This window comes from Microcaecilia unicolor, chromosome 3, assembly GCF_901765095.1.
Source record: "Microcaecilia unicolor chromosome 3, aMicUni1.1, whole genome shotgun sequence".
Lineage (NCBI taxonomy): Eukaryota > Metazoa > Chordata > Amphibia > Gymnophiona > Siphonopidae > Microcaecilia > Microcaecilia unicolor.
The window spans coordinates 115614946-115687034 of record NC_044033.1 but is presented as its reverse complement, the minus strand read 5'-3'; the positions used below and the strand labels follow the sequence as shown (position 1 = coordinate 115687034).

Genomic DNA, 72089 nt, shown 5'->3' with positions numbered 1-72089 from the left:
ATCATAGACAGTCGATATATAAAATATGTGTTTCACTCATTAAGTAAGTGATTTTTGAATAAAAATGTATTGTTAGTTTGCCCAATAACTATAAAAGGGATGATTAAAAACATAAATGGGTTCATCATCTGGTGATGTGATGATCAATGAAAATTTTGAAAAAGTGTGAATTTATAAACTAACCTCTTATGCACTTAATTGGTCCATTCCTCTCCCACGTGAATGCCCTCTTTGCAGTTATAACATAACATAACATAGTAAATGAGAGCAGATAAAGACCTGTACGGTCCATCCAGTCTGCCCAACAAGATAAACTCATTTTACATTTTATGTGATACTTTATATGTATGCATTAGAACACTCAGATTTTAAATTACAGAATAGTGCCTAAATGCACTTAGGTGCCTAACTGCTATTCCCCACCCCCCTTTGGCACTTAGCTTCTGTTTGAGTGCCAAAAGTTAGGTGCCTAAGTTTTGGAGCACTGTATAGAATTAGAGGGTTTGTCTTTAGTATGTTTTCTTATGAATACTTTTCCTTGTTACAGTTTCTTGGTAATGGTCCTTTACAACTTGAATCCCTCTGCACTCCTCCTCCTCCTCCCAGGGCCGCCGAGAGGGGAAGGCAGGGTAGGGTTACCATATGGCTCCAGAAAAAGGAGGACGGATTGAGCCAGCCGGGTTTTACTTCCATTGCTTTCCATTGAAAGCAATGGAAGTAAAACCCGGCTGGCTCAATTACTTCAATTGAAAGCACTGGAAGTAAAACCCAGCTGGCCACACCCGGCTGGCTCAATTACTTCCATTGAAAGCACTGGAAGTAAAACCCGGCTGGCTCAATCCATCCTCCTTTTTCTGGACCCATATGGTAACCCTAGGGCAGGGGGGACAAAATTCCCTGGGCCGCAGTCCCAACCGCCTGCCCTCGGCTCCGTCGTTGACCGTCTACCACCGGGCCGGGCCCCTTCCATTGAAATCACAGCGCCTCACCGCCGTGTGAAAGTGCAGCAGGCAGCATTAGATCACCTCCCTTCGGGCCTCCTTCCCTCCCTGTGTCCCGCCCTCGTCTGACATAACTTCCGTGAGGGCGGGACACAGGGAGGGAAGGAGGCCCGAAGGGAGGTGATCTAATGCTGCCTGCTGCGCTTTCACACGGAGGTGAGGTGCTGTGATTTCAATGCAGGGGGTCCGGCCCGGTGGCGGCGCAGCGGCCTCGGGGGGGAGTGGAGGCGGCAACCTCGGGGGGGGGGGGGCAGTGGCGGCAGGGGTGGCCTTGCCCCGGGCCCGGCCCAGTTTCTCGGCAGCCCTGCCTCCTCCAGAGAAGAGTTGCTCTATAAATCTATATCCAGCATTCTAACATTGAAATTTGCTCTAAGTCCTAGAGACCAATATCTCACTAGACAGAATGTCAAGCTTCTAAATGGGTTGCAGATAAAGCAGTAATTAAGTAGAACATGAACTTAAATGGTAGAAGAAATAAGCTTGCACAACACAGTTCTTTGAAAAATACAGCAAAAATCATAAGATAAGTAATCAAAGATATCTTTCTTAATGTCATTAAATAAAATTTTGCATATTCTCTCCGCTTGTAGCCATCATATTTTAGATCTAAACTAAAATGTGAGCATTTACCTCATGGACGTTTTGACCTATTACATACATTGGGGCCCTTTTACTAAGCCACGTAGGTGCCTATCCACGCACCCAACATGCTTCAAATTAGAATTACCTCCCGGTTACTACATGGCCCTTGTGGTAATTTCAATTGTGGCGCACATCCGCTACGCACACCTGAAAAATATTTTTTCTTTTCTGATGCGTGTCAAGTGGAATTTGAGGCACGTAGACCATTATTGCCCTGTTACCGCATGAGACCTTACTGCTAGGTCAATGGTTTGTGGTAAGGTGCTCCTAAGACTTTGAAGAAGAGCACTGTTTAAATTTCATCTGCAAAAAGGTCAGCCATACCTTTGAGGCAGGCTTTTCTCAAGTCAAAACATGGTCCCATATCAGGGCCTTTTCGCCTTATAATAAACTACATCCATAAACCACTACTAAATGGACTTGGGAAAAATCCACAATTCCAGGAATAACATGTATAGAATGTTTGAACATTTGGGAAGCTTGCCTGGATTGGCTGCTATCGTGGACAGGATGCTGGGCTCGATGGACCCTTGGTCTTTTCCCAGTGTGGCATTACTTATGTACTTATGAGAACTCACCAATTGTACATGTGATTAAGTGTTGGAAGATTCATTTGTTTTGTCTTACTGATTGACTGTTCTACGGACTCTGGAAGGTTTCCTCTGTTCCTTCACTTTGGTGGTTTTTCCCCTTTCTATCCAGACTCTGCCTATGTGTATGTCCACTTGCAAAACTACATGATATTGATGATATACATATATTTATAGAATGATGTGTAGTTGGATTATTGCATGTATGTGTGTACACATGTTCTGGTCATTTATGAGTACAAATTGGTACTCTATTCTATAATGGGTACTCAAAGATAAGTACCCATTATAGAATAGCATTGGGTGCCTGTTTAGGGCCCAAGACTTACAACTGCTGAAACCAGGTGTGATTTCCGGTGCCTAGTTTGGGTGCACATCCCTGGTATTCTATAACACTGCTTACATCTTTTAGGAATGCCCCTTACCCGTCCAGGCACCTTCTATAGCCTCGCCCCCTTTTCAGTTGTGTGCTATGAGATTTGGACGCACATTGTTGTAGAATAGCGCAAAGCAAGGTGTGTGCACAAATTCTAACTGGTGCCAATTGGTGCAAGTTAGCATCCAGTTAGCATTAATTGGCTTGTTAGCTGATTTAGTTGGGCACACATTTTGGATTGTTGCCCAACATTGGGTGCCATATTTAGAAGGTGGGGTTAGTGCCTAACTATTGTCACCCACTTTGTAGAACTTTCCCCATAGTGCAAGACATTCCCATGTACCCAGTGCTAGTAAAAAGATCCATAGCTCCAATTCTGAATTGAATATAGGAGTTCTCTGTTCTCAAAAGTGTAGGACAAACTCTAAAAAGGATGCCAGGCAGCAGAAAATGCTGGAATATATAGATTCTAAATTAATTCTTATGGGGAGATAGGGATGGATAATCTCAGGGTGCAAGAAAGGGTGTATGGGGTGAGAAAATCTGTACGTTATGTAAGAAAACAATGTGTTAACATTAAAATCTTACATTTTCCACCTGAAGAGAATAGGCAGACAGTGCTGCTCCATTAGGAGATGGGTAGCGTTATTGAACTTCTTATTGAACCCCATTGCCCAGTTCTTCTGCAAGACTGCAGTTTCCCCTCTTATTGTCACAGTGACACCATAAGATATTGCAAACTTGCTTCAGAATAATGGTGACTTGGTAACAAAATAGAACATAGTGTGATAGTAATCCCCACTAAAGTTGCTAACTGCAGAATTTTGGGAAGAATTATTACAACATATATACAATAACACGCTTTTATTGCAGAAGATGATATATAAATGATGTTTAAACTATTACAATTTTAAAAAATGTGTACTAAATGAAGCTACCTTTAAAAATGGTTCTCACAGCTGTGTTTCTGTGCAAACATTAACTACAATGCATTTAATTTTAGAGGATATTTGAAATATATTTGCATTCCTTTATAGATCTTTCTCATTTGAAGGAAGTAATAAAAAGCATGTACCTAAGCTCAACTTTCTTCACTTTGAACTGACTACCATACTAACTTCAATGTGCTTATATGACTGTCTGTACCTCAATCTCTATCACCCCAATTATTTGGTGCTCAAAATTGCATGCACAAATATGGGTGCACATCCAATTTGTGCACACAATTTAATTAATAAATGTGCCAATTAGTGTCAATAATTGGGTGCTATTAATTATCAGTGCTAATTAGTATTAAAATTTGAGCGCACATCTTTAGGCACTGGGATCTGTGCATAAATTTTACATGTGGGTCCGAAAAGGGAGCAAAGTCATGGGCAGATCAGGGGAGTTCCTGGAATTTGTGTGCAGCTTTACTGAACAAGGGAGATCCATGCTTAATTTAAGCGTGAGACTATACACCAGGTTTTAGTTGGTGTAAATCTTCATGCCTAAAATTAGGTGTGGATCCCGGCACCAAATGCTATTATATAAACAGCGTCAACTCTGAGCACCATTTATAGAATAGCGCTAATTTTTATCAGTGCCCAAATTTGGGTGTCATTTATAGAACTGAGTCCTGAGTGTCTTTCTAACATAGGGCCAGATGCACTAAACTTAACGAGCCAGCAACATAGTTTTTAAACTGGTTCTAGCCAGTTTAGCATGCAAGTAGTAAACTGGAACATGCACAAATGGGTTCCCCGAGACATTTTCCTGTCACGATAGCAGCTAACGAAAACAGAATGCAAATGATCTACAGGTTATTATAATGAGCTAATTAGCAGATGCACAGCTGTTTTCTGACTCCATGCACCGTGGAAAACGGGAGGTTTGCACCTCTTGTTGGGGCTACTGAGCGGGTCTCATGCAGAAGAGGACGCCCATCACAAAAGCTGAAAAAAAACATCCAAGTGCTCGTCAGGGAAAAAAAAAAGACGTCCCTGACGAGCATCTGGATGTTTTCCTTCAGCCTTTGTGATGGGCGTCCTTCTCAGACGTGTTTTTCTTACGTGCCTGAAATGACCACAGCCATGGAGGTTCTCTCAACATTCTCCTTGTCCCCTCCAAGGTTGTTTTCAGCTTGCGCCCCCCCCCCCCCCCCCCCAGGATCGGGACATGCGAGGACGTCCAAATCAAAACTATTTGGACTTCCCTCCCTCAAGGTCTCTCTCAGCCAATCACAGCACGTTTAACTGATACCGGTGACAGCTAAACGTGCTGTGATTGGCTGAGAGAGACCTGGAGGAAGGGACGTCCAAATAGTTTTGATTTGGACGTCTTCGCAAGTGTTTTCCCAAACTGTGTGCTGCAGTGCTCTGGTGCACAGCAACAAACTCACAGGAGTGCTGCGTAGGGGACTGTACAGCAAGCGGTTCACTTACTGCATGTCCATTTCCTTTAAAAAAAAAAGCCAAATACCTTTTACCCTCTGTGGTAAAAGGGGGCCTCGGCAAGCAGCGAACCGGTGCACCAATGTCACCACAAGGGGTCCTTTTACTGCATCTTGATTAAAGGACTGAGTTCTGAATCTGCATGTGCAGGGAAAGAACTTCCCTAGCATTCCTCATTCCTGCACTCTTTTCCCAAACATGTAGTCCTTTCTTCTAAAGCAAAACATTTTTATTTCCTTTCAAATGTCCTGAGCACACTCATACCTACATATGCAGTCTTATCCAATTTTCAGCACTGCTTAGACACCCACAGCAGCATGTGACATTATACTATAGGCTGTGTGTGTTCATTACAGCAATTCTCTCTCACACAAAACCCAGCTCAAATTGTGTTAGTGCTGCAAGCAGGTTCCCTTTAACACATATACATCTCTATACATCACGATAGGTAAGTCTCCAGAGGATAACAAAAGTTAAACAGCAACAGTGTGAGTGCTAGGATAGAGCTCTGGGCACACTGCAGGGTGTTGGGAATGTAGCTGGTAAGTTTGAATATGAGTCCAAAAAAAAAAGGTTCCAAATTCAGAAAATAGAATAACCAGTTTAAAACCACACCTGTAAGGCCAATATTCCTTAGCCCAGTTTTCTTCAATGCAAGGCTCCAGGGCCAATGGGGGTCCCTGGAGATTTCTGGGGTGGCTCTCATCATCATTCTGACTTTTTTTCTGTTACTCTCTGTCTCTTTACCAAGCTCATGGCAGAAAGGGGGAAGTGGATGGAAGAAAGAGCCACATGCTTCAAAGACAAGGCATTTCTCAATAGATGAAGTGAATGTACTGTATATAGAAATGCCCACCTCCTTGAGGATGCACACAATAAAAAGTTTGAAGTGGGTTGATGGTGCAGGTGTCATTGACACACACTTGTCAGCAGTTTTGAGGATCCAAAGTAGACCCAACTTAAAAATGAGTGAACACAATTGCCTTAGCCTACATATAGTGTAATCTCCCCTTATAATGGGAATTGCTAAAGAACACAAGAGAACTCTCCAGAGTTTCGGGGGGGGGGGGGGGTCTGAGGTTGTAGGTGGTAAAGAATCCAGCCCAAGGGGTGGGTTCCTGGGTAAGTTGCAGAAGAAAATGTTCCTGGTTGTTGAATGACAGTAGAGGAGGAGTTAGGAGTTAATAAATGTTAGTGTTGGAGTTTGTATGAGGTCTTTGGTTGCCTGTACCCCCGCTGAGACCCTTGGAGGAGAGAGGAAGTCCTGGATGGGTTCAAGAAACTAAGACTGACCAAAGAGGAAGGTTTCTGCCAGTAAAGCATTAACCGTGAGAAACAGTGCTCCAGGTGGGAAATAGGGGATCCGAGCCTGGGAGAAGGAACAGTGAAGATCTGTACAGAGCCAAAGGTGGTAGCCCAGATAGATACTCCTCTTGAGGAAAGTGTGGACAGACAGGGAGGTCGGATCTACAGGACGATCTGCTTACTGCACAAGTGCTGCAGGCATAGCCTTAAGTTGTTACACCCAGAAGGGATAGGTATAGACAGGAGGAGCTGGGAATATGTACATACTGTAAGATTGCAAATTGCATTGGAGAAGATACACCACATCCCTAAGTTTGCTCTGGATTTATAGTTTGCGTCTGCTATCGAGTTGAATTACAAATTGTATTAAAGAAGGTTTGAACTGCCTGTTGCAGAATATTCAGTAAAGTGTGGTTATTTTGCATAACTCTCTGGACTAGAGTCTTTTCTTTGAATGAGAGTATACCTTATTTGCTACCAGACTGGTAAAGGAAAGAGAACAGAGAGTAAAAGAGAAATAAAGCCCCAGCTGAAAACCCTACAGCCTTCTGGATATTTATCTGGCCCAGGCTATGCCCAGGTCAGTCAGTGTGACCAAGAGACTTTCTTGGATTGTTGGATATCTTTGTGGCCCTCAGTTTGGGTGCCCCTGTTGCTAGCTGGTGCCCAGACTTGTGTGTGGTTGAATGATGCACTCATGTCAAGGAGGATTATGAAGCTATCTTTTCCTCTATCACGATACTAACAAATTAGTGCATTTCAATAGTGAGGTTACAATAAAAGCTAAAGTAGCCTAGGAGGTGTATTTTCAAAGCACTTAGACTTACAAAGTTACGTGGAGGGGCATTTTCGATATGATGTCTAAGTTGGACTTTGGACGTTTTGCAATAAACATCCCAAATCTGAATAGGAAACATGATCATTTTCGAAACTACAAAATATCTTTTTTAATTTTTTTTTTAAATACCATTCGTAGCAAGCTTTTGTGCTCTGTGCTTTAGGCCATTAAAAAAATGTACAAATGAAAACATAGATTTATTTATTTGTGACATTTATATCCCACATTATCCCAAACAAGTTTGAGTTCAATGTGGCTTACAATAAACAGTATAGGATACTTATTAACAAAGAATAATGCACAAGAAAGTAATCTGTTATAAGATTCCAATTTTACAATACAGTATCATAAACATACTGGGATAGCTATGGATATTTAACATTTAGAAAATCTATTATGAATGAGAAATTGTACCTGAAGCAAAGAAAAAGTTAATGGTAAATAGAGTAATAACCAATTCAGGTAATAATTGAGATATGGTTGTTCTTTGTGAGGGTTTGTTTGAATAGGAACGATTTAGGATTTTGCGGAATCTACTATATTCCTGTATATTTCTTATTTTGGGTAGTAAGGAGTTCTACCATTTGGTTCCTAGGCAAGTGGAGTCTGCAGAGTGGACAGTTTTGTAGATCACTTTTTTTGCAATTTGGGAGGTGTAGTCAGATAGTTTCTTGTCTCATATTTAGTGTTTCTTTGAGGTAAGTTTATTAATGGTACCATGTAGTCTGGAGCTGTGCCATTTAGTATTTGAAAGATAAGGGTACATAATTTGAAGATGATGCTCGCTTTGACAGGAAGCCAGTGTAATTTGATTAATAAAGGGGAGGCACTTTCAAAACGAGAGATTTTGTATATGAACTTGACTGCAGTGTTTTGAGCTGTTTTTGAAGTTTTTTTTCAACAGGTACTCCTTACAGCCAGCATATATGACATTACAATAATCGAATTGGGTTAATGTTAATGATTGTACCAATAGTCTGAATGTTTCTGATGAGAAATAGGGTCTGATCCTTTTTAGTTTCCAAAGAGACCTGAAAGATTTTGTGATTACTGAGGAAACTTGATTATCAAATGTTAAATGTTTGTCTATAATAATGCCTAGAATTTTCAGATTATTGTCAATGGGGAATGGGTCTACAGAAATGAAAAATACTTGTTCCTTTTAGCACTTAAATCTCATTCATAATATATTAATCAACTCTGAGAAATACTCTTAAGCTAAGGGCAGCTGAGTGTTAGGGGTTTTCCATTTCACAGTTCTCTCATATTCGGAAATGCATGTGAATACCATACATCATCAAAAACGTATCCCTCACAGAGCTTTTATATAATATCAATTACAGGAAAGTGTTGTCAATTGTGAAACTGTTGTAGTCGGTTTGGTCAAATAGGTTGGTAATGACCATGAATGTAGTTTTTTCTTTATTTGGCTTTAGTTTGGATTCTGAGGCCCAGGTTTCCATCAAATTTAAGCCAAGTTTTGCTTTTTGTAAGATTGTCTTGAATGTTCTTTTTGAAGGATATGTTTATGGAACATTGTCAGCATATATGAATGATAATCAAGCCACTGGGATTTAGGAGGGGCCAAGTTAGAGTGGGATATGGGCCTGAGTCCTCTTTTCCTCAGTGCACTGCACTGATCACTACACTACTCCAGTGACCTGCATGCTGCTCTAATAGACCTGGCTATAACATCTGAGGCTGTCAAAGAGACTGGTAAGTAATATTTTTATTCACATTTTTGGAGGGTAGGAGGGGGTCAGTGATCACTGGGGGAGTAAGAGTGGGTCATCCATGATTCCCTCCAGTGGTCATCTGGTCATTTAGGGCACCTTTTTCTGCTTTATTCATTGTAAAAACAGGTCTAGACCAAACCGTTTAGATTTTCACCCTGGACATTTTTGTGTTGTTCCATTATGGCTGTAAAACATTCACGTGTTTGACATGCCCTAAATTCACCCTAATCCTGACTTCAAAATACTCAGAGGTTTGGCTTGCTTGCAAAAATTGCTGCTGAAAAGCTAAGTGATTTGCTACTTATAAGTAATGAAATGTTATAATTGTATAAGTCGTAAGATGAAGAACTAAAAATAAGAAGATAAAGATAAAGATTAGAAAGCAATAAAGAAAAAATATGAAGTGGGTAGATCCATGAAGAGTTACATGGCGCCCTAAAATATGGGACGCTGTGCCCGGAAGGGACTGCTAATGAAGATTCTGATGATCCCCATATATATATATCTCTACAAAAAGTTTCTTTAATGTGGGTTTTTTGAAAAAATGTGTACATATAAATAAATCGAAAAAGAGTGGATGTTTGGGAGGCTACTGTGAGATGTTCAAAATACCCCTGACATGCCCCTTGTGATTTGGTTCTTCCCCTTTCCCCAACCAGGTTGGCATCAATTAGTTTTCTCAATATCTCCTACATACACAACAAAAATCTAAAATTTATTGTAATAGACCTTTGAAGGATTTCACCATATAAAGTGATTTTGATTTTTAAAATCTATACTCCATTGTTTTAGACTGATTTCTTTGTGAGAAGTACTGACACGTGAGTTTACTAGTCAGCCTTTCAGGCATTTGGGAAACTTGTCTCTCCCTGCCCACAAGGACCCTATCTTTCCCCCTAAAGCAGGAGTTCTCAACCCACTCCTAGGGACACATGAGTTAGATTTGCATACACTTCCTCCACAGAATGTAACCTGACTGGCTGGATGGGTTCCAAGGTCTGGGTTGAGAACCAGTGCTCTTAAGTAACCCTAGAGATGGGATCAGAAGTTATTTAGTGCAGTGGGCTCAGAACCTAGAGACTTGGGTTCAGTTCCCACTGCAGCGCCTTGTGACTCTGGACAAGTTACTTAATCCTCCATTAACCCAGGTACAAAAACTTGGAACAGAAAAAAGTACCTGCATATAATAAACATAAACCACTTTGGTTATACCACAGAAAGGCAATATATCAATTCCATGACCCTTTACATATGCATCTTGAAACTGATCCATTGATTAGATGAGTCAATGGAAGGTAATTGAATAATAAGAAAAATAGTGCTAAACCCAGCACTGCGATCTGATGAGAGTTAGGGTGTGGGACTGCAGAAATGGAAAATACTTGTTCCTTTTAGCACTTAAATCTCATTCATTATATATTAATCAACTCTGAGAGGCAGTTGAGTGTTAGGGGTTTTCCAGTTCACAGTTCTCTCATATTCGGAAATGCATGTATAAACCATACATCATCAAAAACATATCCCTCACAGAGCTTTTATATAATATCAATTACAGGAAAGCATTTCCCTGCAAATCTTCTGCCACAGAATCTGAAATAAAGTAGGTTAACTCAATTAAAATCCCAACAGAGTCCATTTTTCTTTTGCATATTTAGAATTTCCTCATTTATGGTACCTACACTACTAATTTAGTATTTCCAACTTAACTCCTCTTCGGTTCCATCCATCCCTTTAAATCTGAGCTGATTTTGCTATTATATTTATACAAGCTCTGGGACATTTTTGTATGATTTCACATTATAAAACTATAAAGGGTTCTTCAAAAAGATACCTAAAGTTCTATTGATCTCGATTATTTTATTCTTTGTCTTATATTATTAGATTTGTTTCTTTCAGTAGCAAAGCTATCTGATAGAAATATACAATGCAATAAGGCTGAAGAGGTCACACAGATTTGATTTAGCAAACAATATTTCTTTTGCCTAGTTCTCAGCCAGGTCCTTGGGTCCCATTCTGTAGCATATTGAGCTCTGGTTTGTGCTTTTATGTGAATTCCACACTGGTACCTCTTCCCCATCCACTTTCCCATTGCCAGTGAGAAGAGAAGTGGTCTGAGAACAAATTATGTGCCTCTCTACATCACACTGGCCCCCTTCATTGGTGTGGAAGGGCATTTTTGAAAGGATGTCCAAGTCAGAATGTCCCAAATGTATGTCCATCTCACATGTATTTTCAAACAGGATACAGCCTGTTCGAAAATACATGAGATAGAAACATAGAAAAATGGAGGCAAATAAAGACCATATGGTCTACCCAATTTGCATCATAGTCTGAGTAGTCAGGTTGTGTCGTACCCTGAGTCTCTTCCATATGGTATTCTATTTCAGATGTATTGTAGCCTCACTCTCGCAACAGTCTGTTATGTATACTATCCTGAGTCTCTCTCTGCCGTATAATGTCCTGAGATAATCGGCTATATTTCATGAGGGAAGTATCAGCTTCATTACATTCTGTTAGTAGTATCTCAGTTACAGGCTCACATTTCAGTTGTTTTTCACCTAGAAGTCTCATCTGCACCGCATACTGAGGAAGTCAGCTTTGATTCAGCTGGAGGTATTACCCGTGTTGCATCCTGAGTTTTTCAGTGGATTTTCAAAATATTGGCTATGCTGTTGCATGGAGCTATTACCTCTATTCTACCCTTTATTTATGTTGACTTCCTTCAGCTAGGGAACTCCATTCTGCACTTATACTGTGTTAGACTGCTCTTTTTGGCTCCATCATCTCCAGCTATGGTTTCCCCCCAGCATTTAAATTATCTTCTTGCTGCAAGTCTTGAGAGTGGTCATTATCAAAGTCAACTCTGCTCTAGAACTGCACCTATTGCTCCTATTTGGTCCTGCTAACATTTTTTAAGTAGCAAGCACTTTCTTTTGAGTGTAGAATGCACTTGTTTGGTTTCATATCAGTAGGCATAAGTTATAAGTAGCACAGTCTGTGTAGTTCCCCCACCTATGAAACTTCAGAGAAGCATCAGTTGGTGTACTCTGCTATCTGATCCCTATTGCAGTCTCGTTGTTAACAGCACTTGCTTCTCATCTTCACTCAGACCAGCGACATGGAGAACTGAGAGGCTGCCACAGGATGTCTATTCTGCTGTGGTACATGCTTCTCCATGTTTGGTAATGGATTCTATCAGGCATTGCTGGGAAGTTGATTCTTTGGGTAGTAATCAGGAAAGCAAATAGTTGTCCACTGCTTTGTTAAGGACATTTCAATTTTAATTCCTTGCAGCTAAGTTTGGATTTTGATGAGTAGATAGGTGCATTTCTAACACTTCACTCTTGGACCTATGGGGCCTACCCTGGGAGTTCTGGTGCTGATTGCCTAAGGTTATGACCTTGGTTCGGCCCTTTCTTTTCCTTCGTACTACTTTTCATGTTTCCATTTGCTTAAAAATTACTTTTCAGCATCCATTCTATTGACTAGAATGCTCACATTCCAGATTGTGTGGCACAAGGCTTCATCGGCCCTTTGTTTTCTGGTTAGTAATATTTCTGGCATTATTGCAGAAAGGCTTTTACTTCAACTCTTTCACCAGAATCGTCACTTTAGTGTACTATAGCCTTCTTTCTCTTCAAATGGGGAACATTTTCTTCTTCTGTCTGTGGCACTTCAATGCTACACTACAAAGGCTTCACCAGAATTCTGGGTTTTCTACTTCGTATTTCAGATCTTGTACACGGTTTATCCATTTACTCTTGATTTTTCTTCCAATCTATTTCTTTTTCTGAGGTATCTGCTAGGATGCTCTCCATATTTCATCACTGATCTAAGTGCTGGATTCTAATTAGCCTTCAAAACTTATTTTTGTTCTCTGTAATTCTTCTAGCTACATACATTCAAAGGTTTTATTTGGCCACAGGATTCAAGTACATCCATATTTGGGGAACTGCTTTGCTACATCTTGCAGGTTCTGGACTACACTGGCATGAATGTTAAGGGAGAAAAATTATGTGTCACGTTCTCAAAGCAGGAACTAGGTTTGTGAGCCCTTGGGCCACTGCCGAGGAGCGGCAGCGGCAGGCAAATCACCCAAGCAGAAAGCAGTGCTGAACACAACAGGCAGGAACCACAGAATATAACTAGAAGAGGCTTTAATAGTAGACAGTAAACATTATCCAGTAGCACAGCAAGGTCAAAGGGGCAGTCAGCAAACACAGGTAATCCATAAACTAACCAGAGTCTTTAGGCAGGCAGAAAGCAAAATCAAAATCCAGGTCCAGGCCAAGGGTCAAAGGCACAGGAAGCAAGTAAAGTCCAGGTCCAGGAACAGGCAGGGTCCAACACAAAGGAAACTTTCAGAGCAGGAACTCCAACAAACCACCAGGAACTCATGGATGACCTTTGATACCAAGGCCAGGCAAGCAAGGCTCACAGAAGCTAATAAGCCCCTCAGCAGCTGACACTCAGCTGCAGCAATCACCAGCCAAGTAAGGATGCTGTTCAAGGACAAACCAGCAGAGCAAGTCTGGCAACCTGGAAAATCCGGACCGGACGCACTGAAGTCTGGAACATGGAAGACAACAGAAAACAGTCCATAGCAGCCACCAGCGGGCGAGGAGAGCCCCCACATGGAAAGCAGTCACAAACGTGACATTGTGCCTTACCTAATTGTTTTCTTTCCTCTCATAGCAGACTGTCCAGAAATCCTCCCTAGCTGAATATTGCTGATATTCTGTTCTTGTTCCAGTTTTTCCATTTCACAGTTTAATTTACTTCTATATTTCAGTTCCTTTACTTTATCTTTTTGATTTTTCATGTTGCTCCTAATACAGTGGAACAACTATGTATCAGCAGAGTACAATATTTCTTAAAGCAGTTGAAAATCTATAAAACAACAGAGTACAATACCTCCTGATGCAGTTGGAGGACTCTGAATCAGGAGAGTACATTACTGCTTTGTTGGTGTGCCTAATTAATAAAGGTAACATTTATCCTGAAGGCTGAACATATGAGCTCCACTGTATGGAGCAATTTGACAAATTGAAGAGTAGCAAATCATCTGGACAGGATGGTGTGTGTGTGTGTGTGTATATATATATATATATATATATATATATATATATATATATATATATATATATATATATATATATATATATATATATCCCTGAGTACTGATAGAATGGAAAAATGAATTTGCAGAGCTATTGTTAGTAATATATAATTTATCTTTAACATTAATCATGGTACCAGAAGATTGGAGCGTGGCCAAGATAATGCCAATATTTAAAAAGGGCTCCAGAGGTGGTCAGGGAAATTATAGATTACTGAGGCTGACATTGGTGCCGGGCAAAATGGTAGAGACTATTATAAAGAACAAAATTCAGAGCATGTACATAAACATGGAATAATGAGACAAAGCCAACATGGATTTAGTCAAATCTTGCCTCAATAATCTACTACATTTCTTTGAAGGGGTGAATAAACATGTGGGTAAAGGTGAGTCAGTTGATATTGTATATCTGGATTTTCAAAAGGCATTTGACAAACTACCTCGTGAATGACAACTGAGGAAACTAGAAAGCCATGGGATAGGAGGTAATGTACTATTGTGGATTAAAAGCTGGTTAAAAGATAAGAAACAGAGAGTAGGTTTAAATGGTTAGTATTCTCAGTGGAGAAGAGTAGATAGTGGGGTTCCCCGGGGGGTCTATGTGGAACCACTGCTTTTTAACATACTTATAAATGATCCAGAGATGGGAATAACTAGTAAGGTAATTAAATTTACTGATGACACTAAGTTATTCAAAGTTGTTAAATGGCAAGAGGATTGTGAAAAATTGTAGAGGACCTTACAAGACTGGGAGACTGGGCATCCAAATGGCAGATGACATTTAATGTAAGCAAGTGCAATGTGATGCATGTGGGAAAGAGGAACCCGAACTATAGTTACATGATACAAGGTTCTACATTAGAAATCACTGCCCAGGAAAAGGATCTAGGTGTTATTGTTGATGATACAATGAAACCCTCTGTTCAATGTGCAGCAGCATCTAAGAAAGCAAATAGAATGTTCGGAATTATTAGGAAAGGAATGGAAAACAAAAATGAGAATATTAAAATGCCCTTGTATCGCTCAAAAAAGATATAGCGGAATAAAGGTACAGAGATAAAGGGGATGGGACATCGACCCTATGAAGAAAGGCTATAGCAGCTAGGGCTCTTTAGCTTGGAGAAGAGATGGCTGAGGGGAAATGTGATAGAGGTCTATAAAATACTGAGTGAAGTGAAATGAGTAGGCATGAATCGTTTGTTTACTCTTTCCAAAAATACGAGGACTAGGAGGCACACAATTAAGCTACTAAGTATTAAATGTAAAACAAACCAGAGAAAATATTTCTTCACTCAACATATAATTGAAGTCTAGAATTCATTGCCTGAGAATGTGGTAAAAGCAGTTATCTTAGCAGGGTTTATAAAGGTTTGAATAATTTTCTAAAAGAAAAGTCCATAAGTCATTATTAAGATGGACTTTGGAAAATCCACTACTTATTTTTAAGATAAGCAGCATAAAATTTGTTTTACTGTTCTGGGGATCTTGCCAGGTACTTGTGACCTGCATTAGCCACAGGATACTGGGCTTGATGGGCTTTCGGTCTATCCCAGTATGGCAACGCTTATGTTCTTATGTACACTCCCTATCACTCCCTTAGAGATCCTATGTACTTGTCCCAAGCCCTCTTGAATTCAGATACTATTTTCGTCTCTGAATTCAAGAGATGGCATGGAATCATCCAGCATGAACATTCATTTTACAAACTGAAATGTCCAAATTTTGTACAGGGGAAAAAACAAGGGACATGGACATCGGAATAGCAGCATTCTTAGAAAATGGCCATACAGGCATCTATGCAGAGCAGAGGGCCAGTCTAGTGGTTAGTGCAGTGGACTGTAAACCAAGGGACTCAGGTTCAAATTCCACTTCAACTCTTTGTTTTTGTAATTGTGAGCCCTCTGGGAACAGAAAAAATACCTACTGTATCTGAATGTACACCACTTCCATAGCCTTCAGGCTTGCAAGAGTCTCATATATTTAGGTATAGTAGGTATTTTTCTATTTCTGGAGCGTTCACAATTAAAAAAAGAAAAAGAGTTAAAGCAGGATGTGAACCTGCTGCCCTTGCTTTACAGTCAAGTGCACTAACCACTAGCCTATTCCTTAGTCCTGTTTTCTGCTCTGTTAAGAATGCCCTTAATACCTAAGCTGTCATAGAGCCTGATATCCCCTTCTGGTTCATTTTCAGTGGAAGGGGAGGGGAACAGCAACCACTGGGGGATTAAGAAGGTGTCATGCTTTAATCCCTCCAGTGGACAGCAGCTCAATCAGAGCACCTTTCTGTAACCTGGATTAAGCCAAGGGACGTCTTGCATCACCAACCTGCTATATATTTTTTGAAGGCATGAATAAACATATGGATAAAGGTAAGTCAGTTGATATGGAGGGGCATTTTTGATATGACATCTAAACCCAACTTTGGGATTTAAATTCAAAACCAGGACTGGCCAAAAAGTCTCTATCCTGGAACTGGGTAATGTGGCATCTCCGTTATACTTTTATCCTGCCTCCTTTTACCCAAGAAATAAATTTAGCTGGCTTGTTGGCTCAGGTAGCAACTGCTGTCCATTGACATACAGAGGTTCTCTGATTGGTTCCCCAGATTGGGCCTTTACTAGATCCAGATTCACCTGACAGAGTTGATCCAGTCCTGAGCTTACCCCATTGCAGGCTACATGTCCCTGCATGCATTGGAGTAAGTCTAGGACTGGACAGGGCCGGCCCTAGGGTTTCTAGTGCCCTCCTGCAGTCTATTAGTAGGCGCCCCTACCCATTCAGAGGCGGGATCACTATGGCTCTGCCCCCACAGTAGACACACCCCTTTGACCAGCCATGGCATCATTGAAAATATTACACCAGTATAGAAGAAAAAAAACTTAGCACACAGACCAGGAATTAGGAGAACAGACAGTCTAGCCAACTCTGAAAAACAATGTGTTATCAAAATTTCAGAATCTAACAAACAGATCCCTATTCAGACACTTGGCCTTGCAGTCACACATGTAGAACAGAGATAGCCCCTCTTCAAATTCTTCAAAAATTAACCTGAAATCCTAAGAAGTTAGACTCTGCATGCAGCACAATAGCCTTCCCATAGAACACAGCTTAGGATCTAGCTAGGACAGACTTAATCAGCATAAACTAACATATTCTACAATCTGAGTTGGACAGACTAACAGGAGTTACTGAAGTGGGGATAAGAGATAGGTGATGGTTAGGAATTGAAAGCAGGCATCTAGCCCTCCTGTCCTATGAGTTGCTGTGTTGGGGGTGAGGGGGTGGGAGTGGAAAAGGGTGGGTCAGGTGCAGCACTAAACAGCAGTCTCTGACAAAACAAGGGTCCAGGCTCTGCTGTGCTGTCTCTGTCTGAGCCCTCTCTGGGCAGAGGTTAGCTGAGCTCCCACAAGTTATTTCAGAGCCAGATTCAGTTGGAGCAGTGATGTCCTCTGACAAACACAAGGAGGATATTTCTCTGCTTGAGAGGGGGAGGGGACGGGATAGAGAGCTGACAGCTTTGGAGTCAGACTGAGATGAGCAGCAGAGATTACTCAGCAGAGCTTGATTGCTTGCAAAGTGACGCCCTTGAAGGCAGGCGCCCTCCTGCAGTGCTTACCCTGCTTACCGGGTTTGACCGGCCCTGGGACTGGATCAATCCTGTCGGGTGAATCTGGATCTAGTTGGCAACCCTAGTGGAGTATGTGTGTGTGCTGCAGAGGCAGTGTTAACAGCTTGTGTGTGTGTGTGTGTGTGGGGGGGGGGGGGTGTTGGTGGTTGAGGAGAGTCATGGTAGTTGCTTAAAGGTGCACATAGTGGTTGGATCCAGACCCATGATTACTGAGTTTCAGAGGCACACCTGGTTGAAGACTCGGTGCAATGGCCAGACATGGTGTATTGGGTGTTTGTGAGGTGTAGATATAAAATAAAGAAAAAGCCTCAGGTGGCTGTAAATGAAGCCTCATATTACTCAATTCCAGTCCTTGGTTTCACTGTGCTTGAAATAGCAAGTAACAGGAGGAAATTGCAGGCTGTTTACAGTCTTTACTCTTCTGACCCTGTTGGAAAATATTCAGTAAAATGAGTGTTAAATTGTGAATAAATATGGTATGTCTGAAAACTGAATCCCAAGAAGATACTGGCAATGAATGTTATTCTTCTAAACTTGTTCATAAGCAGCTTCAGTCCCCAGACTATAATATAATGATGGCGAAGTTCTAATAAATCCATTTGTGATACCACTTCAGCATTTTTGTTAGTGGGGGAATAATGCCATTTGAACATTTTGCAAACAAAGAATGATGACAAAGTCCAACAGAAAATGAAGAGAACTGGGGAGATTGTCAAGTAAAACAAACGGGGGGGGGGGGGGGGGAGAGGGAATGTGAACTTTGGAAAAATCTTGCATTAATTATTTACAGGGAGATGAAGCAGAGAGAGAGAGAGACAGAGAGTGAAAACTAAACCACAAGGGTGCTTGCTGAGCCTCAACAATGTCCGCAAAGCCAATTTGTACTAATGATTTTGAAAAACATGCCAAAGAGGTTCTTCAAAGGTCAATCTATGATTATTATAGATCTGGAGCAGGAGATCAGCAGACCTTAGCTGACAATGAAGCAGCATTTAGAAGGTAAGATGGTCTGTGGGGACAGATTTATATAGTGCTAACAATAAATGCAGAAATCTGTCAGCTCAGCCCGAGATCATTATATCTAAACAAATGCCTTAGAGGAAGCCTTTCACAGTCACTTTTTAAAATGCCTGTGAAGCTGGCTGAAGCTCTTCTGGTAACTCAGGGAAGTCTCCTTGATCTACTGCTGTGTAGCAGAATATTAAGTGTTTACCCTCAGGGATGGCTGGATTCATACCCTGAATGACAATATGTTTTTCTTCCATGACTGTAGTGCACCTTGACTAGTGGCATGTGTTCTGAGGAGGCAATTGCCTCCAGTGTTATTTGTATCCCATTTTCAATCACCCATCTCTTTGCTAGTCCAGCACTCCATCATTACAATACCAGAGCTCACACAGAATCTCCCAGCAACTAATCGAGCTGAACAAGGAGTGGATTTCTACAGGTCAAATTTTAAATTCCATTGTTCATAAAGCTGGCCTGTCAGTGTTCACTCAGGACATTTTAAAGATTGAATTTTACTTTAGTGATACAGTGTATGTGTGTGATTGACTGAGGGGGGTCTTTTAATAAGGTGGGCTACGTCACACTACAAATCAGCTGGCATGGGCCTCTCAGTGTTTATCACCAGCTGATTTGCAGCATGAGCTAAAAATGCTAGCACATCTTAGTAAAAGACCCCCTGAATGTTCTAAAACAAAGACTTCACGGCTGGAGATAATCACCGAGATAACTCATTCTATTGGGTTTTATTTAAAGCCGAGATTTAAAATTCCACAAGTCTGATATGAACTTTTCCATTCACCTTCCTCTACTGCTGCAGTCTAAACAGTTGTAGAAGTGTACCATACAATCTGTGCTTTGTATCGGGTGCTCTATTTTTAATAATATGAGCTCCCTGTACAGCATAGCATATATACTATAATGATTTTGTAAAGATAATTGAAGAGCTACGTTTTACCCATATGATAGAATTTCAAATAAGAATTCTGAACTTGTGCAAATTGTTCAGCAAAACTATTCTAAAGGAAAATCGCCCAAATTTGAAGTTAATGGGAAACAAATGCACTTTCATGCTTTGAATGGCCTGAAGCAGATTTCTCGGGTCTGAAAGTATTGATTTGCTTTTTTTTTTAAAATCTAAAAGAAAGTGTTTCATGTTAACTTCAGATTTCTAAAAATGTTCTTCACACATGACCCAGTTCCCTGGGGCAAAATTTGCCTTGGAAGATGTTAAGAATTTTTTTTTTTTTAAGTGAAAGGCCCTTGCTCTCTGTTAAAAATAATCCATGCTGTAAATCAGAAATGGTATTGCTTAGTTTCACGCATTTTTAGGATGTGCCTGCCAGGAGTCTGGCGGTAGAACCCAACTATTGGACTCAAATTCTAGGATATGAGACCTTTAGGAATGCCTCCTATTTTGCATGTAAACATTTCAATTATCCAATAGTACTTTTCTGAGATCAATGTACTGACTTCATGACTGTTGCATGGATACCCAGGTTATTTTCCTTGTGACTTGGCATTTAGGATCTGAAAGAGGTGCCAAATATTTGAGCTGGTAGAAACCTCTGTAGTGAGTCTGTATAGCCCTTTGAGACTGATATGAGGAAGAGAGTTGTCTGGATTACCCTCTAGGGGCCAAGGTTGGGAACAGAGCTAAGAACTGATTTGTATCTATCTATCTATCTATCTATCTATCTATCTATCTATCTATCTATCTATCTATCTATCTATCTATCTATCTATCTATCTATCTTTTCCAATTTGGATGATGTTACATGGACTGTAGCCTTGTTTGATGCCTGTGATCTCCTAGAGTTGAAAGAAAAGAAACATCTTGGAAGCAACACGCTTAATTCACTGACTTTTTTTTTAGGGTGAGGAGGGAGGAAGCAGAATATTTCACTATAATAACTGTGCCAGTAGGGCCATGAATGCTGACCTCATACCACCTGAGAGCAACAGGGCGGCATAAGACAATAGAATTTTAAAAATATTTCTCATTACTCCAGGAAGCAATTTCTTTTAAATTTACTGGCAGAAGAATAGTGTATATGATGAAAGTTCTACTGCCACTAGAAGATGATTTTCTGCTGATTATGCAGGACCATACTAATGGCTCTTTTATCAAGCTGTGGTAAGCAGTAATGTGTGCTTACCACAGGTTAAATGGCATACTGTGGGATGCGCCGAAGCATTCCACAGTACTTTTGACATGTGCACATGCTAACAGTGTGCTAAAAAGTGTAAATTGATTTTTTCATTGAGTGGGTGTGTCTGCACTAAACAGCTCATCTACATTACTGTGTACTAACTGATTAGTGCAGAATTAACACGTGAGCCCTTACTACCTACAAAATAGATGGCAGTAAGGGCTCATGTGCTAATTTTAGTGCTTTGAAAATGAGCTTCTATATATCATAATTAGCACACAGAATGCCCCCCCAATAGAATTGTATGTTGCAACAGCATAGACGCGCTAAAAAGAAAAAGAAAGCTTCAGCATAGTCATTAATGCACCAAGTATGTGAGTTATCAAACCATCGCCCCAGTCCATAAATTGAGTTCATTGAGCGACTGTACTCCACAACAAATTTCTTCAGAGTAGGAGCTTGGAAGTTATGGGTATGATTGGCATATGTGACTCTCAAACGAACTGGATAAAACATTCCATATTGGACTCCCATCTGTTTAAGTTGAGGACAAAATGCTAATAGCTGTTTTCTTCTTTGCACCATCAGAGGTGATAGATCTGGCAAAATGATGATCTTAGAATCCTGATATCTCAGGTGTTCAATGCTTTACCTTTGGTTAAAATGGCCAGAACTTGTGAATACCGAAGGATCTTCATTATGGAGGGACAAGGCCCCAGCATGAAGTCAGGTCTTCAAAGAGGGATTCTGTGGGCTCGCTCCACCTCAAAAGGTTTCAGGAAGTACAGGCAAGCCATTTAGGGAAAAATTGCTTTGAAAAGACAACCAGGTCTACACCTTCAGTTCCTTCTCACGTTATTGTGTCGGTTGCGAATATTTGCATCTTCCATCTCTCGCTGCATTGCCTCTAGCGTAATTTGGTATTTCCATGCATTTTGCGCTTCCTCTTCGAGCACCATTACTCTTCCTTTCAGATGTTCGTGCTGTTCTTCAAAGGTTTGATTATGTGCAAACAGATTCACCATGTCAGAATTAATTTGTTGTGCATTTTTCTGGATCATAAGTTTAACTTGGGAGAGCTCCACTCTCACAGGATCCAGAAGCTCTGAGACTTCCCGCAGTGTTGCTATTTTTATTGGCATAGGCGAGTCTTATTTAGGGTGTTTGTTGCTGACAATAGGTGGAAAAATGGAGTCGATCTTTTCTTTTGTCCCAGACATTTGTGCAAAAGGATTACTCGCAAAACAGCACTGAAGGAATCTATATTCTTGCTTAGGAAGGTTGATTCTCAGAAACTGTGCAGCATCACAGCTCTAGGTAGCTATACTGGTGTGACGCTGGACCGGAAGTTGGTCCTTGGCACCTTCAATAGTACTTCCACACATACCCAAAAGACTCCCTCTCCCCAGCTCTTCAGGAGCAATCCCCGGACTTTCTTGCCCTTTTGGTATCTGGGCACAAAATGGCACTGCTGACCCCAAGTTGTAGTCTTATGGTACCTCCACTAGATGTCAAGCTGCCAAATACTGTAAGCCAGAGCTTCTCAAACCTTTCCTAAAGAATCACTATCCAGTTGCGTTTTCAGGATATGCACGAGACAGATATGCATTCCTGTCACCTCCATTATATGCAAATCTCTCTCATGTGTATTCATTAGGGATATTCTGAAAACTCAACTGACTAGTGATCCCCCAGGACAGGTTTCAGAACCACTGCTGTTAGCCAAATTGGTAGAATGACTATGTATTTTGTTACTCATGCTGTCTTTTATAGTTTGGGGAATGAGTCATTCTTCACAATTGAAATGTGGTTTTCTCAAAGCTCTGTAAAGATGGAAGTGAGATGGCACAATAAAACCTTATAATAGAAATAGATGAAAAAATAGTTTTTTTTCTAGCCCTACCAATGTGCTCACACAAACAACAAAAGCTGGAAAACCCAAAGCCTAATAGCTCAAATAATACTTTTTAATGATTTATAAATGTATAATATTATAGTTCTCTTAGGGGGTCTTTTGCTAAGCTGTGGTAGTGTTTTTTACCTTGCAATAGAAATCAGCTGGCAGTAAACGCCCAGACGCACATAGGAATATAATGGGCGTCTCAGCATTTACCACCTGCTGGTTTCTACTGGGAGCTAAAAATGCTACTGTGGCCTAGTAAAAGACTCCATTACTGTTTCATACCATCTGTGAACTCATTCAATCAATCACTGCCTATATGGACTCAATGCATAATCATCAGTCAAAAACCTCCCTTTGTTTGTGTCCATACACCAAACTGTTTTTTTAACACACAAACATCTTCATCGGCAAAGTTCAATATTCAATATCAAAGTCATAGAAAATAGTACAAAAAAAGCACTTATATTCATTTTATCTTCCCAGTGGGGCTGTCCATTTCACATTCAGCTTCTCCAGGGGATCAAATAAGTACTTCCCCCACAAATGATCATAAATCTGTATTGCTAAAATAATAAATAGTAATTTGGTGATGAATCACAAATTTAAGATATAAGCTGAAGGCATCAATCTATTTATACTTGTGGCAGCATTGTGACCAGCTTGTCACAGGTGCTGCCACGGTCTGCACTACCTGGCTTGAAAAAGTTTACAAAAACCTTGACCTTTAGTTATCCCTCTTGGAAACAGTCAAATAATTTTCTTTTTTTCTGAATCTGATTTAAAACATAATTCCTTCAGGTTTAATTTATAACTTGATTTAAATACTACATTTTCAGAACGTTTACATCACTTTTTGACTATATAGGAACATTTTTTCTTCCTCCTATTTTCATTTTTAAAAATTTTTATTTGTTTTTGTGCCAGATTGAGACTGTATCCTCGGATGCTCAGGGATGTGTCTGTGATTGATCTATCAACTTCTGTCTTGGGTCAGAGCATCAGCATGCCAATATGTGTTGGAGCGACTGCCATGCAATGCATGGCTCATGCTGAAGGAGAAGTTGCTACAGTGAGAGGTAAAAAGTTAAATATATAGAACAACTTTATTCAGCTACTTCCACTTGGCATTCTAGTGATAATTCTTTCCTGCAGCTGAGCTAGTTAGTGATTTTCCTTCAAAATTCATGCAGTGATGATAAACCTAAATACAAGATGACTCATTATGTCAGTGACCAAAATACTAAAAATTATTCTTTTTTTTTTTTTTACTCTCTACACCATACCATGTAATAAAAACATCTGGCACTAAAACATGATACAGTTAGAAAATAAGGGGTCCTTTTACAAAGGCGCACTAGCGGTTTTAGTGCATGCTAATGATTAGCGTGTTCTAAATGCTAGATACGCCATTAGAAATATATGGGCATCTCTAATATTTAGCATGTATTTATTTTTAGTGCATGCTAAAATTACTAGTGCGTCTTTGTAAAAGGATCCTAAGTACAGAAATTAAGCTAAGTCAATCATAAGTCAAATTTCTGTGACAAGAACAAAAGGGATCTCAGACACTCTCATATTCAGCAAGATCCCTTTTAAGCTTTTATATTAAGCTTTTGATACCAACAACTTGTATGTGTCAATCCTTTTTATTATTACACAATCTTGGACAGAACAATAAAACATCCTCACTGCTTCATACCAAAAACTACCCTCCCTCACCACCCACCAATCATCTGAATAGGGGCAACTCATAAGTCTCCCAGCAATCATCCAACACAGTTCTACAAATTTAACAGCCGGCTCCAGGCCGCAGGTGTCAATGTGTTCCAAAACGGGCTCCAACGCTGTTGAAATCGCTCTCCGGCGACTGAGGTAAAGTCTTGAATACCCATCCGTTCCATACGCATGAGCAAAATCATGCGTGACTGCCAGTGCTGAACTGAAGGATACTTATCAGTTAACCACTCAGCCTGAATAACCTGTTTAGAAATTACAGTGGCTTTAGACACAAATGCCGTGAGACCCCATGGAGCTGGGGGCCTAGCTTAGGATGGCCAAACAGAAGTGCAGAGTCATAATGCCATCCAACGTGCCATATTTTAGAAACTGGTAGTAGTATGTCTTTCCAAAAACGTACAATAGCATGACATGACCAAAACATGTGGCCCAACGTTACTCCTTCTGTTCCACACTTCGGACAAGATCCCCAGGGAAAGCGTCCCATACGGAAAGCTTGACGAGGCGCTATATATAAATGCAAAGCAAATTTATATTGAATATCCCAATGTACTGCAAACGGAAATGAACAGCAAATAGCAAAGATGTGTGCCTTAAATTGTGAGGTGGTAAGTGAAACTTGCAAGTCATTATGCCACAAAGCAAACCAACAACTTTTAAAGTAGGCATGGTATGTTGCACTCAAAGGACTGCAAGCACACTTTCAAAGAGAACCTTCCCTCAGAGCTGTCCCCTAGAAAAAGGAGGCTAATAATGGAGGTCAGGGCTTGCATCTATTGTGAAGCGAATTCAAATACATATTTAGGAAGCTGCAAGGAAAATTGAGATGCAATCACAGTGATTATTTTTCATCCCCTGCCTAACCCCACACTATTTTACCTGCAGTGAGAGAGGCAGTTTTCAATGGCATTTTCACATGCATTAATTAGCTGCACCAAAAGCTTTGAAAGTTGTCCTCTTTGCAACAGAGGTCCAACTGGGCTTCCAACTTTTAAAAAAGAATATAGTATAGGTGCCAGAGAATGTGGTAAAGGTGGTTAGCTTAGTGGAGTTTAAAAAGGTTTGGACAGCTTCCTAAAGAAAAAGTCCACAGACCATTATTAAATGGACTTGGGGAAAATCCACTATTTCTGGGATAAGCAGTATGAAATGTTTTGTAGTTTTTTGGGATCTTGCCAAGTATTTGTGACCTGGATTGGCCACTGTTGGAAACAGGATGCTAGGCTTGATGGACCTTTGGTCTTTCTGAGTATGACAATACTTATGTACTTATGTATGTACAGCATGAATTAAGTGGGAAATGAATCCCAAGATACAAATATATATATATATATATATATATATATATATATATATATATATATATATATTTGTATCTTGGGATTCATTTCCCACTTAATTCATGCATGTATATATACACTTAACATTTAGGCATGAGCACTTATATCAGCCACACAGCTGGTATAAGTGTGTGCACTCAAGTCTGGCAGATGCAGTATACTGTAAGTTATGTTGGTAAGTTACATGTGTTAGTGGGAGCCCTGTCTATATCCCGCTCATGTTCCAATGATGTGTACCCCCCTTCCTCCCATTGAAACTAGGCAACATGTAGGTTAAGCAAGACCTGGCATCACTGCGATTATGTAAATGTGGCAGGAATGTGTATAACTTACAGTACTGTGTCTGGGGAAGGGATAAAGTTATATAGAGAGTGGTGAATATATATCCCAAGATATATATATATATATATATATATATATATATATATATATATATATATATATATATATATTCACCACTCTCTATATAACTTTATCCCTTTCCCCAGACACAGTACTGTAAGTTATACACATTCCTGCCACATTTACATAATCGCAGTGATGCCAGGTCTTGCTTAACCTATATGGTGCCTAGTTTCAATGGGAGGAAGGGGGGTACACATCATTGGAACATGAGCGGGATATAGACAGGGCTCCCACTAACACATGTAACTTACCAACATAACTTACAGTATACTGCATCTGCCAGACTTGAGTGCACACACTTATACCAGCTGTGTGGCTGATATAAGTGCTCATGCCTAAATGTTAAGTGTATATATACCCGGTTACACTAATATTTTATAACAGTGGCTCTCAACCTTTCTTCAGTCAGGACACACCACATACATGATCCTCATGGACATTTGGTCTGACAACTGAGTGATATAACAATTCTTTTGAGCTAAATGAAAACACGCTTTGCATTCACATAACCTGTATCCCCCCCTATCTCTTGTCATCTGATTAATAGCAATATAAATCTCTCCACATTGTTAAATACCAAATGTGAAAAAAAAATCCTAACTCAACATATATGTAGCGAACCTACCATAAAATAGTAGCACTCATTCCTGTGATTCAAACAACTCGAATCCTACCTTTGAATAGGCAGCATTACAAATATTACATGGGCTGTAAAACACCCATACACCTTTTACTGGTAAAACAGAACATGCAAACCAGAATACCACACCTCAGTTACAGGCAAAACACAGACAAACCCTCACCAAATACAGAACAAAGGATCACATATGTGAAATTAGAAAAATGGAGACATAAATTGAACTGGGAACCTCAGTAAGTCAAACTAGGTTTATACCATAACATGGGAGAAATAAAAACAGAAATATGTATTTTGTTCAGTGAAAAGGAAATGCATATTCCTACCATCTCTATGCTGATGACTCCCAAATCTACCTTTCTACCCCTGATATCTCACCTTGCATCCAAACCAAAGTTTCAGCGTGCTTGTCTGACATTGCTGTCTGGATGTCTCAACGCCACCTGAAATTAAATATGACCAAAACCGAGCTTCTCATTTCCCCCCCCAAACCCACCTCCCCGCTCCCCCCGTTTTCTATTTCTGTTGATGGCTCTCTCATTCTCCCTGTCTCCTCAGCTCGAAACCTTGGGGTCATCTTTGACTCTTCTCTCTCCTTCTCTGCTCATATCCAGCAGATTGCCAAGACCTGTCGTTTCTTTCTTTACAACATCCGTAAAATCCGCCCCTTTCTTTCTGAGCACTCTACCAAAACCCTCATCCACACCCTTGTCACCTCTCGTTTAGACTACTGCAATCTGCTTCTTGCTGGCCTCCCACTTAGTCAACTCTCCCCCCTCCAGTCGGTTCAAAACTCTGCTGCTCGTCTCGTCTTCCGCCAGGGTCGCTTTACTCATACTACCCCTCTCCTCAAGACTCTTCACTGGCTCCCTATCCGTTTTCGCATCCTGTTCAAACTTCTTCTACTAACCTATAAATGTACTCACTCTGCTGCTCCCCAGTATCTCTCCACACTCGTCCTTCCCTACACCCCTTCCCGTGCACTCCGCTCCATGGATAAATCCTTCTTATCTCTTCCCTTCTCCACTACTGCCAATTCCAGACTTCGCGCCTTCTGTCTCGCTGCATCCTATGCCTGGAATAAACTTCCTGAGCCCCTACGTCTTGCCCCATCCTTGGCCACCTTTAAATCTAGACTGAAAGCCCACCTCTTTAACATTGCTTTTGACTCGTAACCACTTGTAACCACTCGCCTCCACCTACCCTCCTCTCTTCCTTCCCGTTCACATTAATTTGATTTGATTTGCTTACTTTATTTATTTTTTTGTCTATTAGATTGTAAGCTCTTTGAGCAGGGACTGTCTTTCTTCTATGTTTGTGCAGCGCTGCGTACGCCTTGTAGCGCTATAGAAATGCTAAATAGTAGTAGTAGTAGTAGTAGCATCTGTGATACACATTTCCCAAAGCTAACATTCAATGGAGCATTGATAGTTATGTGGGAGATGGGAGACAAAGACCTTGGAACCACGTACTATCGGTGCATATATAAGTGAATCTGCCTCCGGGGTTGTCATACAAAAGTCACCAAAGAAGCACTTCAACAACTCTGGAGACAGGCAGGAAGCCGCTGATAAAAAATAAACAAAAACCTAGGCATCAAGGACTACAGTACTGCATATAAATATGTCGTCATCGGGAGGCATGTTGCCATTGGTCATAATCCAGACCTGTGCAATAACAATGTTTCACTGTATTCCACTTAAATTTAAGATAAAGCATTTTTTTTCTACCTTTGCTGTCTGGTCTTTTTATTTTTCCAAGCATGATGGTCCTAATTTTTCTCTTCTGCATTCCTGTCTTCTCTCTTCCAATGTGTGCCGTCCAATTCTCCTTTCTACAATTTCTGCCTGTCTTCTTCCATTCTCTCACTTCCCCTCCACCCTTATGGTCCAGTATTTTTCTGTCCCTTCTTTCTTCCCCTTTATCCCTATTATCGAGCATCACCCTGTCTCTCTTATACCCCTCTGGTCCAGCAGCTTTGTGCTCCCTCTCTCTCCCCCTCTCTATAGTCCAACACCTCTGTGTCATCTCTCCTACCCACTATCACCCCTACAGTCCAGCAGCTGCCCGTCCCCTATACCTTATGGTGCAGCAGCTTTGCCCCTTCCCACGGACACTACAGACCCCTGCAAGTGGGGCCTACCTTAAAGGTCCCTAGTGGTCTAGTGGCTTCTTCAGGGGCAGCTGGGCAGGAAAGAATCCCACTCTTCCCCACATTCACTATGCATTAGTAAAAGACTCCCTTTGTGGAGTAACACTAAATCCTGTGAAGAAGCTTCTCAGTGCCTATGCTGAAAACTTTAACACCACCAATTCTGAACATACAAATACCAATAGCAATATCTTTAAAAAGGAAGCAGTGAATATACCCAACAGCAATACAAAAGCCAGATAATTCAGACTGATAAAGATCTCCACACTAACCACATGCCAACTTGGTAACATGTAGAACCCAGACAAACCCTAACCAATTGCAAGCATAAAGGACCAAAATTTTGAAATTGCCTGTACTCAACATCAGCCCTTCCCATCCCTACCCCTCCATCCCTCCCTGTAGCCCCGCATCAGCACTGCCTTTCCCTTCCTACAACCCCCCCCCCCCCCCCCATCTCTCCCTGTAGCCTGGCATCAGTCTTTCCATTCTCTACCCCTCACTGCTCCCTTGTAGCCCAGCATCAGCCCTGCTCCATCCCCTTCCGTCTCCTCCATAGTCTAGCATCAGCCCTGCCCTTTCCAATCCCCCACCTCCACCCAGAAGCACACCAGCATTAAACATAAATCTTTTTTTTTTTTTAAATCTGGGCACTAGATGGGTGGTCTTTAAGACTGTATAATTTAATTAATCAAATGAAATATAGATTGGAAACCAAATGTGCACAAAATTGCAAGCAAAAAAAAAAAACCAAGATAGTGGGGGGGGGGGGGGGGGGGGGAGGCACTCCTGAGCTTTGAAGTGAATGGACGTGTGTTAGCAGGGCTCAAGCTAGACTACTTTGTGCTGATATTCACTGTGATCTGAAATTGTTTTAATAACCTAGCTCCCTTCCACATTTACTGCCAGGAACAAAGCCCCAAAGTCAGAGGTGAATTATTCTACTACTTCAGGCATCATAAGATTGAAAACAGACTCACTCATTTCAGAAAAAAAGAGCTACCTTACAGTGAGGCCAAGTCTCATATATATGTTAATAGCGTTTTATCAGACCCTTTCATGTTAATGAGGAATATGAGACAGAATGGATTCCTTTTGTCAGTTTTTTAAAATTTAACTTGGCTTTAGAACCCCTTCTCATAGACATACATAAGAAAGAATAAACAGATTAAAGAAGGAGGAGTGTTGAATTATGTTAAATTAGCTACTTATGCAAATGATGTTCTTTTATTTTTCTCAGACCTTGCAGCCTCTTTTCCTGCTCTTATGGTCAATTGTGGCTAGATATTCAGCAATATTTGTCTACAAGATTAACTTGAAGAAAATGGAAGCCATGCACCCAAATGTACATTGCAGTAGTACATATGTATTTCAGCGTGAAATCTACTGGCCAGGAGCAGGACTGAAGAATTTAAAGATAGTCATCCACAGAAATCTTGAACAGAGTCAAATATACATAAAACACAATTATAGTAGGATAGATGGGCATTTTCAAAAGGATGTCAAAGTCAGAATTGGGATGTCCTGCTCATAATGTCCATAAAAACGTCCACCTCACAGCCATTTTTGAACAGGAAATAATGTTGGAGTTTTCTATTCGAAAATGGGTGGGAAGATCCAAAATGAACAACCATTTTATAAATTGAAAGGTCCAAAGTATGAACACCAAAAATCCAGGGATAAAGATATTTTTGTGGCAGCATTTTAACAGTAAAAAAAAAAGACCCTGTGGTAGTGGTAGTGCAGTGGCCGTTTTTGCTGCTCACCAGTGCCTTTTTTACCACAGTGGGTAAAAAGCAAAAAAAAAAACCCCATATGGCCATGCAGTAAGCTTACATTTACTGCTTGGCCATGCAGAGGCGGGGGGAGCACTTACTACCACCCATTGAGGTAGCAGTAAGGGCTGCTGCGGTACCCCGGCACTAACCCCCGGGGTTATATATTTTTTAAATCAAGCAGCGTCAGAAATGATGTGCACCTGAGGTGGCTGCGTTGGGTCAGTGGTTTCTGGATTGCTGCACAGCAACCCTTTAGTAAAATGGCCCCTTAAAGCATCATATTGGTTTAAGATTTCTCACACAAATTGACATATGCTATCCTTTGAGATTCTATTCTGATTGCTACTGTTTTTAGCACCACACGATGGAGCTCCAGTATTTTATAATCAGTAAAAGTGCAGAGCTACATTGTTTTGACCATGGATAAAATACAGGGATATGCAGCCTGTTGTTTTCTTCACATGGGAGTTCCATTTCATTTGTAGATCTACATTGTTGGAAAAAACTGTGGCCCATTAGATAATAGAGGTAAGAGATTGAGCTATACTCACGGTGCAGAGGTTACATATGACGACACCAAAACCCTATATATTAACTCAAACGAAGTAAGAGAGACAGGGCAGAGATCTGAATTCACTAGAAGGATGTGCACAGGGAAAAAAATCCACATTTCCCAAGTTTTATTTGTTTCACATGTTTGAATAAAAAATGTTTTAACACGCGTTATAGTGCTGCAGAATATCTACAGATAGTGCCAGCTAAGGTAATTATCTTAATAATGGCTGCCATTATCAGGATAATTCCTTTTGAATATCCAGCCCTCAGCTTTTTCTTTTCAATACTCTGTTAACTATCCCTACTTATATTTTGTGTACTAAACCTCAGTAAAGTTTTATTTTGTTTTAAACTACACTGCTCTCCCGGAACTGTAGCTTGCTTACATACATACATATAACTGGAATATTTATCCCATCCAAGCCTAATTCCCAGGGCAGATGCATATTGACAACCAGAAATATAACATAAAGACAAATAGCACAGTTTCAAAATACCCTTCCAAAACAGACTCTAAGGGATCTTTTTACTAAGCTGCAGTAGGGCTAATGAGTAGGTAGAGCATGCCAAATTGACACTACCATCAGGGTAGTGTGGGTGCCCATTTTAATTCCGAAGTTGGAGTACGCTGTTTCCCATGGTAGAAAATAATTTTCTATTTTCTACTGTGGGGAGTATTCCCAGTGGTAATCGGCAGTGTGGCCACATTGCTGTGCACTGCCTGATTATCGCATGAGCAGCGCGTGAACCCTTACTGCCAAGTAAATAGGCGAATAAGGGATGGTGAATAAGACCAAAAATAATTATAATGCCTTTGTATTGCTCCATGGTGCGTCCGCACCTTGAGTATTGCATTCATTTCTGATTGCCATATATCGAAAAAGATATGGCAGAATTAGAGAAGGTTCAAAAAAGAGTGACCAAAATGGTAAAGGAGATAGAACTCCTCTCATATGAGGAAAGACTAAAGAGGTTAGGGCTCTTCAGTTTGAAAAGAGATGGATAAGGGAGATAGGACTGAGATCTACAAAATCCTGAGTGGTGTAAAACGAGTAGAAGTAAATCGATTTTTTTACTCGTTCCGAAAGTACAAAGACTAGGGGACACTTGAGGAAGTTACATGGAAATACTTTTAAAACTAATAGGAAGAAACATTTTTTCACTCAATGTAGAGTTAAGCTCTGGAACTCTTTGCTGGAGGATGTGGTAACAGCAGTTAGCGTATTTGGGTTTAAAAAAGGTTTGGATAAACTCCTGGAGGAAAAGTCCATAGTCTGCTATTGAGACAGGCATGTTAAGCAACTGCTTGCCCTGGGATTTGTAGTATGGAGTGTTGCCACAATTTGGGTTTCTGCCAGGTACTTGTGACCTGGCTTGGCCACTGTTTGAAAAACAGGATACTGGGCTAGATGGATCATTGGTCTGACCCAGTATGACTGCTCTTATGTTCTTATGTCCTTAAGGGCTGAGGCAGTAAATAGCTGCACACTACTTTTAATATTAGCGCATAGCCATTTACTTCCTCATTTAAAAAAGGTCTTTTTATCCGCTGCGGTAAACAAAATGACCCAGTGTATGCCAATTTCATGCACCCAAAGTAGCATAGGCCACTAATTACCGCAGCTTAGAAAAAAGTGCACATAGGTCAGTGTTCTTCAGTGTGAGACCTGTTACTATTCCACCCCTTTTATTGGCTGGCTTAATTACGATTTCTGTCTCATTTATTTCTGAGCCAGTGTGGTGCTTCATTTTCAGATTTTGTTAAATTATAATTCATTGAACATGTCTTTTTTTTTCTGATTTTTCAATATCATGAAGGACAGCTTGCTCAAAGTCTGCATAACTGGGAGGATCCACTTTCAAACAAGAGATGTCAGTATAACTAGCAAAAAAATAAGGGTGAATCCTCAATTATTTTGAAAATTTGAACAAATCAATGTGAGTCTTTAGAGCACTCTGGGGTCCTTTTACTAAGGTGCACTAAAAAATAGCCTGCGGTAGTGTAGGCATGTATTTTGGGTGTGCGCAGAGCCATTTTTCAGCACGCCTGCAAAAAAATGCCTTCTTTTATTTTTGCCGAAACTGGATGTGCGGCAAAATCAAAATTGCTGTGTATCCATTTTGGGTCTGAGACCTTACTGCCAGCCATTGACCTAGTGGTAAAGTCTCATGTGGTAACCGGGCGGTAATGACCTATGCATGTCAAATGCCACTTGGCCGTGCGTAGTAGACATACACCAGAAAATAAAATTATTTTTCGGATGTGCATATCAGATGTGCGCCAAAAATGAAATTACCACAAGAGCCACGCAGTAGTCGGGTGGCAACTCCATTTTGGCGCACGTTGGGCACGCGTAGACGCTTACGTGGCTTAGTAAAAGGGCCCCTGTATTTGGAACTAGGCACAAAAATAAAGTCCCTTTGTTAAAAGCACTTGATATTGTTATACTCATATTTCTGAGTCATTTACTCTTAACCAGTGTTACTTTTAATCTGGAGGCTTGTGTATCTTGCTAATTTGTTACCAGATCAATCACCTCCCTTGTACTTCCTCAATATTATTTTATCATATTAAGCAAGTACCTTGTATTTATGTGGTCTACCAGTAAGGTTCTTTTTTCAATATATTTAAAGTAAAATTGATAATGTTGCACATAAACAAATTGTTATATACATTGTCTTAAAATATCAATCATTTTTGAGACACTTTTTCTCATCACTGGTGTTGGGTATGTTAAGATTCATTTATCATTATGACTTTTTTTTTTTTAGTAATAACATCCAGTAGACAGAACTGTACTATAATAACAATAATAAACACTTCAGCAACCAATTTCAAGAGACTCCAGTAGCTCATAAAATCATTCCTACCTAACCTTCATGTACCAGATTGTTATTGGTTCTAAGTTTTGAAAACGTTTTTAAGCAGTATCTTAATTTATATTGTAATTCATTAACTTAATACATGAATATAAAAATCAGGAAAGCACTTAGCTTAATCCTAAGCAGTAGCAGTTAATTTTAGCAGCTTTAAAGTTAAATTCCAGCATTGGTATGGGAACTACTTTGCCGACATGTTTTGCCCTAAGCTTTCTCAAGGCTGACCCCCCCCCCCCCTCAATATGTAGTCATCATCTCTTAAACATGCTGTCTGTAAAGGTCCCCAGTCTAGCAGGGGTTACAGATATTTCCCCTAAAACTTATGGATCTAGACCCAAATTGGAAAAGGGGACTTTTGCCCATTAAACTTGTGGATCTAGATCTCGGAGCTTGGATGGATGTAACCTAGCTGCATACTTACCCCAGTTTCCGAGTTTATCAAGATCTAATTGAGCTTCAGCTACTGTATTCCTTCCAGTAATTGGAATGTTACAGCTTATCTGCATACTAGTTCTGGCTACCTCTGTGGTAGCTGCTCAGTGCACATGACCTGTGCACAGACCTTTCACCAAGAAACCAGTCCTAAACATCAGCCTGTTTGTCTGACATTGCTATCTGGATGGCCCAGTGTCATTTGGAACTTAACATATCAAATACAGAGCTTCTTATCTTTCCCCTGCTCACCTCACACCCCTTCTCAGGTACTTCATTCACTAGCTAAGTCTCTCATCTTCTCCACCACCAGACTCCAACATCAGGCTCTATTCTTTCCACCATGCTGCACAATCCATTTGGAATGGACTTCCTAAGTTGGTGGATCACACTCCTTCTCTGAATGAATTCAAATCTAGCCTAAATGCCCACTTTTTTAAAACTGCAGTTGAATCTTAACCCCTTATTCTCCTGTTCATATTTTTATAACAATTTGCTATATTAAATAAATTCTGTAATTCTCTTATTTGGCCTGTTTGTCTACCTTGAATAGATGGTCAGCTTTACAGGCCAAGGGCTATCTCTTATATCTATGTATACAGTACTGCATATATCTGTTAGCACTATAGAAATAAGTAGTAGTAGTAGTGAAGAAAAGGAAAGAAAAAATTAGCAATTGCATCAAACAATCTCAATTCACCCAACCTTAGGGCCTCTTTTACCAAGCTGCAGCAAAAGGGGGCCTGTGCTACCACAGCAGGTAAAAGGGAAGTCTCTCTTTCCTGCAGAAAATGACCATGCGGCAAGTAAAGCACTTGCCGTGCGGCCATTTCAGGGGAGCCCTTACTGCCACCCATTGAGGTGGTGGTAAGGACTCCTGTGCTAACCTGGCGGTAACCGGTTAGCCCACGGCACTGCCTAATTACCACTGAGTACACTCCGGCACTACAAAAATAAAAATATTTTTGTAGTGCTGGATATGATGGCGCACTAGGGGTGGGAAGTACCGCCAAACTTCTGCTGTAGCCTGGCGGTACTTCCTGTTTAGCGAGCAGTAAGCCTGTGTTGGGCTTACTGCCGCTTAGTTAAAGGGGCCCTAAGTGAACTTTCTCATTATACTGGGATTCTTGTTTAATGAGACGAAAAGTCTTATTCACAAAAGTGCTAACACAGTCTATAGTTCTTTAGTTACAGATGGTACTGTGTACTGGGGACAAGCCATACCTTAAGGAGATGTAGGACCGGATTTTAGTAAATGGCGCTGAAAATTGGTCACCGGGGAAAATCCGCACTCAGCAATATTCTATAAAGGACACTCTGAGATGAGCTCTCTTTAAAGAATAGTGCTCATCATAGGCGGTCGGTGGCCCAACTGTTTGGGGAGGCTAAAGGGGGTTAGGGGGTGGGGCCAGGGGTGGAGCTTAAATCCATAATTGTCCTCTCCCATGTCCAGCAACCCTCTTCTCCACTCCATCCTCCCCTCCGCCCTCTTCTAACGTATTTCCTGCTTCTGCGAGGGCGGAGCCATCATGCGACTTGCGAAGGAAGGCTGGATTCTGGAGCCGAGATAAGCCTGCTGCTGACTTCAATGCCGGCGCTGCCCGCAGGAAAAATACAATATTTAAAGGTAGGGCAGGGGGTCGGGGCAGGAAGGAAACGAGGGCTGCCTATCGGGGAGCTGAGGGCAGACTGGAGAGATGGTCGACGACCTGGCTGGGGAGCGGGCAAGCGTGCAGCTGGCAGGGTGGAGGCAGCAGGGGAAAAAACTTCACGGTCGGTTGGGCTGGGGAGGCTTAGCCTACCCAAGCCTCTTATACGGGGTGCCTATGGCGCTCATCCCAGATTCCCACATCTAACTTTGTTCACAAGGATTTACGCCAACTGAAACCTAATGTGAATCCTGGTGTACAAGTTGGATGCAGATCCCCCTGCTTCTATAACATGGAGGGGCATAATTGAACGGGACCGGCCATCTATAAGGGTGGCCATCTCCAATGATGGCCCCGTTAAGCGGTGTACCCAACTGTATTATCGAAACAAGATGGTCGGCCATCTTTTGTTTCGATAATGTGGTAGGGGCCGGCCAAATCTCAACATTTGGGCCACCCTTAGAGATCGCCGGCATTAGAGATGGCCGCCATTGGTTTTCACTGATAATGGAAACTAATGGCGGCCATCTCAAACCCGGCCAAATCCAAGCCATTTGGTCGTGGGAGGAGCCAGCATTTGTAGTGCACTGATCCCCCTCACATGCCAGGACACCAACCGGGTACCCTAGGGGGCACTGCAGTGGACTTCACAAAATGATCCAAGGTGCATAGCTCCCTTACCTTGGGTGTTGAGTCCCCGAACCCCCCCCCCCAAAACCTACTCCCCACAACTGCACACCACTACCATAGCCCTAAGGGGTGAAGGGGGCACCTACATGTGGGTACAGGGGGTTTTGGGGGGGGGTGGAGGGCTCCCATTTACCACCACAAGTGTAACAGGTAGGGGGGATGGGCCTGGGTCCGCCTGCCTGAAGTGCACTGCACCCACTAAAAACTGTTCCAGGGACCTGCATACTGCTGTCAGGGAGCTGGGTATGACATTTGAGGCTGGCAAAAAAAATGTATTAAAATTATTATTTTTTTGGGTGGGAGGGGGTTGGTGACCACTGGGGGAGTAAGGGGAGGTCATCCCCTTTTCCCTCCGGTGGTCATATGGTCAGTTCTGGCACCTTTTTGAGGCTTGGTCGTGAACAAAAAGGGACCAAGTAAAGTCGGCCAAATGCTCGTCAGGGCCGGCCTTCTTTTTTCCATTATCAGCCGAGGCCGGCCATCTGTTAACCACGCCCCATCCCGCCTTCTGTACACTGCCGACACGAACCCTTGAATTTTGGCCGGTCCTGCGATGGAAAACAGTTGAAGCTGGTCAAAATCGGTTTTCAATTATACCGATTTGGCCGGCATTAGATGTTTCCGCATATGGGACGCTGTAGCTCCTGCCCCACTGGTACAGCCAAACAACAACAATTGATGCTAGATGTTAGGGGTCAGGGCTTCTAAAGATGACCCCACCTAAGGAGTTGTGATGGAAATTACTTAAACCAACGTATGTTTTACAGTGATGGTGTTGAAGGGGGGTGCGGTGTTTGTAAAAAAAAAAAAATCATATGTATTGCTATGCAATCCTCCTGTTGTTATTTGTAAATAATTTCTAATATGGTATATTTTAGACAAACAGGTCATAAGTACATAAGTATTGCCATACTGGGAAAGACCAAAGGTCCATCAAGCCCAGCATCCTGTTTCCAACAGTGGCCAATAAATACTTGACAAGATCCCCAAAATACAAAACATTTTATACTGCTTATCCCAGAAATAGTGGATTTTCCCCAAGTCCATTTAATAATGGTCTATGGACTTTTTCTTTAGGAAGCCGTCCAAACCTTTTTAAAACTCCGGTAGGCTAACCGCATTTACCACATTCTCTGGCAATGAATTCCAGAGTTTAATTACACGTTGAGTGAAGAAACGTTTTCTCCGATTCGTTTTAAATTTACTACATTGTAGCTTCATCGCATGCCCCCTAGTCCTAGTATTTTTGGAAATCGTAAACAGATGCTTCACATCTACCCGTTCAACTCCACTCATTATTTTATAGACCTCTATCATATCTCCCCTCAGCCGCCTTTTCTCCAAGCTGAAGAGCCCTAACCGCTTTAGCCTTTCCTCATAGGGAAGTCATCCCATCTCCTTTATCATTTTCATTGCCCTTCTCTGCACCTTTTCTAATTCCACTATATCTTTCTTGAGATGCGGCAACCAGAATTGAACACAATATTCGAGGTGCGGTCACACCATGGAGCAATACAAAGGCATTATAACGTCCTCATTTTTGTTTTCCATTCCTTTCCTAATAATACATAACATTCTATTTGCTTTCTTAGCCACAGCTGCACACTGAGCAGAAGGTTTCAACATATCATCAACGACAACACCTAGATGCCTTTCTTGGTCCGTGATTCCTAATGTGGGAACCTTGCATGATGTAGCTATAATTCGGGTTCCTCTTTCCCACATGCAACACTTTGCACTTGCTCACATTAAACGTCATCTGTCATTTAGACGCCCAGTCTCCCAGTCTCCCAGTCTTGTAAGGTCCTCTTGTAATTTTTCACAATCCTCTTGCGATTTAACAACTTTGAATAACTTTGTGTCATCAGCAAATTTAATTACCTCACTAGTTACTCCCATCTCTAGGTCATTTTTAAATATGTTAAAAAGCAGCGGTCCCAGCACAGAGCCCTGGGGAACCCCACTAACTACCCTTCTCCATTGAGAATACTGACCATTTAACCCTACTCTCCATTTTCTATCTTTTAACCAGTTTTTAATCCACAATAGAACACTACCTCCTATCCCATGACTCTCCAATTTCCTCTGGAGTCTTTCGTGAGGTTCTTTGTCAAACGCCTTCTGAAAATTCAGATACACAATCCTGCTTATAATCGAACGAGAAAAACGCCCAAGTTCTGACCTAAATCGGGAGATGGACGTTTATCTCACAAAAACGAATAACGCGGTATAATCGAAAGCCGAACTTGGACGTTTTCAACTGCACTCCATCGCGGAAGTGTACAAAGTTGACGGGGGCATGCCGGAGGCGTGGTGAAGGCGGGACTGGGGCATGGTTATCACCCGAACAGAGATGGGCGCCTTTCGCCGATAATGGAAAAAAAGTATGCGTTTGTAGCTAGAATTTAGGCCACTTTTCCTGGACCCTGTTTTTTCGCGAATAAGGCCCCAAAAAGTGCTCTAAATGACCAGATTACCCCCAGAGGGAATCGGGGATGACCTTCCCTGACTCCCCCAGTGGTCACTAACCCCCTCCCACCACAAAAAATGATGTTTCACAACTTTTTATTTTCACCCTCAAATGTCATACCCACCTCCCTGGCAGCACTATGCAGGTCCCTGGAGCAGTTGTTAGGGGGTGCAGTGGACTTCAGGCAGGTGGACCCAGGCCCATCCCCCCCTACCTGTTACAATTGTGCTGCTTAATGCTTAGTCGTTCAACCCCCCCAAACCCACTGTACCCACATGTAGGTACCCCCTTCACCCCTTAGGGCTATAGTAATGGTGTAGACTTGTGGGCAGTGGGTTTTGAGGGAGATTTGGGGGCTCAACACACAAGGGAAGGGTGCTATGCACCTGGGAGCTCTTTTACCTTTTTTTTTGTTTTTGTAAAAGTGCCCCCTAGGGTGGCCGGTTGGTGTCCTGGCATTTGAGGGGGACCAGGGCACTACGAATCCTGGCCCCTCCCACGAACAAATGCCTTGGATTTATTCATTTTTGAGCTAGGCGCTTTCATTTTCCATTATTGCTGAAAAACAAAAACGCCCAGCTCACAAATTGTCGAATAAAACATGGACGTCTATTTTTTTTTTAAATATGGTTCAGTCCGCCCCTTCACGGACCCGTTCTCGGAGATAAACGCCCATGGAGATAGGCGTTTTCGTTCGATTATGCCCCTCCACGTCAACCGGTTCACCTTTATCCACATGTTTGTTCACCCCTTCAAAGAAATTTAGTAGATTGGTGAGGCAATATTTCCCTTCACTAAATCCATGTTGACTTTGTCTCATTAATCCATGCATTTGAATATGCTCTGTAATTTTGTTCTTAATAATAGACTCTACCATTTTGTCCGGCACTGACGTCAGACTCACTGGTCTATAATTTCCCGGATCTCCTCTGGAACCTTTTTAAAAAATTGGCGTTACATTAGCCACCCTCAAATCTTTTGCTACCACGCTCGATTTTAAGGATAAATTACATATTACTAACAACAGCTCCCAAGCTCATTTTTCAGTTATATCAGTACTCTGGGATGAATGCCATCCTTTTCAGGAGATTTGCTACTCTTCAGTTTGTAGAACTGCCCCATTACATCCTCCAGGTTTATAGAGAATTCATTAAATGTCTCCAACTCGTCAGCTTCGAATACCATTTCTGGCACCGGTATACCACCCAAATCTTTCTCGGTGAAGACCGAAGCAAAGAATTAATTTAATCTCTCCACTACGGTTTTGTCTTCCCTGATCACCCCTTTTACTCCTCGGTCATCTAGCGGTCCAACCGTTTCTTTCGCCAGCTTCCTGCTTTTAATATACCTAAAAATGTTTTTATTATCAGGCTTATTTTCAAAAGAGAAGGGCACCCATCTTCCGACACAAATCGGGAGATGGGCATCCTTTTCTCAGGGTCGCCCAAATCGGCATAATCAAAAGTCAATTTTGGGCGCCCTCAACTGCTTTCCATCACGGGGACGACCAAAGTTCCCGGGGGCATGTCAGAGGCGTAGTGAAGGGGGGACTGGACCGTGCTTAACAGATGGGTGTCCTCGGCCGATACTGGAAAAAAAGATGTGCGTCCCTGACGAGCAGTTGGCTGACTTTACTTGGTCCATTTTTTTTTAACGACCAAGCCTCAAAAAGTTGCCTGAACTGACCAGATGATCACCGGAAGGAATTGGGGATGACCTCCCCTTACTCCCCCAGTGGTCACCAACCCCCTCCCACCCTAAAAACAACTTTAAAAATATTTTTTGCCAGCCTCAAATGTCATACCCAGCTCCCTGACAGCAGTATGCAGGTCCATGGAGCAGTTTTAGTGGGTGCAATGCACTTCAGCAAGGCAGACCCAGGCCCACCCCCCTCCCTGTTACACTTGTGGTGGTAAATGGGAGCCCTTCAAAACCCACCTGAAACCCACTGTACCCACATGTAGGTGCCCCCCTTCACCCCTTAGGGCTATGGTAGTGTTGTACAGTTGTGGGGAGTGGTTTTTTTTTTGGGGGGGGGGGCTCGGCACCCAAGGTAAGGGAGCTATGCACCTGGGAGCAATTTGTGAAGTCCACTGCAGTGCCCCCTAGGGTGCCCGGTTGGTGTCCTGGCATGTGAGGGGTACCAGTGCACTACGAATGCTGGCTCGTCCCATGACCAAATGGCTTGGATTTGGTAATTTCTGAGATGGGCGTCCTCGGTTTCCATTATCACCGAAAACCGGGGCCGACCATCTTTAAGGACGACCTAAGGACGACCATCTCTAAAGTCGACCTAAATGTTGGGATTTGGGTGTCCACGACTGTATTATCGAAACAAAAGATGGACACTCATTTTGTTTCGATAATATGGGTTTCCCTGCCCCTTCGCCGGGACATCCTTAGAGATGGACGTCCCTGTTCGATTATGCCCCCCACGTGTTTTTTGCCTCCAACGCAATCTTTTTTTCGAAGTCCCTCTTAGCCTTCCTTATCAGCGCTTTGCATTTGAATTAACATTTTTAGTTAGCCACGTTATTTCTGCTTTTTTTGTCAACTTGTCTCCCTTATTAAGGACTTGCCTGATGAAATAGTCAATTCATGTATTTGTTTTTCTTACTTTATATTTTGCTATTTACATCCCATTTGATATTCTTTTGATATGTGAATGTTTCAAATAATTTCTTCTAAAGTGTGCACACATTTTAAATCTGCTATGTGGAAGCCCAAAATTTGAGAAATATGCTTTGAAAACCCTAGTTTGAATTTGGTATTACACTACATGCCAAAATAAATGATCTTTTCAAATCCTTTTGGGGCATTGTTCTGTCTTCTACTAGTTTTAAACCATATTGCTGGAAAATCTCATTAAATTCATTTCATTCATACAACAAAGGCATGCAAATGACTGGTTCATGCTACTTCCATAATCATAGCTGTAGGGGAAAATGAGCTAAGGTAAAGACTAACATATCTGATGATCTTTAATGTACATTTCTACACAAACACTGTAAAATGACAGCCCTGATTTTAGATCAACAAAACGGTATTGTACTTTGTCATTACGGTTTTCCCACCTATATAATGACTTCCTGCTCAGATGACACAATGCATTTTGTCAACAGGATTATTTTAAGTTCTGCTGACAAAAAGTGTTTTGTTAAACAACCTATGCGGAGTTTATTTTACGAAACATAGTTAATCAAGAAAATACCATTAGACACTTCAAAGAGTGTTTCTCAGAAAATGTGGGTTAAGTAACTTAGCCTCTTTTCCCTCTTATTGCTTTTGATCAGTTAGCAAGGCAAGATTAGCCAACAATAACGCAGTCAGTGGCTGATTTATATATGGGAATTCCCTTAGGCATAAAATAGGAGAAAACTATAGAAATCAGGCCCCATGCGCGCAAGGAATGGTGAAGAAACTTACTCAACTCAGGACTTCTTCAGGTCTATGCTTGCCACTTGAACCATGTCAAACCTGAAATGCAGATCTAGCCCTTCTTTTATTCATTATATATGGGCTCTTCTTAGCTAAGTTAGACTTATAGATCAACAGAGGCAGTAAAGCAGTCTGTCATGGATGACCCGGGTCTGATGGTAACAAACTCAGACTCTCAAAAACTTAGGGGTCCTTTCACTAAGGTGTGCTGAAAAATGGCTTGCGGTAGTGTAGACGTGGGCTTTGGACACACGCCAATCCATTTTTCAGCGTGCCTATAAAAAAGGCCTTTTTAAAATTTTTTTGCCAAAAATGGATGTGTGGCAATATGAAAATTGCCACGCATCCATTTTAGGACTGAGACCTTAGTGCCAGCCATCGACCTAGTGGTAAAGTCTTATGCAGTAACCAGGCAGTAATGACCCACGCGCGCCAAATGCCACTTGGCATGCATAGCCGATGCCCACCAGAAAATAAAAAATATTTTTCGGGCATGCGTAGTGGATGCGTGCCAAAAATGAAATTACCACAAGGGCCACACAGTAGCCATGCAGTAACTCCATTTTGGCATGCGTTTGGCGTGTGTAGACACTTACGTGGCTTAGTAAAAGGGCCCCTTAGAGCTTGAGGAAAAGTCAATTCTTGGCTTAGAGTGGCATTTTAGAAAGGACATTCATATCAGAACTGAGACATTCAGGCTGAGACATCTGAAATTCCATTAGTAGTGTAGAATGGAATCTGCTGATGTTGACCCAAGTCTACAATTGTATTTATTTATTTATTTATTAGGATTTATTTACCGCATTTTTGAAGGAATTCACTCAAGACGGTGTACAGTAAGAATAGATCAAACATGAGCAGGAGGCAATTAGAGCAGTAAAAATATTTGAACAACAATACAAACTATGAAATGGACATTAATGAGCTGGCTATGTGTGGCACTAACATCCGTTTTTAGAAAAATGAATGTCTAAAATATGAATGGGTTAAAATAGGCACATAAACATTGATGTTGTAGAATAGTAACATAAATGTTTATGCGCCTGAACATAACGTTCATCTTAGCCATTTGAGAAACATAAACCTTTATTTTTCCTGAAGTTGTCACAGAGCCCAATATCCTTTGTTAGTTTGACTTTTAGATGGGACATCAAACAGTGAGGGGTCCGTTACCAAGCTGCGGGGGGCAATTTTCCTACACACCAGGGCCTTTTTACTGCAGCGAGTAAAAAACCCCCAGACAAACATGGCCATGCGGTCAGAGAACTCTTACCGTGTGGCCCTGTGGCGGGGAGCCCTTACCACCCACCCATTGATATGGTGATAAGAGCTCCCATGGTAACCCGGTGGTAACTGGGCAGTGCGTGGCGATGCCTGACTACTGCCAGGTTACTGCCGCACAAGCCATTTCTGGCGGTTTTCTTTTTCCCCCAGAAATGGCGTGCACTCGGGGCAGAACTACCAATGGCAGCCACGTTGGACTGGCGGAAGTCCTGATTTAGCATTCTGTGAGCCCACATTGGGCTTACTGATGCTTTGTAAAAGACCCCTGACTGTTTAAAAGGGTGACCTTCTCTAATCCCAGTAGTTGAAGAACACAAATGATGATGGCATTTCTAAAATACATCCCTAAGGGCCAGTGGCGCAGCCAAGGGTGGGCTTTGGTGGACCCAGGCCCATCCACTTTGGGTTCAGGCCCACCCAGTAGCAACACATCTATAATGTGGCTGGCAGGGATTCCCAAGCCCCACCAGCCGAAAACTCCCAACTGTCCCTACTGCATACTTTTTAAATAGCAGATCTTTGCCTGTAGCAAGCAGCGACTGATACATACTGTTCGCACCGGCCCCGCAGCCTTCCCTCTCATGTATTCCCGCCTATGCGGAAACAGGAAGTTGCATCAGAGGAAAGGCTGTTGGTGAAAATCTGCTATTTAAAAGGTATTCAGGGAAGGGTAGATGTTTGAGAGACCATATGGATGCAGTCAAGAAATCACTTGTGGGACAAGGCGGAGTTCTTCTGCCCACCCATCTTGGGCCCAGGCTCACCCAAATTTGGGTGTCTGGCTATGCCCCTGCTAAGGGCACCTTTTACTAAGCTGTGGTAAGCACTATTGCATGCTTACGGCTGCTTAAAAGGGCTTACCATGGGATGCACCCATGGTAACTTTGCAATGTGAATGCGCAAACTAAGCACTAAAAAGTAGATTTAATTTTTCTTTACAGGGGGTGTGTCTGGAGGGCTGAGAGTGGGGTTTTCTGTGGTAATCAGCTAGTGTGTCTGCATTACTGAATGCTGATTAGTGCAGCATTAATGTGTGAGTCCTTACTGCCTACAAAATAAGTGTCGGTAGCTTAGGGACTAAGTGGTCATTTAAATACTGAAGTATATGGACTTCCAATATTGAATTTTTAGACAAGACTGCACTTTAAGGCATATATAAATAATAAAAAAATGTGATGATTAGAAACAAATGGCCACTATAAGACCTGAGCAGTCTGTGCGAATTCCTGTTGAAACTAATGAGCACAACAAAAATAATTTAATAAGCACTTAAGTTTCTGCATATTCAGACTCCTCTTATTTACTTACAAGTGCCTTCACTCTGCAGCTCCTCAGTACCTCTCCACTCTTATTTCTCCCTACACTCCTCCCCGGGAATTCCATTCATTGGGTAGATCTCTCTTATCTGTACCCTTCTGCTCCACTGCCAGCTTTAGTCTCCGTTCCTTTTATCTTGATGCACCATAACCCTGGAATAGACTTCCTGAGCCAGTACATCAAGTGCCATCTCTGGCCGTCTTCAAATCTAGGTAAAACAACCCACCATTTTGATGCTGCTTTTAACTCCTTACCCCTATTCACTTGTAAAGTACCCATGTATGTTTTATCATTCTCACCTTAGAATTCTCTTATCACTTATTTGTCTTGTTTGTCTGTCCTGATTAGATAGTCTCTGCTCGCAAGAGCTTACAGTTTCTTCACGTTCAAGTGTACAGCACTGCGCACGTCTAGTAGCGCTAGAGAAATCATAAGTAGTAGTAGTAGAGGTATAGATCACAGTGTTGGAAAATTAATGGCCTTCTGCATGGTTGTTTAGCCTGCAGGTCTGTGGGAACAGGAATGATGTTGAGTTCCTGGGCAACTTCCTCCATAGAAGAGGTTGCTGAAGCAGCACCTGATGGCCTTCGCTGGATGCAGCTTTACATCTACAAGGACCGGGAGGTTACTAAGTCACTGGTGCAACGTGCTGAGGCTGCTGGTTACAAGGGCATCTTTTTAACTGTGGATACACCTTATCTGGGCAGACGTCTAGATGATGTGCGTAACAAATTCAAGCTTCCCCCTCATCTCAGGTATTTTCTGCTCCACAATGATATTTTAAGTTCAACACTGCTATTTTGCTACTGTACCAACAGTAATTTCTTTGGTTCTGTTTTGCCAAGGATAGGATTTACCATGGCACTAATAGAGTTAATGAGCATGAAACCCCCTTCAGTACCACTTAGGCAATAAGATAAACAAATCAAGTAAAATAAAAACATCCATCATTACTGGATGGGGAAAGAGGTCACTAGATGTTTGTTTCTTTTTTAATAGTTGTAAATTCAAGGTACCAGAACCTGCCCCAACTGGCCATTTCCCAGGTCTAAACACAGGAAGACAGTAAATTAAGGCAGATAAAGACCATATGACCTATCTATCCATCCATCCATGCCATCTACTATCCTTTCCTCTCTCTTAGAGATTCTATATACTTGCCCCAAGCCAGTAGCGTAGCCAGACCCAGTATTTTGGATGGGCCCAGAATTAACTTAGATGGGCCCTTCCATGCCATCCCCTCCCCCCAGGATTTTTTTCACCTATCCCACATCAACATCTCTCCTCCTCTGCGGCATCCCAGCATCAGCCCGCCTGTCGCTGAACCCGTCCCTCCCTGGTGTACCTTTCAGGCATCTCCGGCGCCTGCAGTGATTCCACCAGATAGGAAACAGGAAATGATGTCATCGAGGGTGGGACCCGGCTGATGGATGTCTGTGGGGCCGGTGCAGGCAGCAATAATGTATCACTGCAGGTGCCGGGGACGCCTGAAAGGTAGACCGGGGAGGAATGGGTTCAGCTACAGGCTGGCAAATGCCGGGATGCCGCAGAGGAGGAGAGATGTTGATGTGGGTTGCTGTCACTGGATGGGTCTGAGCCAAGAATGGGTGGGACTGTGCCCACCCAGGCCCACCCGTAGCTACACCACTGCCCAAAGCTTTCTTGAATTCAGTGCAGTCTTTGTCTCAGATATAGTCTTCAATGGGAACAGGACCTATCCTTTGTGGGAACTGATTCTAACCCTGGCCAGAATAACTTACCAGGAATAAATGGATTTTAACTGGATTTTAACAGTTCAGCGGCTGGGATTTCAGCTCTTGAATCTGCTTCTATATTCTCTTCTTCTTACTTCTCCTATCACTGCTAGGTTCCTCAAATATCAGTCCTTTTCCTTAGTTAGTACTCAGGTATGGATTCTTGGTAGAATCCCACTTCTTCAGAGCCCTAGGAGCTGTAAACAATTCTCTCATTCATTCTCTCAAACCCATGGGCTCAGGGATACAGGTTTGGTTCCTGTCCTCTAAATGGGATAAGGACTGTCTAGCCCTCAGTACACTGACTGCTTGCTTTCGTCCTCAGCTATCCTAGATGAAATGCAGGCTCCCATGTAATTGGAATTACAGGTACACTGGTTGGTACAAGCCTGGAAGATGTGAAGAATTCTGCTTTACCCTGTAATACAGTAACATAGTATATGATGGAAGATAAAGACCCGCATGGCCCATCCAATCTGCCTAATAAGGTGGCCAAAGCCAAACCTGCATGTAGATTACACTCCATTATGATCAAAATATGGCATAACAAATAGGGCAGTCACACAATCATGGAAAGCAGTTTTATAATTTATTGTCAATATTTGAATAAACCAGCAATCCAGAAACGTTGCAAACTGACATTTCACTTGCTATCTACCTTTACTACTACTACTACTACTTAACATTTCTAGAGCGCTACTAGGGTTACGCAGCGCTGTACAATTTAACAAAGAGAGACAGTCCCTGCTCAAAGAGCTTGCAATCTAATAGACAAGTGAACGGTCGGTCCGATAGGGGCAGTCAAATTGAGGCAGTCTGGATTCACTGAACGGTAAGGGTTAGGTGCCAAACGCAGCATTGAAGAGGTGGGCTTTAAGCAAAGACTTGAAGACAGGCAGGGAGGGGGCTTGGCGTAAGGGTTCAGGAAGGTTGTTCCAAGCATAGGGTGAGGCGAGGCAGAATGAGCGGAGCCTGGAGTTGGCGGTGGTGGAGAAGGGTACTGAGAGGAGGGATTTATCCTGTGAACGGAGGTTACGGGCGGGAACGTAAGGGGAAATGAGGGTAGAAAGATAGTGAGGGGCAGCAGACTGAGTGCATTTGTAGGTAAGAAGGAGAAGCTTGAATTGAATGCGGTATCTGATCGGAAGCCAGTGAAGTGACCTGAGGAGAGGGGTGATATGAGTATATCGGTTCTGCCGGAATATGAGACGTGCAGCAGAGTTCTGAACAGATTGAAGGGGGGATAGATGGCTAAGTGGGAGGCTGGTGAGGAGTAAGTTGCAGTAGTCCAGGCGAGAGGTAATGAGACCGTGGACGAGAGTTCGGGTGGTGTGTTCAGAGAGGAAAGGGTGAATTTTGCTGATGTTAAAGAGGAAGAAGCGACAGGTCTTGGCTATCTGCTGGATATGCGCAGAGAAGGAGAGAGAGGAGTGAAAGATGACTCCGAGGTTGCGGGCAGATGAGACAGGGAGGATGAGGGTGTTATCAACTGAGATAGAAAGTGGAGGAAGAGGAGAAGTAGGTGAATGTGACACTTGTTCTTAATCTGCCCCTGCTATCCTCGGATCACAGACCATAGAAGTCTGTCCTACTTCCCAATTGCTGGAGTTTAATCAAATCCCACTCCTGCCCATCCATAATCAGGTCACAGACGGTAAGAGTCTGCCCCGTTTTTCCATATTTGGGACATGGACCATAGAACTCCTCCCAGTGCTGGCCTTATTTCCCTACTACTAGAATTGCAGTCTAAGCAGTAACAAGTTTTTGTTTTGATTCCATCCTTTTTCCATATAAGAATCTGTGGGCCCGATATTCAGCCAGTGGTGGGCAGCATGTTTGCTGTCTGCCGCCAGCGTTAAACATGGATATTCAATACAAGGCCATATCTGGCGACCGGCATTGAATATCCGGGTTTATTTTGGCTGCTAAAAAGTTAACCGGCTATGTCGATATTCAGCACTAACCAGTTAACTTTTTAGCGGTCAAGGATAGGCCTGCTATTTAAGCGGCCTATTTTGACTGTTCAATATAGCTGGTTTGGCACTGAATATCCATGTGCCGTTCTTGGCTGGTTAAATAGTTTCGAATATGGTGGGGGGGGGGGGGGGGGGTTTATTTATCCCATGCATTTTTGAATTCCATCATCATCTTCTTTTTGGGCACTACACTTTCTTTCTCCTTTTCCCTCAGCCAGGTTGGCTTGGTGAGGATCCATAGGCTTCTGCTCTTCAGTCATTGCCTTGTTATTCGGAGGTAGAAACTCAGGCAAAAGATGTCGCATTCAAAAATTACAGAAGAACACAACAAAAGGAATACAGAAAAGATAACTGAGTAAAACTCAAAGAAGTGAAAAATCAATAAGATTCATTTGGCATGATTTTCCTTTGGCAAAACCTTGCTGCCTTATCTTGGACCACTGTTCTCCCAGTTTTCCTCTACCTACCCATCCCAACAGCTTATACACTCCCATTTCACTAAAGTCAGCATATTTATTTATTTATTTATTGTACTTGTATCCCGCATTTTCCCACCTCTTTGCAGGCTTACAATAATCATGAATAGTGGAAATGTATCAGAAAATACACATTTAGTGTTACAGTAGGATCTTGGGCAACATGATAAAGAAGAAACATCATAGTAGTATAACAAGCAGATTTTGTAAGACAGTTCTGAATATATGTGTATGAGTTATGTATGTTCACATTGGTTGATTTTTGTGATATGCCTTGTTAAAGAGATGGGTCTTCAGCAGTTTGCGAAAGTTCGTTAGTTCATAGATCATTTTTAGGTTGCGAGCCAATGCGTTCCTGATTTAAAATCAGTACTTTGAGTTTTTTTGTGTTCGTACTCTGCCTTAGCTCTTATATCAAACCACATCATGTGTTGATCGCTGTTGCCTAGGTGGATGCCAACCCGGACGTTAAGAACACTATCTCCATTTGTGAGCACCAGATCCAGAGCCACCCTTTCCCTCATAGGTTCCATTACCATTTGTCTGAGCAGAGCACTTTGGCAAGCATCCACAATCTCTGTGCTTTTTTTTCTGATTCTGCAGTTGGGACTTTCCAATCCACATCAGTCAAGTTGAAATCTCCCAGCAACAGCACCTCCCCTTTCATTCCCAACTTATGGATGTCTTCAATCAGATCTTTGTCCAGTTTCTCCATTTTGCAGGAGATCTGTAGATGACACCTATGTAGATACAGGTTCCATCTTCTCTTTTCCCTAGGTTTCCTGCATCTCAGCAGCTTTAATATTGTTTGAAAAACAATACATCACCATTCCTCCATCCCTACAGCCATCTCTATCCTTCCTATAAAGGTTACAATCCAGTATGGTTGCATCCCATTCATGGGACCCATTGAACCATGTCTCCATGACAGCAACAATATCCAAGTCTGCCTCCAACATCAGAACTTTGCACGTCCTGAACCTTGCTACTTAAACTGCATTTGTGCTCATCTTGCTGGCCTCCCACTTAGTCACCTCTCCCCCCTCCAGTCGGTTCAAAACTCTGCTGCCCGTCTCGTCTTCTGCCAGGGTCGCATTACTCATACTACTCCTCTCCTCAAGACCCTTCACTGGCTCCCTATCCATTTTCGCATCCTGTTCAAACTTCTTCTACTAACCTATAAATGTACTCACTCTGCTGCTCCCCAGTATCTCTCCACACTCGTCCTTCCCTACACCCCTTCCCGTGCACTCCGCTCCATGGATAAATCCTTCTTATCTGTTCCCTTCTCCACTACTGCCAACTCCAGACTTCATGCCTTCTGTCTCGCTGCACCCTACGCCTGAAATAAACTTCCTGAGCCCCTACGTCTTGCCCCATCCTTGGCCACCTTTAAATCTAGACTGAAAGCCCACCTCTTTAACATTGCTTTTGACTCGTAACCACTTGTAACCACTCGCCTCCACCTACCCTCCTCTCTTCCTTCCCGCTCACATTAATTGATTTGATTTGCTTACTTTATTTTTTTTTTTTGTCTATTAGATTGTAAGCTCTTTGAACAGGGACTGTCTTTCTTCTATGTTTGTGCAGCGCTGCGTATGCCTTGTAGCGCTATAAAAATGCTAAATAGTAGTAGTAGTATTGTCTTCCAATTGTTGCTTGTGAATGAGATGCTTACAAGATTCATCATGATAACTATCTTCTCCCCTGCTGTCACACTTTTGCTTTTGTTGGGGGTGACTTTCTGAATTCTCAGGCTCCTTTTGTCACCCTACAGACATTGAAAGTTATTAATAAGCAAACAAAGCTTTTCTAGACAAGGGAAATCAGTAGAACTAGAGGACATGAATTGAGGTTACAGCGGGGTCCACTTCAGAGTAATGCCAGGAAACACTTTTTCATAGAGAAAATGGTGGATACCTAGAATGTTCTCCCATGGGGGATGTTGGAGATGAAAACGGTAAAGGAATTCTAGAACGTGTGGGATAAATACAAAGAATGCCTAGAATTCCTAGAATAGAATGAAAATAAAACTTAGCTGTGCTTAGGTGGCAAAATCAGTAATTGGGAATTAAGGCTAATGTCAGGTAGGCTTCTACAGTCTGTGTCCTGATTATGGCTAGACAGATCTGGTTGGGCTGAAGCAGGCTTTGATGACAACTCCAATAGTTGAAAATGAAGCCAGTGCTGGGCAGATTTCTGCAGTCTGTGCCCTGAAAATGGCAAGGACAGATCAATATCAAGTATGCATATGAGTTTATCTTGTTGGTCAGACTGGATGGACCATACAGGTCTTTACCTGCTGTCATCTAATATGTTACTATGTAATTGGGAAAAAGTCCATTGAAAGCTGCCCTGGGCCTTAGCCAGTGTCAGGGACCGACCCATCTTTACTCTTGTCCAGAGACAAAACCAGCAAATCAAATTTGTCTAATTAAAACCTTTCAATACATTTAATCCATTTTAGTTTCTCTTTAAGCACAAAGGAACGGGTTTGGAGAAAAGAGCTGTATTATTAATTTGCACTTTGATTCAGTGTATGTATATTTATACTTGAGTGAGAAAGTTGAATCCTGTAACACCTATTCATCCTTTTAACATCACACACACTCGCTCTTAAAATAACTTAGGGGCTCTTTAACTAAGCCACGGTAAAAATTGGCCTGCCCTAGTTTTAGTGCGTGAAATTGTGGCATGCTGGACCATTTTTTACTGTGGCGGGAAAAGGCCTATTTTTAAATGAGGCAGTAAATGGCCGTTAGTTAATATTAAAATTAGCGCATGGCTATTTACTGTCTGAGCCTTTACCGCCACACATTTAGAAGGCAGTAAGGGCTTACATTACTTGTGCAATAATTGGGCAGCAAGCGGCAGGGTCGCTGTGCTGCTAATTACCGCCAGGAACACCCCGGGCTAGAAAAAAGAAAATTATTTTCTAACATGGGGAACTGCATGTGCCAACTTCAGAACTACCACTTGGTACCCGCACTACCCTAGTGGTAGGGTCGATTTGGCATGCACTACCCATGCGGTAGCCTTATCGTGGCTTAGTGAAAGGGCTCCTTACTTTGTTTTTTAATCTATTTTTTCTTTATTTGGATGAAATAATTTCTTTTGTAACACCTCCTTCCTGAGATTTGACTCAGTCTGAGGTAACCTGGATATCCATGACTACAGAAAGGTAATAAATATAAGACTGATTTCATCTCTCAGTATAGGGAGGCTACCCTAATATCTATCTATCTATCTATGATGTCATTTCAATTTTTCTTAGCAATATTCTTTGAGTTTTGCTCATTGTGGGGTCCTTTTACTAAGCCATGGTAAAACGTGGCCTGCAGTCGTGTGGGTGTGTGCTTTTGGCACGCGCCAGTCCAGTTTTTACCGCATCTGAGAAAAAGAACTTTTTTCAATGGGCTGGGAAAAGGGCCTGTGGTAAATTTGAAACCAGTGCACACCTATTTACGACCTGAACCCTTAATGCTACCCACTGATGTAGCAGTAAGGGCTCATGTTGTACACCCATGGTGACCAGTCGTCACGTGCCAACTACCGATTAAAGCCGGAAATGCTGCGTGTGGTAGGAATTAAAAAAAATAATTTGTCCCAGCAGTATGGGCTTGCACCAAATCTGAAATTACCACAGGGGGGTGTGCTAGCCTGCCGGTAGTCTCATTTTAACATGTGCTGCACATGCCTAGAGCCTATTCTGCCATTGCAAAGGGCCCTCTTGTTTGTTGCTCTATCTGTCCTGTTCAGTATAAGTAATAATGTATGTGATTTAACTCTTCATACTTGGCTTTTCTGTTTCATTTAGAATGAAAAATTTTCAAACTGCTGATCTGGCATTTTCTTCCAAGAAGGGGTATGGTGAAGACAGCGGGCTTGCGGTTTACGTAGCTCAGGCAATAGATCCATCCATCAAATGGGATGATATTGAATGGTTGAAAGGAGTCACCTCTCTTCCAATTGTTGCTAAGGGCATTCTGAGAGGTTTGTACATCATACAGACTGTGTGACATTTTATTTTACATTTGTGACTCTCATATACATAAAACACGCCTCCTTGGGACTTTGGGAGTTTGAGTTTTGAAGGATAGTTCCCTAATTAGCTCCTCTTGGATGTGCATAAAATCTACCACTTATACATCCAAGTGACACCATTTACTCTTTTTAACTTGTAGCAACTCCGACGTGGCTTATGTTTCGATTATGTTTCAGGGAGGTCTCCTAAAATAAAACATTTGAATTTAAGCACAATTCAAAATTATGAATCCCAAAGATATTTATTCTGCAGTCACATACTGTCAGTAAGTGTATCGTTCAATTCTTGGCAAGCTTAAAAATGGTGATGGCGTTTCTTTTGTAAAATCATGTGATTAATCCAGCCAACCAGAACTCAAAGTTATGATAACATCATCCACTCTTTTTTTGTGAACATCTGCTTAAATAAAATCAGGTTTTCTGTAGTGGGTGATGCCAGACATTGTGTTTTTTTTACTATGGAACTCTATTTTACAAAAGGTTCAGTGCTTACCAAGGGGCCCTTTTACTAAGCTGCGTAGGCACCTATGAGCGCCCAATGTGCATCAATTGAGAGTTGCCATCTGGCTTCCACGTGGTCCAGGTGGTAATTTTGTTTTTTACATGCATCCACTATGCGTGCCGGAAAATAATTTTTATTTTCCAGCGCGAGGCGGAAACCAAGCGGTAATCATCATTCTACGTGCATAGACCATTACCACCCATTAACGCCTGAGACCTTACTGCTAAGTCAATGGGTTGCAGTAAGGTCTCAGGCCCAAAATGGACCACACCAATTTTATTTTGCTGCACATCCATTTTCGCCCCCCCCCCCCAAAAGCATTTTTTGCAGGTGTGCTGAAAAATGGACCTGCCCGCTTCCAACACACGCATTTACACCAGCGCAGTCCATTTTTCAGCACACCTTAGTAATAGGACCCCCTAATCTTTTATAAAATACGTGTCATTTTAAATGGGCAGACTCAAACATACTTTTCCCTAACCCTATACAGCATTATTCTATGAGCAAATTAATAGCCTGGGCAGCAATTTTATAACAAAAGCCACTTGTGGGGTTGGTACTCGTTATTGCACATAAGAGACTGAAAATCAAGTGTGAGTAAGTAATATGGGTTATGGTCTCAAAACCCCCCAAAAAACAGTGAGGTCCGAGATGTGCTACACATGGCAGATAATAGTCTGCATTGTGATGGATCATGTAGAGGGGCATAATCGAAAGGGGCGCCCAAGTTTTCCTGAGGACATCCTCGCAGGATGTCCCCAGACAGGAGTGAGGAAATCAATATTATTGAAACAAGATGGGCGTCCATCTTTAGTTTCGATAATACGGTCGGGGATGACCAAATCTTGACATTTAGGTCGTCCCTAGAGATGGTCGTCCTTAGACTTGGTCGTTTCTGATTTTCGGCAATAATGGAAACTGAGGACGCCATCTCAGAAATGACCAAATCTAAGCCATTTGGTCATGGCAGGAGCCAACATTCGTAGTGCACTGGTCCCCCTAACATGCCAGGACACCAACCGGGCACCCTAGGGGGCACTGCAGTGGACTTCATAAATTGCTCCCAGATGCACAACTCCCTTACCTTGGGTGCTAAGCCCCCCCAAAAAACCCCAAAACCCACTCCCCACAAGTGTACACCACTACCATAGCCCTTGTGGGTGAAGGGGGGCACCTAGATGTAGGTACAGTGGGTTTCTAGTGGGTTTTGAAGGGCTCACATTTACTACTGCAAGTGTAATAGGTGGGGGGATGGGCCTGGGTCCCCCTGCCTGAAGTGCACTGCACCCACTAAAAACTGCTCCAGGGACCTGCATACTGCTGTAATGGAGCTGGGTATGACATTTGAGGCTGGCATAGAGGCTGGCAACTTTAGTAATGCTGCTATCACTCGTACTTGCTGCCAATATGGCCAAGTTTCAAATCTGAGTCTGATGGAATTTGTATGTTTATAGTTGATGTGATATCTCTGCACATAAAGAGGTTTCCACGCAATTTGATTAGCACATAAATAGTTATGTGTATAAATAACAGTATTCTATAACATCGTGCCCAATGGCTTGGCACACCCCTGACCTGCCCATGTCAATCGCAGGTCCATGAACCCTTTGGATTTCTGCCCCATAGTAATGAGGCTGTCAGCTTACGGCAGGGGTTCTCAACCCAGTCCTTGGGACACACTTAGCCAGTCAGGTTTTCAAGCTATCTACAATGAATGTGCATGAGATAAATTTGCATGCCCTACCTTCCTTGTATGCAAACTTTTTTCATGCATATTCATTGTGGGTATTCTGAAAAACTGATTGGCTGGACTGGGTTGAGAAACCCCTGGTTTATGGAATAGGGATGTAAGTCAGTTTGTGCATAAGTAGAAATTGTTGCCAACTGGCATTTATTAAAGTCAATTATTGGTACTTATAGATAATTAAGCGCCAATTTAGCGCTAATTGATAAATTAAGTTGCATGCGTGACTGACTGTTTTATAACTGTGTGCCGAACTATGCACATAACTTTGGTCACCATTTATAGAATTTGGGGAAATGATTCCACATGCAGTTTATGATTAAGATATGGAAAAAAATATTTTTCATTTTACTGATGATGCAAACTTAATATTATGTCTGTAAAAATTGTACTTTGCAGCTGATGATGCTAGAGAAGCTGTGAAGTGTGGTGTAGATGGAATTCTAGTATCAAATCATGGGGCACGTCAGCTGGATGGAGTGCCTGCAACTGTAAGTATCCACAAAACAAGTGAATCCAACAGCTGAAGGTAAAAGTAATGAAGTATAATTATGTTTTTGCTTTGTGCATTATCTCTTCATTATGTATATGACAATTAGAAATAGATATACCATGCTGCTCATTACCATCCCTATTGGTCATTATAGAAATAGAATTACTCATATGGCCTACAATTTCCCTTTTTTTTCCCATTATGGGTCAAGGACTTCCATGTGTTAGGCCCGCCCAAGTCCCACCTTCACTACGCCTCCGACATGTCCCCTGGAACTTTGGTTGTCCCAGCAACGGAAAGCAGTTGAGGACGCCCGAAATCGGCTTTCGATTATACCGATTTGGGCGACCATGTGAGAAGGACACCTATCTTCCGATTTGTGTCGAAAGATGGGTGTCCTTCTCTTTCGAAAATAAGCCTGAGAGGCATTTTCCCCTGAAACCTGACATTACCAAAGCAAAACCATCTGGTCTCACTTTTTTTCTGTACTTGACCTAAAATGACAAGTGTTCACAAATTTCTAGTCATTACCTCTGTGTACATATCTATGGATTACTATGTCCTCACTCCTCATTTGTGTGAAGTTGGTACAAGAGTATCTTCTTTTTTTATATATAATTAGTCCTCACCCTCATTTTACCCTGTACTAGCTTATTAATTTCTTTCAAAACCAAGCGTTTTATAAATTGCAATGGTAGGGACAAGAGGATCTGCCAGTTGGAAACTTCTTGATCATCTGTGTATAGTTTAGATTTCTTAACAAATTGTAAGCCTTTAAGTACGTATTCCTTTTTTGCAATATTCAATGAGTGTTGCTCCATGTAACATGGCTTTAATCCAGGGGTGTCCAACCATGGCCCTTGCCAGGTCAGGTTTTCAAGATTTCCACTATGAATATTCATGAGATGTATTTGCATACAATGGAGGCAGTGCATGCAAATAGATCTCATGCATAGTCATTGGAGAAATCCTGGAAAGCCGACTGGATTCCTGCCCTGATGTTCTTTTAGGCTTGGACATTCCTGCTCTAATTAAATGCTTTGATAAATTCAAAAATTCAATCCAAGATGCTAATGAGTCCTGTGAAGATTCCATTTATAACAGTGATGGATGTTTTAACAAGTCCAAAACAACATCATAAGCGAAACTAAATCCAGTTGCCCCTGATTGTGAACCCATAGTATCTACTAATCATATATCTGGAGTTTATTCTAGTAGTTCTATATTTGCATAAGCTCAAAAGTTTCTTGGAAGGAAAAGGGCTCAAAACTCTGTAAAAGCTGCAATGAGAGAAATTCATAAGTGTGTCTGACCCATGGGTTATTTGCATCACACGGAATGATACATTATATCACACTTCATGAGACCATTTGACACACTGTAATGTGAATAAAGCAACAAAATGAGTTGCACACAATGTGGTGATAGATCAGAATAAAAGAAAGATGTAATTTTTGGCTAGAATAACTGAAATAAACTGAAATAACAGCAGCTGTCCAGATGAGAACAGTCAGGGAAGGGTTTGATGAAATCATTACAATTTCAGGCTGCTGAATTATTTTTCATCATTCTGTAAGACAGATATACATAAGGCATTTTATTGCATGTCATTAATTACCAAAACCTTAAAGGAAACTGGTTCAATTCTTTCTATTGAAAATACATAGTACATAGTGATGGCAGATAAAGACCTGGAAGGTCCATCCAGTCTGCCCAACAATCACATTCATTATCAATTCAAGATTAATTCAACAATGAATATGAGATTATACACTTGATCATGGTCTTTCTTTGGTGTTTCTGGACCATAGAAGTCTGCCCAGCTCTGTCCATATGTTCCAATTATTGGAGTTGCCTCCAAAACCCGCTCCAATCTATCCAAATCTGTCATGTCATTTGTAGGACACAGACCGTAAAAGTCTGCCTGGCACTGTGCTCATGTTCCAAATTAATGGAGTTTCCATTGAAGCCTTCTCTAGCCCATCCTAAACCGGATTGCTATACGTGGGGCATAGAACATACAAGCGCAGCCCAGCACTGGCCTTAGTTTTTACAGCCAGAATTGCTATCTAAACACTACTTGACATGCAAACACATATGCGATCCTTTTAGTTTTGTTGTTGTTGTGTTTTTCATACCATTCATTTTCTAAGTATAGATCCTCTGTGTTCATCCCACACCTTTTTGAATTTCACCACCATTTTTTTCTCCACCACTTGCCTCAGGAGGGCATTCCAGGCATCAACCACCCTCTACCTGAAAAATAATTTTCTGACATTACTCCTATGTCTACCACCCTGCAACCTCAATTCAAGTCCTCTAGTTTTACCATTTCCCCTTCTCTGGAAAATATATGCTTCTATATTAATACCTTTCAAATATTTAAACATTTATATCATATCTTCCCTGTCCCTTCTCTGCTCTAGGGTATACATAGTCAGGTCTTCTCACACGTCTTTTGGAGCAAGCCCCATACCATTTTTGTCACCTTCCTCTCGACCGCTTCAAGTCTTCTTACATCTTTAGCAAGATACAGCCTCCAAAACTGAATGCAATGCTCCAAGTGTAGCCTTTCCAATGACTTGTACAGGGGCATCAACACCTCCTTTCTTCTGCTAGTTACACCTCTTTCTATACAGACTAGAATCCTTCTGGCTACAGTCACCACCTTTGTCACCTTCAGATCCTCAGACACTATCACCCTAAGGTCCCCTCCCTGTCTGTGCATATCAGCATCTCACCACCTAACACAGATAGCTCCCTTGGATTTCTACTGCCTAAATGCATCACTCTGCACTTCTTTGCATTGAATTTTCATTGCCAAACATTAAACCATTCTTCTAAGTTTTGCAGATCCTTTTTCATGTTTTCCACTCCCTCTGGGGTATCCACTCGGTTACAAATCTTGATGTCATCTGTAAAAAGGCAAACCTTACTTTCCAATCCTTCATCAATGTTGCTCACAAATATATTGAACAGAATCAGCCCCAGCACCAATCCTTGAGGCACTCCACTACTCACCTTTCCTTTTGCCAATTGAATTCCATTACCCACCACCTCTGGTATCTACCTGTCCACCAGTTCCTAATGACAAATAAACATGATCTTGAGGAAAATAAGACATGAGTTCTTTTTCTTCCATGGGGAACCATTTCATGTTGCCAGCAATTCCAGTTGTCCTATGACACTAATAATGACTATAACCTATCTATGGATAGACTGGCTTCCATCCCTGCCTAGGTACCAGATTCTTCAGAAGCTGTGGCCAAGCAAATGTTATAGTGGACCATCAGAAGTGATTCTCTACTCTAGATAGGGTTGATCAGCATCCTTATAGTGCATTTCTCAAAAGCTCTCCATGATCTCACACTTGAACAGCTAGGAAATCGAGATACCTCCTTGATCCTTGTAGAACCAGTTCAGGCTATTCAATTCAGGTGCAGGCAAAGAAGCTGGTATTTCCAAACAAAATTCTTTATTTGTGAGTAAAGAATAACAGATATCGCATGGTCCTAGTTCATGGTTTTCATAAGTAGGATGCTTCAAACGGTCTCAAATTTCTAGCCATTACCTCTGTGTTGAAGCAACCCTACTTATGTAGCATTCTCATCCTCAGACTCCATTTGACAGTCATTGGGATGGACAAAGATGCGATCTGAATTTTTCTACTCCTGATATCTCTTCTACTCCTCTTTTGATCCTTCAGCAGACATGCCCTTCATTTAAACTCTGATTTACTTGGGTATTAAAGCTGAGGGTGTTCAAATATGTATGTACTTTCTCCATGGCCATTGCATAGTGCTCCTAGAAGATTTTTCAGTAGCCCAAATTGAAGGAATCTGACCATAAACTATTCTATGATTAAAGCAAATCTCAGTGTCTAACTGCAGAACAAAATGTAGAGTGTCAAAGCCAGAGACTTCTAGAGTCATGACTACAAACTTGCAAGGGCTTTCTCAACCAGATTGCAAGCACAGCTTAGCTTAACTAGGGGGTCCTTTTATCGTATGCTATCCTGAAACTACCGTCGGCCCAACAAGGCCGCTGGTGGTAGTTCCAGCTTGAGTGCACACCATTTCTGGTGTGCCGGGAAATATTTTTATATTTAATAGTGTGACACTAACCCGGTGGTAATCGGGCATTGCCATATGCTGCCCAGTTACCGCGGGAGCCCTTACCACCACCTCAATGGGTGGCAGTAAGTGCTGCCCTCCACATGGGCACGCGGTAAGTGTACTCTTACCACATGACCATTTTTTTTAAAGAGGATTTCTACCCACTGCAGTAAAAACGGCCCGGGCATTCAGGGAAAATGGCCCCTGCTGCTACCACAATGCCCTTTTCCCCACAGCTTAGCAAAAGGACCCCTAGGAGAAGCTGAAAAACTTAACGCAAGTGCAACATGAGAGAATCTATTAAAAACTGATTCAAACATTGTCTGATTGATTGCCTGCAAGATTCTTAAAAAGCTGAGGTTTCCTGAACAATATTTAAAAACTTAAAGGTCCTGTTTTCAGGAAAACAGGAAATCTATGCATGTAATGGGTATGTAGGCAGAGGCATTTTTCCCGAAACCTGACATCACCAAAGCAAAACCATCTGGTCTCATTTTTTCTGTACTTGACCTAAAATGACAGTGTTCTCAAATTTCTAGTTATTACCTCTGTGTACATATATACAGTGTGTGTGAGTATCCATTCATTTCTATTCAGAATTAAAATGACAATGTATTATGTTTTAATGTTTTTTGTATATCTAAGCTCAAATTTTTTAAATCAACATTCAGCAGTTTGGGGGGGGGGAGATATTGAACTGCTGGCGGGCAGCGCAGTTAAAGCCCACTGCTGGCGCTGAACCTGAAAATTCAATGCTGCGCCATATCTAGCGATTTTTGGCTCTTGGAACTTAACCGTTAAGCCAATATTCAGTGCTAACTGGTTAAGTTCCTAGCAGTTAAAAATAGGACTGCTATTTATGTGCTCCTATTTAACCGCAAAACTAAGCGCTGAATATTGGCACTAACTATGAATATTCAGTGGAGATAACTGGTTATTTCCCACTGAATATTTGTGGTTATCTGGTTAAATGCTATTTAAGCAGTCAATGGCCGTTACTGAGAGGCTGAATAACACTGAATATTGGGGTGTGTATCTCTGCATATCTATCTATCTATCATGGCATATAGCCGCTGTGCATGTTGTCAGAAAACTGGACAAAACACGAAAAAAACTCTGTTCAAGTTCAGGTACTTTTAGGCTTGGTCCCTTTAAAAGAAGTTTGAATACAATTCCCAGAAGGCTATGCATTCTGAAGCCAGGAAAGCTGTGCTCAGAGAGGGGAAGTTGCTGACTCATCAGGCTTCCAGCTGGGCCAATTAGCAGTGCCTTCCTGGAATGTGTGGAGAATTTAAAAGGAAGGTTTTTAGTTTTGAGAAGGGAGACACACCCAAAGGCAACTGTCTGCAGCACTACAGGATTCTAGAGAGGCTGTGGGAGAGGGAAGGGCAAGGCTCAGCCCTGGCAGCTCACAGCCCTGCCTGAAGTGGGGAAAGGAAACTCTCCTAAGTCATGGGCGTAAGCTGCCCTTTTTGCGCTGAGTGACTGTGAATGCGACTGCAGCGATGGCAGCCTAAACGAACCCCAAACTTTCTGGCCCTGCCTCTCGCTCACTCTCACTCTCCCTTGCCCCTGTCCCCTGCAAAATGTAAAAAATGAAACCATGCGCAGGGCCCAGGAAGGTCCTGCACGCAATGCTGCTGGCTGCCGTCTTTCCTCCTCCCTCATGGTGTAACATCCTGTTTCGAGAGGAGGAAGGAGGGAAACTGGCAGCTGTGCACACAGGACCTCTCTCAGTCCCCTGCATGGTTTCATTTTTCACATTTTACAGGGGGACGGGGCAGGGGAGAATGATGTGGGATACAAATGCTACAAATAAATAAAAGCAAATCTCAGTGTCTAACTGCAGAATCTCAAATAGGGAAATGGAAATGGGACTTGATATACTGCCTTTCTGAGGTTTTTGCAACTACATTCAAAGCAGTTTACATATATTCAGGTACTTATTTTGTACCAGGGGCAATGGAGGGTGATTTGCCCAGAGTCACAAGGAGCTACAGTGGGAATTGAACTCAGTTCCCCAGGATCAAAGTCCACTGCACTAACCGCTAGGCTACTCCTCCACTCCCGGGAATGATTCCTGGGTATAAACTGTGCCTAACTTTAAGCATGTATTATAGAATAGCGCTTTTTTCAGCGCTGATTTTTTAGGTGCCATATCTAGAATTTAGTCCCTAGTGTCTGCTTCAGGGGCACATTTACAAGTATATATGGAGAAACAATCCACCTAAGGATAAAAATGAAAGTAGTGGTATGAGAGTCACATTATAATGTCATGTCTTCATAAAAGCACTGAAGACCCATTTCTTCAAGATAGCCTACCCTAACGATTCAACCTAACCAAAGCTTGCCCACATGATTCTTATTGACGATTGCTTATACATTGACCATGTTTCCCATTATCCTTATTGCTACCCCATATCCATTCCTCTCTATCATCCTACGCCTACCTCCCAACGCTCATTTCCTTTTGCACCCAATTCCTCCTATGTTCAATTTACTTATCCGTTAACCCCATTAATATTGCATTTACTACAACTGTATATTCTTCTTACGACTTTGTAATTCTTTATATTGTTAGTATGTAAGCCGCATTGAGCCTGTCATGTGTGGGAAAGCGCGGGGTACAAATGTAATAAATAATAATAATGTACTACTAAAAAGTTGAGCTGCCCTGGTTTGGAGATCTGTACTATATGATCCTTTCGATTGCGTCAGGGTAACAAAAGCATGTCAACACTGATATGTCTTTTGCAAAATAATAAAAGTAGCTCAGCTGGTTGAATCATCCAGTACATGATATTAACAGGACACCTTGTGTCATGTTTACTTGTGTAGATCGATGTCCTGGCTGAAGTTGTTGAGGCAGTGGAAGGGAAAGTAGAAGTATTCCTGGATGGTGGTGTGAGAAAAGGTACTGATGTACTGAAGGCTTTAGCACTCGGTGCCAGGGCTGTGTTCGTAGGAAGGCCCATCATCTGGGGATTGGCATACCAGGCAAGTAGAGTCATATTATATGGAATCTAAATATAGGATCCATTGTGTATCTAAGAGACAGATCATTATAGAATCAGAGCTTAGAAAATATGGCTTGAATATTTTGGCAAATATTTATTTTCTCAATATATAGGGGGAAGATGGGGTAAAAGAAGTTCTTCAAATGCTGAAGGAAGAATTCAAGCTAGCAATGGCTCTTGCTGGTGAGATGCTTAGCTCTTTTCTCAGACATTATGCAGTACCTTATAATACTAGTGTATTGCTCTCTTAAGGGTCCTTTTACAAAGGCGCGCTGAAAAATGTCTTGCAGTAGTGTAGGCGTGGGTTTTGGGCACGCACCAATCCATTTTTTAGCACACCTGTAAAAATAGGTCTTTTTTTGCCAAAAATGGACGTGCGCCAAAATCAAAATTGCAGCACGTCCATTTTGGGTCTGAGACCTTACTGCCAGCCATTGACCTAGCGGTAAAGAATCTGGGCAGAAATGACCTACAAGCATCAATTGCCACTTGGCGTACGTCCATTACAGGCACCAGAAAATAAAAAAATATTTTTCAGATGCATGTAGCGGACATGCGCCAAAATTGAAATTACCGCAAGGGCCATGCAATAACCGGGCGGTAACTGCAATCTGGTGCGTGTTCAACGTGCGTAGGCGCCTACGTGGCTTAGTAAAATGGCTCCTACATTTTTTTTTAAAGAATGCACTATATGGTCAATAACATAACTTTTTCTTACAGCTTAAAGAAAGTTTGAGATCAATATTGAAAACAATTTGGGGGAACTTCTATAAATGGCGCTCAAAAATTCTGATTCCGATGCCTAACTATAGGTGCCAGACTCTGCTGAAAGCTGTTATAAATTCTGGCGTCCAAGTTAAGTGCTCTGAGGCAGTATTCTGTAACTACATGCAATACTTTTCAGAACACCCCTAACATGCCCATGGTCATGCCTTCTTTTGAATTACGAATTAGGGGCCATGCCTTATAGAATAGTACACAGCCACATGCACATGCAAATCCTAAGTGGTGCTGACAAACTTCATTAATTAGTTGTTAGTACCCAATTATTGGTAGCTAAGAACTTGTCACTCAATTAATGTGTGCAAGCATCTTGGGCTTGCAAATCTGAGTGCTCTGTATAGAATCCAGGGGTTTATGCAATTAAAGAAATCATTTATGCAGAAAATTTGGTTGAGGAACACGTAATTTTTACTTTGGGCTGGATAACACGAAGTCTGACAAATAGTTACCTATTTTGAAGGAGGGGCTTTTGTGGGGGAGGGGGGAGTGTGGTATGGCCCAAATTTAGGTGAATATTGCCAATATTTGTTGCTGTCTGGGAAATGTAGACCCCTGTTTTGCCCAGGATATCTAGATAAGAAAAGGGATGTTCGAGTTGGAAAATCTAAACTTTCCTAGGTATTTTACAACTCTCTCACTGAGTGTGAAGCCTTTTATTAAACACTTATAAGGACGTGCTGGTGTACACATGAACTTACTAACATATACAGTGAGAACAGCCACTGTGCCAAAAATTTGCAATGAAAAGAATGGCCTCACTTGGGGTGTTGTACATGTAAGTAGTGGTACTTACATTTGTAAATGCCAATTTTGCAACTTACATGTTTACATGCCAACAAACCCACATGTAAGTGCCGGATTTTGCAAAACCACATGTGACAGAGAAGCCAATTAAGGAGCCAAATTCTAAACCTCAACATTTTGGCTTCTCAAGGCAGTTATTAAGGTCATAGAGATCAGAACAACTGCCCCTCCCTCACACCTTGAAACCCCAGGTCTAAACATGAAGTTAGCACTCGCATATGTGATTCAAAGGAGGTACAAATGCCGACCAAGAAATTTTTTGATCTATAGGAGCGGAGGGTTTAAGTTTTTTTGTTTGCAAAGGCTGCTCTGAGGGCAGAATAGACTATTTATAAAATTACTCCATTTTTATATGAGGGCATATGTACCATGCAGTGACAAAACACAAGTGCCCATGTGTGTACCACTTCTAAAGAGTAAAGGGTCACGGACTTGATATACTGTATTTCTGTGGTACTACCATTTCAAGGCAATAGCGTGGACATAGTTTGAGTGGAGCAGGGTGGAACTGTGATGTACCTATGTATTTTATAAAATGTGCGAGTACACACAGGGTAATTCTATAAAAATTAGGTGCCAAGTGCATGCCTAAAAATAGCATATCTCAATTTTTAAAAACCCAGCACCAAACAAATTTTATCAGCATGTGAGCAGGAATGAAACTGTGAAATGAGGCCTCGGCAGTCATTCATTTCGTGCCGGGTTCATTGCCTGACGGTTCACTTATCAGCCATAATTATTTCCATTGTACTATAATCTTGCACTTTATATTCAATAAAAATTCTAAGAAATTTAAACTTATCTTAAATCTGTCTTCAGTCTCAATCATCAATTTCTCTGATCATCTAGGACCAATATGGCATATTGACGCAGGTCCTAGATGATCAAAAATTGATGATTGAGATTGGAGTCAGATTAAGATAAGTTTCAATTTCTTTGAATTTTCATTGAGTATAAATAAAGTGCATGTTTTTAGTACTGTGAAAATAATCATGGCCGATGATGAGATAAGTGAGCCATCGGCCAGTGATCCTGACGTGAAAAGAGTCACTGCTGAGGCCTCATTTCACAGTTTCATTCCTGCTCACATACTGATAAAATTTGTTTGTCACTGTTTTTTGTTTATTTTTTAAAATTCAGATATGGTTATCTACCCCTGCAGTATAAATCAATTGGTACATTATAAGAGTTGATATTAAAATAGCAGATAGCACATTCCCTGCTGTTTGGGTGCCTAAGTGCTCCCTCCGGCACAAAGGTAGCCGATAAATATAGCAGCCATTGGTGAACATACAGAATCGCAAACAGCAATTGATGCACAAAGGAGATGTATGGAAATTTAACAGTGACCTTTGTCCTTTGACCCCTGGAAGAGCCTAGCACATGATCAGAACAGGAATTGTTTCCAGGACACATGGAGGGAGGGGACAGGAGAGAGCTCCTGCACTCATGAAGCTGAAGGTGAACAAGGTCAGCAGAGCACCGGAAGGAGGAGAAGGTTCCCTGCACCATGTCGGAGGGTGATCGGGAGGGAGAGGCTGAAGAGAGAAGGGAAATGGACAGGGGGTTAGCCCCATAGTTGCCAGCATAGATGAGGAGGGCTCCTTTCCGACAGCTCCTGACCTGCCATAAAATCTAGTAGGCATTTCTCTGTGCACTGCATGGAATGCTCATTTTAATACTGATGAGCTTGTTGTAATACATTTGCACAGGGTTATCGGTAGCTGCTTTGGCGAGCGGTAAAAGGGACGCAGCATCCCTTTGTGCATTAGATGCTAAATAACATTTCCTATAGACCATCTACAACTGGTCTAAGACAAACATTGTAAGCAGGGTAAGCTTTGTGCATCAGCCCCTCATTACTGTGAGTGTGGTTGTGCACGTAACTGTACGCACTAATTTCCCGGTTAGCTACTTAAACACACTTTAATAAGGGCCCCTATGTGGTCGTTCATCCAAAGTTAAAGGTCTTCTGATTTGCATAATTTCTATTTAACTGGCTTAATCTTTGCCTGTTTATTCATATGCAGTGGCGTAGGAAGGGGGGGAGGGGCGGGGGGGGGAGGGGTGCCGGCCCTGCCTGGTTCCCTGCTCTCTCTGCCCCGGAACAGGTTACTTCCTGTTCCGGGGCAGAGAGAGCAGGGAACCAGCGGGGCCGACGCAGCTCCGAGTGACATGCACTCGGGGCGGATCGGCCCTCCCGCAGGTAAGAATGCAGTCCGGGGGGGGGGGGGGGGGGGGTTCGCATCGTGTTGCACCCGGGGGGGGGGGGGGTGCGCAGCAGCGACCCGCCCCGGGTGCCATTAGCTCTCGCTACGGCACTGTTCATATGCAATTTGTTTTTAATGTTCTTATGTTGTAATCCACGTAGAACAGTGCTTTAATGAATTTGTGGAATACACTAAAAAAATAAAAAACATAAATAGAACATGTTTTTCTGCATATTCTACATCCAACCTCATGGCTGATCAGTCTTAAGTGCTGGGATTTTGGTAAATCTTTGTTTGGCCCTCCAATGAATGAATTGGTTACTGAAACTGTCTTTACTGTAATGTTGAACTCATAATAAATAACATCTCGTTTCAGGTTGCTACAGTGTGAAGGAGATTGATAGGACATTGGTCCGAAGAGACCCATTTACTCTTTCTAGGATCTAACATGAGAATCTATTGTTCATTCTTCGTGCATTTTAGAAAATCCTGGGATTCGTGAAAATATGTGGAGAGGATTACTCTTTATTATTTTATACTTAGAAATAAAGGGTTCCTTTTACTAAGTGGCGGTAAGTGCTAACACGTAAGACATGCAGGAAAATGCACTACTAGAGGGCGTGTTCAGGTGCCTCACAGTAGTTTTGGTATCTGCGCATGCTTCCCGCACACTAAACATTTAGGGTCCTGTTTACTATGGTGTGTTAGTACTTTTAGCATACCTACACTTAGCGCGTGCGCTAGCCATGTAGGCGTCTATAGGGATTTTGTAGGCATGTACATGGTTAACGCGCATTAAAAATATTAACGCGCCTGTAACACTGCTTAGTAAACAGGGCCTTTAATGTGTTAATAACACAATTAAAATTTTAATGCATGTTAGCATCTCGCTCCCTCATTGCTCCCTTTGTGGGCTTACCTGGGTTACAAAGACCGGCTGCTGGGTCCTGGTCAGGGTCGGCCCTGCTGCTGTGCTCCCAAGGCTGCCAGGGAAGGTGCAGCCATGCACCTACGACCCAGAAGTAACTGCAGAGGTATAAGCTCACAGCACTTTGGGTTTGGTGCAAGGCTGGAGAGACTCTAGGCAGAAACACTGGGGCCTGTTGGAGTGAAAGGCTTCTGGACCACTTTCTCTCTCTCTCCTTATACCTGCTCCTCTCGGTCCTCCAACTTTGTCATCAGTGCTGCAGCGCTGAAGACATACTACTTCTTTAAGCTTCTGTAGCATCCTAGCTCCTCTGACAGAACTTCCTGTTTCCAGGTGAGATGCTACAGACGAGGCTTCGGGCGGTTGAAAGGAACAGAATGCCTTCAGCACAGCAGCGCTAAAGGCAAATTCAGAGGGATAAGAGGAGCAGGTATAAAGAGAGAGAAAATGCGGCCCATGGGGGGGGGGGGGGTTCAGGAGTGCAGAAAGATTTGGGGGGATAGAGAGAGAGAGAGAGAGAGAGAGAGAGAGAGAATGGGGACATGCGGAGGAGGGGTTCAGGAGTGCAGGAAGATTTGCTAGGAAAAAGAGGGTAGAGAGAGATGTGTTTGAGAGGGACAGATGCTGGAAATAGGGGATGGAAAAAACAAGAGAGGTTGTGATCATGGAGTGGAGAAATGGTGATCATAGAGGGGAGGGGATAGATGATGCCCATGGAGGGGAATGGAAGGGGAGAGAAGAGAAACAGGAGGAGACTGTGATCTTGGAGGGAAGGGAAGGGAAGAGATGGTGCCCATGGAGGGGAAAGGAATGGGAGAGAAGAGAGACAGGAGAAGATGGTGCCTATGAAGGGGAGGAGAAGGGATACAGGAGGAGACGTAGCCCATGGAGGGGAAAGGAAGGGGGGGTAGAGAAGATAGACAGGAGGAGACTGTGTCCATGGAGGGGAAAGGGAGAGAAGAAAGACATGAGGAGATGGTGCCCATGGAGGGGAGGGGAAGGGAAAGGGAAAGACAGGAGGAAACGGTGCCCATGGAAGGGAAGGGAACAGACGAGAGAACTGGGGAGATGGTGCCCATGAAAGGAGGAGAAGGGATGCAAACTAGACAGATTTGAAAAGGTGGAAAATGGATGGAAGTTGAATGTGAATGATGGATATAGGGCAGGATGAGAGAGGGGGAGAAAAAAAGAAAGAAAAATAAATAGTGAATAGACAGGAGGCCATGTAGAGCCCTAATTTTTATTTTTTAGCACTGGGGACATGTTTGGGAGGTAGAGAGTAGGCATGCCCAGCACTAATTTGTTAGTGCATCTACATTGCTATGCAACTACTGATTAGCTCATGGTTAGGGCGGGTGCCCTTCCCGCCTATAAAATAAGGGCCTTGTTTACTAAGCTACGCTAGAGATGCATTAGCGTTTTTTGCACACACTAAGCATTAGCGCACGCTATCCATGTAGATGCTCATAATATTCTTATGGATGTCTACATGGTTAGCATGTGACAATTTTTAGCATGTGCTAAAAACACTAGCATACCTAAGTGTCGTTAAGGTCTCACACACTAATGGCCATGTGCTAATTGTGAAATGAGTGCGTGGCCATTAATTGAAGACATGAAAAATCGTACATTTTACAGCTGCACTAAAAGTGGCCTCAGCATGTGGGGTAACCCACGTGCTAGTCATAACGCAGTCCACCATTTAGCACAGCTTAGTAAAAGTTCTGCATTTTCAAAATCAAAATACGATTGTTCCCTTGACTTTGTAGGAATATTGTGCACAGATACATTGCATGCCTGAAATGAAATAAGTTTATAAATCCCAAACAAAACAAAAAAAAAAGTGTAGAATATTAAAGAAATCTTTTGATTATTTCTTAATCTTTGGAGCATCCACAAATTAAATATGACTTTTCCCTACTAATAATGGCATCATTTCCCCTTGCAGTGAAATATGTTGCTGCGTGTGTTTTCCAGACAAATTTCAAGTGAAAAGATTTAGACAGTTTAGTCAGAGACCCACTGCTGCATATTATACCTATGAGATGAGAAAACATTTTAGCAGCTGTTAAATTATAGTACCTGAAGTAGAAGGATCTATGTTGGTAAAATTAGTTACCAAATAGCAAACTCAGGAGCAACTCATTTCACTGTTATAAACAGGTTTTATTTTTTTTAATAATAAATAGGGTATGTTTTATTTTTTTATTTCAAATCTTTTTATTGGGCAAGTTTCATTTAACAAAAACAAAATAAACCTCAGAGTACAAGAGTACAGAGTACAAATGGTATGAGTGACAGTCTGGCCCAGTAATTTTGAGACAGGAACTATCTGTCCATGATGACACCTTCATTTTTGTGATATAAGTAGACTGTATTCCACTACTAAAACATAGTAAGGGTAGAAGTATCTTTTCAGTTATTAAAATCAAGTAACTATCCATCCTCTATTAATAGGGAGATATCCAGGCCCAGGGAGATCCTAATCATAATTTTACATGTAAGTGGTATCTGGAAAGGAAAGATATCAGATATTCATCACCATACTTTATTCCAACACTCCCACATAAATAGGATTTGTTTTCTGTTGTAAAATGTTTGAGCTAAATATTGAGCAAGCTGTGTGCAAGTAAAGTTAATTAGCTAGCTTTGGCTGGTTTTCTTTATCAGAATACTTAGTTCAAATAAGTACAAGTAGAAGAGCCAGTCTAAAAGTTGCAAAAAAAAAAAATGCCTGCTTAATTTTAAGCCAGTTTTCTGCCCAGTCAGTTACCTGAATATTCATACTGAGTGACCACAGTTGAGTAGTGTCCAAGGAAGTGCTGCTGGATACATTTTGTCTGGAGAACAGTTAATTCGGATAAAATGTAGACAATTAGGGGGTATATGTGAGGGGTAGGGTAGAACTGAAACATCGGGGTCTGTTCAATCTACAAAAGAAAAGAGCGAGGCAGATCCGAAGAGGATATCAAAATATAAAAGTCTTTATTGAAAAAGTCATAAAAATGACCCAACACAGTTGTGTTTCGGCACAAAGGCCTACTTCAGGGGTTAATCTGATCTGTTGGGATGTAGTAAAAAAGCTTGACTTAAGAAGAGGTCAAGATCCTGGATGTATAAAATGCTGTATATTCCCAAAGGAGAGACTACTCTGCGATGCAGCAACGCCTTGCTGGAAACCTGGTAACGTGATAAATGCCTCACTCTTTTCTTTTATTGCTCATGTTTGCATGTGATTCTTTTCTTCCGTTTTCTCTCCTCTGTTCAGCCTACTGAATAAGTTGCTCAAACAAACCCTTGTCCAGTTTTCAAGGCCATATCTCCAAAAAGCATATGAACCGAGGAGAGGCAATGCAAAGATACCAAAATTATGAAGGGAGTTATTTTTCAAGGAGCCACCTAGATTTAGGCATAGAGTGATTTTATAACTGGGTGCCTCCATTTTGGTGTCCCAATAACAAATGACAGAAGTGTATTTTATAATGACACTTGGGCACCTGGGTGTCATAACAAAATATTAGTGTAACTCAGTAAAGGTGCACTTAATATTTAGGCGCCCTCAGTTACAACAGCTATAGATCCCGCCCATACCCCACCAACACATATGTCCCCCTTGGAGTTACATGCTATGGGTGAATTCTATAAATGGCGCCTAAACAAAACAGTGCCGAAACTCCCCCCGCTTAAGCGGTATTCTATAAGCCATGCTTAAAGTTCAGTGCAGTTTATAGAATAATGCTTAAGTGAAGAG

At 41.9% G+C, this 72089-nt stretch overlaps 1 protein-coding gene across 1 annotated transcript; it reads left to right on the top strand.

The window, feature by feature from the left end:
* Positions 1 to 18490: 18490 nt before the first annotated feature.
* HAO1 (hydroxyacid oxidase 1) lies at positions 18491 to 68847 on the top strand. Its single transcript, XM_030196314.1, has 8 exons — positions 18491 to 18666; positions 23653 to 23804; positions 45992 to 46247; positions 53516 to 53691; positions 56388 to 56479; positions 63435 to 63593; positions 63727 to 63796; positions 67787 to 68847. The coding sequence occupies exons 1-8, from the start codon at positions 18530 to 18532 to the stop codon at positions 67855 to 67857; spliced, it is 1113 nt and encodes a 370-aa protein (XP_030052174.1). The 5' UTR covers positions 18491 to 18529; the 3' UTR covers positions 67858 to 68847.
* Positions 68848 to 72089: the final 3242 nt, after the last annotated feature.

What these genes read in the sequence shown, in the direction of transcription:
- HAO1 (XM_030196314.1), top strand. Translation starts at nt 18,530, where the DNA reads ATGTCCGCAAAGCCAATTTGTACTAATGATTTTGAAAAACATGCCAAA. An exon ending in TCTGGGGATTGGCATACCAG is followed by an intron (nt 63,594 to 63,726) that starts GCAAGTAGAGTC and finishes CTCAATATATAG; the next exon opens with GGGGAAGATGGGGTAAAAGA. An exon ending in GCTAGCAATGGCTCTTGCTG is followed by an intron (nt 63,797 to 67,786) that starts GTGAGATGCTTA and finishes ATCTCGTTTCAG; the next exon opens with GTTGCTACAGTGTGAAGGAG.